The sequence below is a fragment of the Helianthus annuus genome, chromosome 8 (genome assembly GCF_002127325.2).
Source record: "Helianthus annuus cultivar XRQ/B chromosome 8, HanXRQr2.0-SUNRISE, whole genome shotgun sequence".
Lineage (NCBI taxonomy): Eukaryota > Viridiplantae > Streptophyta > Magnoliopsida > Asterales > Asteraceae > Helianthus > Helianthus annuus.
In genome coordinates this window covers 45,521,797-45,593,885 of record NC_035440.2, presented here as the reverse complement: position 1 = coordinate 45,593,885, position 72,089 = coordinate 45,521,797, and the positions used below count along the sequence as shown (strand labels likewise).

At 36.9% G+C, this 72,089-nt stretch overlaps 1 protein-coding gene and 1 long non-coding RNA gene across 2 annotated transcripts; both read left to right on the top strand.

Moving 5' to 3' along the window:
* Window positions 1-35,377: 35,377 nt before the first annotated feature.
* Window positions 35,378-37,144, top strand: LOC110869946. Its single transcript, XM_022119147.1, has one exon. It carries the CDS (start codon window positions 35,378-35,380, stop codon window positions 37,142-37,144), a length of 1,767 nt encoding a protein of 588 aa, XP_021974839.1.
* A 2,929-nt stretch (window positions 37,145-40,073) lies between these two features.
* LOC110871078 lies at window positions 40,074-41,332 on the top strand. The gene is made up of 3 exons (XR_002553464.2): window positions 40,074-40,210; window positions 40,742-40,795; window positions 41,100-41,332. It is a non-coding gene; the product is annotated as an uncharacterized LOC110871078 (long non-coding RNA).
* The last annotated feature ends 30,757 nt before the right edge of the window (window positions 41,333-72,089 follow it).

Here is a 72,089-nt window from a genome sequence, read left to right as displayed (position 1 = left end):
TACTAATTCTTCACATAACTTATTAACAATCAATCAAGCTCATAACAATATTTCGCCCTAACTACGGACATATGGTTGTGACACCAATTATTCGTAACAAGATCACCAAAAACAATCAAATTAACACATAGAAATCTTAATGTTTCTAGCCATTCCTTGACATGCAAGTGGGTTTAGCCTAATCCATGTTCATATTCAAAATTTAACATATCTCGATGTCTACTCAGCCATTGCAACCATCATTCATACTGGATTTAGCATTATATTCATGAATTACACTAAACCCACTAAATCAAACATCACCAAATTGCAAAATTCGACTTACTTGATGTAGGAAATGCTTAGATGATCACCATTCTTAGTTTATGCAGTCAACTAGCCTTCGATTCCCCTTTTAATTTGAAGATTTTGAAGAAACTAGGGTTTGAACCCTTTTCTTCCTTCCTGCTCATCGACACACACACACACACTCTAAGTGTGTGTGTGGTGTTTAATTTCTTTTTTTATAAAATCATGTTTCCCACTTAACGGTTTTGGTCCCTCTAGTTTCATTTCGGTTAATTAAGAGATTAAAACTTATTTGTTTACATCAACCGGGTTTTTAATTTACCAAACCCGTTTTTGGGGCGTTACAAGTCTACCCCCCTTAAACGAGGTTTCGTCCCCGAAACCTTTCTCATTCTAAGTAGACTAAAACTACTCTTATTTTCCATCTATTCATTCACGATGCTCATCATAACATGAATATATTCGGGATCTTGGTCAGAAGTTCGTTTCATACCTAAACATGATCGTACGCATTGTCCTTACGTTCTTAAATTATATAAGTTACTTCCACCATTCTTACTACAACCTAAACGCATTCGGGATCTTGGCAAATGTTTTATTCGTGCATGAACATAATTGTACACCTCGTTCCCATGCCCTTATATTAAGTAAATTACTTTCATAATTATACTTACGTCAGACTCTTCTCCAGAGCTCTTATTAGTGTCTTTTACTTTATATTACTAGCTCTTAACACATAGCATTACTACGTTTCTTTCATCGAATTTATTCCAATTGTATACAATTATTAATTGTACAAACCTAAGTATCCGACTTGTTTCTTACTCCCTATTTAAGCATATCATATTCATTTATTTGCTAATCAAAATAAATCGATTTACTTTATACTACTCATTCATCATATACTATCCTTCATTTTGTTCGCTATGAGCTATCCTACACATTCCATTACTCTCATTACCTCTGATTAGCTTTAAGCTCATAGGAAGGGTCGATTTATTATCATACGCCTACTGCAATCATTCGAAGACTTATTATTACAACCAAGTCACCCTTTTTACACCTACTTATCCGTACTTAATATGAAGACTAAGCATTATTTCCATGGTTACTATTGTTATCTATGTCATGCATATCTTTTCTACCATGCCTTGTTCAAATGAACATGGCCAACAAGCCGAGCATCAAGGTTAGCATTTCTTATCGATACTTGCCGTTTCATATATTCTATCATAATTTCCACAGTTATGATCGTTCAAGTTCAGTACCACCAGTTCACATAAAAGCATCATTCAATATGTAACTTTCTATTTAACATCCACAAGTTAAACCATTTACTAACCTTGCTAATTTGGCACCGTCCAACGTGTAACAACCCGAGTTGACTCGCTCCTTCACGAATCCGTATCTTAACAGGGTTGATCTTGTCCATCTGGTATCATGAGCTTTCATTCATGAGCATTCTTTCACCGTTCTCGGTAGATTCATTGCATCATGATTTCTGCCAATCTCATTATAAAATTAGGGGTTTACACACTTCATTCGATTTTATTTAAACATGATGTTTATCACCTGACCTCGTTTTTACATCAATACTTTATTAATTCCTTCTTAAGACATTAGTGTGTTAGACCTATTCATAACAGGTCAATACATGGCCATTTCTTAATATATCATTCTTGTTATTTATATATATATATACGTATCGAGGTACATGTTTTAAATCCGTCCCACGGTCTTAAATGTAACATCATACCCCTCATTCCTTCTATGTTTGAATTAATCTAGCGGCTTCAAACATATCATTCGTACCTTTTCTTCCTTACATGTGTTTTAACAAAAACTTAAAGTTTTACCTACCTTCAGCAACAAGATTTTAAAGTTAGTCATCTCAGTTGTCGAATCATAATCACTTCATTTTAGTTCCATCCACATATGAGCTTTCTTCTTTCTTACACATTCGACTACCCAAGTAATTGGGTTCGGCATAAACACTCTCAAAGAGAGTTAAGCATACACATTCGACTACCCAAATAATTGGGTTTCGGCATAAACACTCTCAAAGAGAGTTAAGCATACACATTCGACTACCCAAATAATTGGGTTTCGGCATAAACACTCTCAAAGAGAGTTAAGCATACACATTCGACTACCCAAATAATTGGGTTTGGCATAAACACTCTCAAAGAGAGTTAAGCATACACATTCGACTACCCAAATAATTGGGTTTGGCATAAACACTCTCAAAGAGAGTTAAGCATACACATTCGACTACCCAAATAATTGGGTTTGGCATAAACACTCTCAAAGAGAGTTAAGCATACACATTCGACTACCCAAATAATTGGGTTTGGCATAAACACTCTCAAAGAGAGTTAAGCATACACATTCGACTACCCAAATAATTGGGTTTGGCATAAACACTCTTAAAGAGAGTTAAGCATACACATTCGACTACCCAAATAATTGGGTTTGGCATAAACACTCTCAAAGAGAGTTAAGCATACACATTCGACTACCCAAATAATTGGGTTTGGCATAAACACTCTCAAAGAGAGTTAAGCATACACATTCGACTACCCAAATAATTGGGTTTTCGCATTTAATCATAACTTCTTCTTTCAATCCGTATAACGGATTAAGCTTCTAACATTCATTAGAGCATTCAAAATCACCCGTTCAAAACGGATGGTAGCTTATTCTTATTCGACTTGTTCGCCAGAACCGGTCGACTCGCATAACTTTTCATAACCTTCGTCAGCATAACCAAATCCGCAATGGATTTGCTATTTCGCATTCGCTACAACATAGCGCCCACCTGCTACCCAGTTCTACCGGACATACCTGCAATAATTGCCACGGTCTCACGAACGTCATATGCTTCTTGCGTACTGGCCAGGTGCGCAATTCACACACTAGTTTCATGCCTTCGTGTAATCATCGCCTTATGCCCGAGAAATGGGTTTCAGTTTAGTGCACATTTCTAAAACTTCCCCAAGACCACATCATTGTCTTTCGTTTAATAATTTCCCTCCCAAGGAGACCCCTTCCTTTTTCTTTTGACATCGGTACTCATACATATTAGTAGTGTGTACCTGGGGTTAATTTGCCTATTTGCACCATTGCCCGCCTTAGCATTCATCCTATTCTGTATTCACGGATCATCCTCTTCACGCTCTTAAGCTTACCTTGCACATAACACACTATTAGTTTCCTTCAAGTACATAATCTAATACATACTTACATTCGCCCTTGCATTTAGGCCTCGATCGAGTCTTGGATTGTACGGGTTCTTGATTACGAGAGCACACCGGTTTGAGTTCAAGCATTTACTTTCTATTACTTGATTCTCTCAAACCAGGGCTCTGATACCAACTTGTAACACCCTAACACGTAATTAACGAAAGTTGCAGCGGAAGTTCATGCCATAAAAATTTTTTGATTATAAACCTTACGTCTTACTTGAAAGTTCACTTTTATAATAACTCTTTTATATTGAATACGACAAACTGACTCAATTATAGAATAAATCATAGCTTATGTACAACAATTTGCATCCTTAGACAACCCCGTACAATCCCTTATGTGACTCGTTCTTCGATCTTTATTCCTCGATGATCCTCCGTGACCCGCACAACCTGCATTCACCACATACATTCAAAAACATTAGCACACGATGTATAAACAAGATCATTCGCATACACTTTACATCTCGTTCTTTATCAAACTTCAAGCATTTCATCTACGTATCCATTTCCTGGCGAGGCTTCATGAATGTACCTGTATTACTTATCATTCTTAAGGTACACCATTAATAACGTTAATCCTCAATGTGTCTAAATCATACACATATACGTATTTACATACCCACATACATATACATCTACATACGTACGTACACTCATACATACCCTTATACATATCTACATGCACAGCTACGTACTTACATATCCTTCCTATAACTAGACATACATTCAAACACTCATGCATATTATTAAGCATAACTACATAACCCACTACATACGTACACTTGGAGTTATAAACATACATACCTTTCCTTTATCAAAAATGCATCAGAAACTTGATTTTGGTCCATTCGGGAGCTTAACGGAGCGCCGGGACACGAACTGGATCAACCGGGTTCACATATGGAAGAAAACAGAAAACATAAACTCTGGGCACCGTCGCCGACGCCCATAATGGCCGTCGGCGACGCACCTCCGTCGTCCAAAAGCTCCGTAGACAGGAAACTAGGCCGTCGGCCAAAATCCAATTCCCACATGCCGTCGGCGACGGCCCTTCTGGGCGTCGGCGACGGCCCCTCGTTTATTTCTTTTTCCTGCAGTGTTATTTCGTTGTTCGCATAAACTAAAATTCGCATAACTTTCAACCCGTTTACCCGTTTAACCTCCCGTTCCTTTCTACATGCTTGTAAATTCACCGTTTATCATAAGAACCCAAAACCCAACATCCGGATCAAGGAAATACTTGTCTTACACGCTCTTGGCTTATTATTCACTTATGAATTATTCGACCCGTTATGAGCATTTATACATTAAAAGGTCTATAACATACATAACCCTATACTTCGCTTTCATACTAAACCAAGACATTACTCTAATCGAATAACTCACTTCCAAATGACTTTTAAGGTCGTTTACCCGAAATCCCCACCAAGGGCGTTTTAGTCAACCTTGCCCCATTATTAACAACAAGCACTACCTTGCATAAGCAACCAATCCTACTACCTAGTTACGATTCTCAATCACGCATACCTTGCTCGGATCAAAGCTGAGATCCGTTTAATACTTCATCGATATCATACCATTTGTTCCTATTCGATCTCAATTATCATACCTAGTTAAGTTGCATATAACTTTACATAAATAACTAAGAAGTGATTACGGAATCACTTACCTTGTGCATCCGTGTTCATACCCGCTTGCTTGCCTCATCTTGACCCGTTAGTCTTTCGTGCTTGAGTCCATGTCCACATGATCCCTAATGCTTTCATATTACCGCAATCACATCCTTGTTAGTGTACATGATTTCACATCTAAATGATCATATCAAGAGCGTAACTCACATTTGACTTTCATGGTCAAGTCTAATAAACATAAAGCATACATCCAAAAACCACATCTTTTTAGACTCATGCAATCCATCACGTTAACGCATAAAACACATATTAATTTAGCACCTACCATACGACACTATGTACATTTCGTACTTATGATGCTAAAGTACCTACAACCACATGATCACATAATCATACTCGCATACACATTTGCTTACATATACTTTCACATATCATACACCTTCGCTCTTAATTACCTTGATATCAAGCACATCTAATACAAGGTGAGCATTACACCATTCAAGCACAAGGTACAAACTCCTAATGCATAATTTTACCAAACCATATATTCAATCCGAATTCTCATATGGACTCCACCTTAAGCACACTTAACATATTATTTTGCTAACGACTACACCATAAACACCTTCTATACATACTACCCACAACTTTCATACGATTTCACAATTTTGTTCTCTTAGGCATTTCATCGAACACTTGGCGGGTATCACATTTGTAAAACATTATGTACAAGCTTTTAAAGCATGATTCCTACTAATTCTTCACATAACTTATTAACAATCAATCAAGCTCATAACAATATTTCGCCCTAACTACGGACATATGGTTGTGACACCAATTATTCGTAACAAGATCACCAAAAACAATCAAATTAACACATAGAAATCTTAATGTTTCTAGCCATTCCTTGACATGCAAGTGGGTTTAGCCTAATCCATGTTCATATTCAAAATTTAACATATCTCGATGTCTACTCAGCCATTGCAACCATCATTCATACTGGATTTAGCATTATATTCATGAATTACACTAAACCCACTAAATCAAACATCACCAAATTGCAAAATTCGACTTACTTGATGTAGGAAATGCTTAGATGATCACCATTCTTAGTTTATGCAGTCAACTAGCCTTCGATTCCCCTTTTAATTTGAAGATTTTGAAGAAACTAGGGTTTGAACCCTTTTCTTCCTTCCTGCTCATCGACACACACACACACTCTAAGTGTGTGTGTGGTGTTTAATTTCTTTTTTTATAAAATCATGTTTCCCACTTAACGGTTTTGGTCCCTCTAGTTTCATTTCGGTTAATTAAGAGATTAAAACTTATTTGTTTACATCAACCGGGTTTTTAATTTACCAAACCCGTTTTTGGGGCGTTACAGATATCTAGGATACAATCGCATTAACCCCCAATGTTGCAAAATGAATTAAAACGGGTTATTTGAATTCTAGACACATAGGTCATCGATCCCATACCCAACCAAGCGGTAATAATTTACCGTATCCGAAGCCCGTATAGGGAAAATAGGTTAAGAGTATTTACCTAACTTAAGTCTCCAAAGACAATATATAAGCACAGCCGTACAAACAAAATAACAAGGTTGCAATTTACTTGATGCCCTAATCTGGAATGAATGGTATAATAACCAATTAGAATGTTAACGGTTCCTATTTAATCATAGACTTGGACCGGTTAACTATATATAAAGAAAATGATACGGTACACTAGATTAAGCGGTGACCTGAAAGAATATGGTTTAAACCCTCACAAGTACTATGACTTGTATAATAAGGGTACACAATATAACATTCTGTATCTTAAAGAAATTGAGGGATTTGACCCAATTTGGTTAACTTACGTAAACTAAGTTAAATAAGTCAACCGTACGTGCATAGGCGGTATCGAATGATCAGATGAGTCCATAACAAGTTCATTATGCCAAAACATTATCATTATGTTACCACATCAGTAGGTATTACATATTATGTGTTCATTATGTTTAGAAACCATTTTATGCTAAAAAGGGCATTTTGGTCAATATTATGGCATAATGTATGAACTTGCATAAAACCCGACAAACGATTATGACCAAATGGTATAACGTCATAGGGTTATCCCAAACATAAATATGATCATACTACAACTTTGAATCAGTAACTAACTTAGTTAATTCGGGTCAGAATTAAAAGTCAAAGCAGAAGTCAAACTGCTTGACTTTCGGTTGCAAACCAAACAAAAAACGAGAAATGACGGGCTGAACATGTTGTAACATGTTCTCATATAATTTACCAATTGATATAGTGTCAAAAATATGTGTTTAAACGTTTATAATTTTATTTTATATGTTCTCTAAAAAACTATGTTTTGACTTTTATTTTAACATAACTTTGGCCTGTCATTTTACCAACTTAACTAGATCTTCAAGAGGTATCCTTATATGGGATTATCACCTACGTAGTATGATAACTATTATTGTAGGAGAATTCAATCAGGGGTAGGTGGTCATCCCAACTACCACCTAAATCAATCACACATGCTCTCAGCATGTCTTCCAAAGTTTGAATTGTACGCTCACTCTGTCAATCAGTCTGTGGATGGTAAGCCGTACTGAAATTTAATCTCGTGCTCAATGATTGTTGGAAACTCTTCCAAAAATGAGATGTGTATCTAGTATCTCTATCGGATACAATAGATACCGGCACTCCATCTAAAGACATAATATTGTCTACATATAACTTGGCCAATTTATCGGAACTGAAAGTTTCCTTAATTGGCAGAAAATGTGCTGACTTAATTAGTTTATCAATAATAACCCAAATCGTGTCATTGCCACGTTTGTTCTTTGGCAACTTGGTAATCAAATCTATAGTTACCATCTCCCATTTTCATGTGGGAATTTCAAGTTGTTGTAGTAGTCCTTACAGTTTCTGATGTTCAGCTTTAACTTGCGAACACGTCAGATATTTAGCTACATAAGTGGCTATGGATTTCTTCATACCCATCCACCAATAATTCTTTTTCAAATCCTGGTACATTTTGTCTCCTCTAGGATGTACACAATATTTGGAATTATGAGCTTCCTGGAGGATCAAATCTCCGAGTCCTCCAAAGCTAGGAACCCAAATATGATTGTTAAATATCAGGATTCCATCATTCCTAGGTGCCAACTGATCAACAATTCCGCCTAATCCTTCATTAGAAGCATTTGCTTCTAATAAGGCTTGTTTCTGAGCATCTAGCAGCTTCTTATTTCAGCTATTACGTAGCTCAATGCTTTTGGCGTTAATCCAAATTAGTTTAACCCTTTCCTTGCGACTCAAGGCGTCAGTAACGACCTTGATGGTAACGAATCTCACATTCGTAATCATTTTCCATCCAACGGCGTTTTCGCATATTCAAATCTTTCTGATTAAACAGATGTTGGAGGCTTTTATGGTCAGTGTATATAATACACTTTGTGCCATATAAATAGTGTCTCCATAACTTAAGTGCAAATAAAACGACACCCAATATCATGGGTGGTGTAATTCTTTTCGTGCACCTTAAGTTGTCGTGATGCATATGCAATCATTTTGCCTCTTTGCATGAGTACACAACCCATACCTATGTGCGAAGCATCACAGTAAACAACAAAGTCTTCAATCCCCTCAAGTAGGGTTAAGACACGAGCAACGCTCAATTTATGCTTCAGAATCTCAAAGGATTCTTTCTGTTTGGGACCCTAGTCAAACTTAACATTCTTGCGGGTCAACATAGTCAAAGGAGTGGCTATTCAATAGAAGTTCTCAATGAATTTCTATAATGTCCAGCCAATCCTAAGAAGCTACGAACTTCAGATAGAGTCTTGGGTGCTTCCCAATTCATGATAGCTTCGATCTTGGTAGGATCCACTTGGATACCATGCTCACTGATGATATGTCCCAAAAACTGGACCTCTCTAAGCGAAAACTCGCACTTAGAGAACTTTGCATAATGTCACAACCCCCGATCCCTAATCCCCGGGAACGGGCGGCCGTGATCCAGTTTCGGTGGTATCGGGTATTGTCTAATTTGGCAGCGGAATTTTTCTTCAGGACCGTAGTTAGGAAATATTTTATCAGAGTAAAACCACCATATTTTCATAGTATTAAACACATGGGATAAAACCCAAGTTTGCAGTACACACATTTTCATAGGAATAAATCCTATTTTATTTAATAAAACATCTATTTTATTTTAGGTAACTTTATAGCCACTTTTCCAAGCCTTTAGTGCTCTCCAACTGGCTTTTATTGGCTTCACACTAAGTTACCTGAAACACGTGTTTAAAACATTTTATCAGCAGGAAATACTGGTGAGTGAATCCCAGTTTAATCAAGTTTAAATAAAACCAATTTGCAGTATTGAGGGCACATCCGCAATTACATTTGTATCCAAGACATCACAATTAACATCAGTGGTACGGTCATACTCAACTTATGGGACGTTACCACGCCAGTAACCAATTTTGTATACAAAACCCCAACATACCCACTATAATTGTATTCTTTACAAATACTCAATAACTGCTTTGTATATATTTAATTAAGTGAGGTTTTGTAAAAACAGTTAACAAAAAGAGGATTACTCACATTGCTATTATAGGGCTTTCCTTTGTGATTCCCTGGTTATAGTCTAATTAAATAAACAATGCACACGCGTTAGTATAATAACCCATTTTAACATTAGTAATACCCTTCCCGAGACGGCATTCCAACGACTACGTCGGGCAGAACCACGACAGCCGTTACGGAACCCTAGATCAATCGGGCAGAGTATCTAATACGTATCCAGGGGTTATGATACTTACAACGAGGCAGAGCTTCGCTAATTAGGGGGCATAATACCCGTGTATTATAAGCCTACTATCAGAAATTGGAGAGAAAGAAATCGTTGTGAGCGAATTCGAATGAAATCCGATGGCCTTCTTATATAGGTGCTGATTCTGGTTCCCACGCGGCCCGCGTAAAGAATGGACAGGGATTATGCGGCCCGCGTCAATCCTGGTCAACGCGTAGCTTATCCTGGTCATGATCTAGACCTGCCACGATGTCGACACATGTCGGCACCGGGCTGCGCCACACTTTAGGTCACTCGCGGCCCGCGTTAACTTAATATATGGTTTATGCGGCCCGCCTGGACTTAAGAAATCAAAGGAATCCGGTTACATCCTCATACGGCCCACGTGAATGGTTGGGGTGGGTCTACGCGGCCCGCCTCAACTTACTATTTCTTGTTTTTAATTTATATATTGTATTTCGGGCTTGGTTTTCACATACGGGGTGTATTTTAGGAAGTGTAGGGTGTCAGAAAAATATTCGGGAGGGTTGTTATATTTTGGGTACAATTCCTGGATTATTTAATAAAATATATAGTGCATTCACATTAAGTATAGTAACCCAATTCTACTTTTATCCCTACGTCACGAGACAGAACCCCAACGAATTTAGGCAGAGCCTTGACATACGTTACGGGGCCCTACGTCACTTGGACAGGGTATCAGTGATCAAGGGTTAAAATACTTAAAACGGGGCAGATCTTTTATGCAATACTAAAGAAAAAGGATATGCATATGGCGAGAGAGAGGAATGAGTAGGTTTGAAAAGCTGAATCTCAGTTTCTATTTATAGTGAAATTTGGACTTGTCTTGGAGGCTACTCCATTGTTTTCCATCAGACACGTACACACCAACATTTAAAGTTTAGTTTTAAATTTTAGTTTATTATTTTATTAATTTCATACACACGTATACTTTTGAATATCAATTCTTAAGTTTGCTTTTATTATTTATTTAATATATATATTATAATTAATTTACTGCTTTACTCATTTGGCGCCTATGACGTTTTATAAAATAATAATTATGTCATTAGAACGAGAATAATTTTATCTACATTTTGAACCAAGTTTCATTAAAAACACAGTAGGTTTAAATATAATGTATTTTTATAATTTAATTAAATGGTTCCTACGCTTGCCCAAGATACCTCATATTTCCATTGGTCAATTTACCCATGATGCATTTTTTTAGTAACATAAGTTTTTATATATTTTTATATAAATACAAAATTTGGGAATGTTACATCCTCCCCACCTTGTTTTAAATCTCGTCCTCGAGATTCCCCGAAATATGGATGAATATTTTTAGTTAGTTTAGTTCCTAGGTATATTCTTGTCTTTATTTTGAATTTCACTTTACTTTTACCAGAACTATTCTTTATGCTTTGAGATTCTTACCTTTAATTTGTTTATGATTTTTAATGGATTTAAATTCTTCATTTACCTCTATAACTTTGAAGAGGTACAATTAAAGATTTATCAGTTAGGTATGCATTCATGTCATTTCAAATAAATTTAAGGGTTCCGAATGGTAAATCTTAGTAGAATCATAGGGGAAGAGAGTTCTTGTAAGTATATCTAGTCGTGGTTACTTTTATCTTCTCAAGAGGTAAAACGACTCTTCATAAGTTTTTTAGATGTTTTGTGTCTTAGCACAACTTTTGGTTATAGGCTTCCTAATGCATTAATAATCGCAAAGAGAAATCTTACACTTTCCATGGCGTCCCAACTTATAGGGTTCCCGTTGTTCATTTTGTCGCACGAGTTTCGAGACTGACGATCAAACGAAATAGTGTTTGATATCGGAATTATAGATGTATACAAGAGATTCCTGATAATTAAGTCTAAAATTATCCTTGACACACTTGTTCGCAATTTTTTTCCTAATTGTCAATCAATATGGTCTTTGGATTTCCTCATAGATATACATATCTATATAATCATATATCTCACATACTGTAATATACACACCATTCATCAGGTCAGTGTACTTAACAGATTCATATTTCCAAAAACAGGTCAGACATCAAGTCATGGTACTATTTAGGGAATTCCATTAACATAACATATACCTCATCCCACCCGGTCTTGCCGGAGAGGTACCCCCATCTCACCCGGACAAGCTGGAGAGTCTACCAGTCTTGCCGGAGAGGTAATTGTATTTCCCTTAAATATAATTTCTCTCAAATCATGATTTTAAAAGCGCATCATTTATTATAGCTTGTATCAAGGAACAAGGAAATTAGTATTCTCATGTTGGATAATATTCTAGAACCGAGTAGTACCAATAAACAAGAAATAACAGTGGCCAGTTGTTATTGCTTATTTATCATACAAGCACTGTTCTAGTTATCATCCTCACGGGATACCAATAACCATCACACTTTATCTATGCAAGTAATTGGCTTATCTCAAAGCTTTATACTAAGGCATGTTTCTTAGATTCAAGTCTAAATACTATCCTGGTTGTTACCAGTGAATATCAATATCCCAACCTTTTCATTTAAGCATAGATATTATTATGAAGTTTCAAATATATCATTGTCTCTATTGATACTATAGCTAGATTCAATGTAATAAGTATGCTTATAGTTAACTCTATTCATGCTTATATATTATGAGATTCTGATGCACGGAATATTTTATTGAGACAGATGGTATTTTAAAACATAATAGGTTTCATGATTTATTCTTATAATGGCTTCGTGTTTTCATAAAAATCACCAATGATATTTTCTCTTATATTTATTTTACAAAAGATATTATGTTGGGTATACCATCAAGAAATTCTATCATGTATATGTATATACATGTATATACATGTGTATATTTATTATTTAGAAACAAACGAAACTTTCAAATTTCTAGTTTAATATTTAAACTTGCAAATATATAAAGTAATAACTATACATCCGATGGTACCAATCATCAAGCTTATTTCCATGACTTTATTTTATCCTTATAAAAATAGTATATCAAATATAATATTTTGGAATTAAAAGTTTAGGGAAATAAATTACTCAAAATATAAATTTTCTGGACTCATAAGAACAATTTCATTTTGAACTAATGGGTTAAACTATACCAGGCTCATTATTTATTTTACCTCAATAATTTTTCCTCAAGTAACCATCTATATATCTATTTCACTTATCACATTACTACCTTTTCCTTTTTGAATCAATTATAATATACTTTTAAGATTGAAAAGTATTATTTAGAAGACTATGTGCATATGTGACTCATGACATAGTATTTATGGGTTACCCAGAGATATATATATACTATATATAAGATATATATATATACTATATATAAATTACTTTCTGTAATTTGAAAACTTTAGTTATAGCAATGTAACGGATATATATTAAATATTAATATATATTATAAACTTAAAACACATAACATTAATTTACGATTTTGCCCCTCTGTTCAGAAATTTGATTTTTTTTTTTCAAACCTTATGTAACGTACTTCATCCCATACTATCAAAGTATGTCTATTTTATATTCAAAATATGTTAAGATTAATACTTTATTTTGTACATATTTGAGATCTATTTTTCAAGTATTTAATTAAATAGATCTTTTATAGATTCATGTAACCGACTTTATAAAATTTATTTGTGTCACGGTTACATCACTGGTATTTTATTACTACAGTTATTTTATGAGAATCTCCATCTCCATTATTTAACCAATCACAATCCAATCTCATCTCCTTTATCTGTATTATAGTCTTTTTAAATTATGAGAACTTCGAAACTACTTAAAGTAAGTTTAGCATCCAATTTATCAACTCAACTCATTTACTAATATTGTATTATTTAGCTATTATACATCAGCCAGCTGACTTGAATACTTTTCTTTATAATTTAGGATACACAATCCTCTAATTAATATGATTGATTAATTTTGTAGTAAATCTTAAAATCTTATATTAACTATTTTCAGGCATAAGACCTATTCTGGACATACCTTAATATTGGAGATTTGTAGAAACGCTTTCAACGTTTAGTTAGGCCTTTTTACGTAGTCCAACCAACCCAAATTTTAAAAATAAAAATTTAAATGATTTTATTTAATCATGAATATCCATCATATTCATTTAACCATTTATTTTATCGCTAAGTATTTTAATAGAAATCTTTACAAGTAATCCCAACATTAGTTATTTCATAAAACTATGAAAGTATGAAGTCTTAGGGTCAACTGGTTATAAACCATAAGTGATAAAATGGAGTGGTAAATTGGTAGACCTGGGTTTCAAAATTTGCTTTGGCTCAATCTACTAAAGCAATCTTTTAAATTTTATTAATTCCTAAAGTCCTTTTGGTTAATTTAATAGCTTTGGTTTTAAAAATTAATTTGAAACAATATTATTAAAACCACAAAGTTGTAAAACTTTATACCATATATTTCAATATGTATTTTAAACCAAAGTAAATGATTGGTTCCAAAAGAAAGTCATGAACATGATTGCTTCGTTAACAACTAACTTAGTTTGATGTATATTATAATGTTATTTGAGTAGGTGGTATTAATTATCACAAACAAATTTCTAGTATACATATTTGGGTACCATCATAAAAATGGATTGATTAAAAACGGCGAACATTGCGACTTTTATATATATATATATTGCAACTACAACTGGGGTTTAAAATATACTAGGAATTATGCATTCATAACTTATTTTAGTCTATCTAGGTTATAGGAGTATTATGCTCAACATACTTTTATGTATGGTTTTATTCTATCTTTTTCTTTTACTAGGCTGTTTATTTAATGGGCAAAATTTCTTTTAAAAATTCTGGCTCATAGATGGCATGGGTGCTGGTACTCGTTTGGCGATTCAACTATTTAATATAAGTTTGCATTTACTGCTGTAGTGGCTAACATATGGAGATTTTCCCATTGTTCATCTAATTCATTTTTTTTTTCAAGGTAGGTTATTGCCTGATTCCTGAGTTTGTGCATTTGTTTCCTTATTAATTATCACTTTCTTTGGTTATTTTCTCTTGACTTTTTTTTTTTTTTTTAATGATGTATTATAACGTATGTTTATTATAAACATACTATACTACAACATGTATATTATTTTACATACAATTAATATTGTATATTAACATGATTTCTGGATTTATGGTCAATTCAGGAATTTGCCATAATCTATACCACCATTCATAAGGATAGATCATGGTATAGATCATGAAGTCTATGAATCAATTAAAATAACATACTTTTATTTATTTAAGGTGGATACATAATATTATTCGATTTCTTACGTAAGTTTATCATAAATTATGATTTTAGATTTAATATCTAAAATTTATACCCATGATCTATGAATATTTTTACAAAATGAACGTGTATTAATATTTCCTAGTAAGGTTGATATACACATAGTAGTGTATACACACACACATATATATTACGGTACATTCATTTATTTAAGAAAAGATCTCACTCAAGGTGATACCTTAAGTTACTAATTGTATAAGAGTGTAGTATAATGCGTCTGCCGAGGTAGCCTATGGGTACGTCTAGTTATATTGGTTACTCATACTCTGAACTCAAAACATAAAAACCATAATATAAATATTAAGATTTATCTACACAGAATAACACATAAATTGTTATATTAATTTCCTAACACAGAATTTAAAACTTAAGTGTCAGCAGAACACTTCTTTGGCTTGAACCAGTGGCATAGCTCTGATACCACCTTCTGTCACAACCCCCGATCCCTAATCCCCGGGAACGGGCGGCCGTGATCCAGTTTCGGTGGTATCGGGTATTGTCTAATTTGGCAGCGGAATTTTTCTTCAGGACCGTAGTTAGGAAATATTTTATCAGAGTAAAACCACCATATTTTCATAGTATTAAACACATGGGATAAAACCCAAGTTTGCAGTACACACATTTTCATAGGAATAAATCCTATTTTATTTAATAAAACATCTATTTTATTTTAGGTAACTTTATAGCCACTTTTCCAAGCCTTTAGTGCTCTCCAGCTGGCTTTTATTGGCTTCACACTAAGTTACCTGAAACACGTGTTTAAAACATTTTATCAGCAGGAAATACTAGTGAGTGAATCCCAGTTTAATCAAGTTTAAATAAAACCAATTTGCAGTATTGAGGGCACATCCGCAATTACATTTGTATCCAAGACATCACAATTAACATCAGTGGTACGGTCATACTCAACTTATGGGACGTTACCACGCCAGTAACCAATTTTGTATAGAAAACCCCAACATACCCACTATAATTGTATTCTTTACAAATACTCAATAACTGCTTTGTATATATTTAATTAAGTGAGGTTTTGTAAAAACAGTTAACAAAAAGAGGATTACTCACATTGCTATTATAGGGCTTTCCTTTGTGATTCCCTGGTTATAGTCTAATTAAATAAACAATGCACACGCGTTAGTATAATAACCCATTTTAACATTAGTAATACCCTTCCCGAGACGGCATTCCAACGACTACGTCGGGCAGAACCACGACAGCCGTTACGGAACCCTAGATCAATCGGGCAGAGTATCTAATACGTATCCAGGGGTTATGATACTTACAACGAGGCAGAGCTTCGCTAATTAGGGGGCATAATACCCGTGTATTATAAGCCTACTATCAGAAATTGGAGAGAAAGAAATCGTTGTGAGCGAATTCGAATGAAATCCGATGGCCTTCTTATATAGGTGCTGATTCTGGTTCCCACGCGGCCCGCGTAAAGAATGGACAGGGATTATGCGGCCCGCGTCAATCCTGGTCAACGCGTAGCTTATCCTGGTCATGATCTAGACCTGCCACGATGTCGACACGTGTCGGCACCGGGCTGCGCCACACTTTAGGTCACTCGCGGCCCGCGTTAACTTAATATATGGTTTATGCGGCCCGCCTGGACTTAAGAAATCAAAGGAATCCGGTTACATCCTCATACGGCCCGCGTGAATGGTTGGGGTGGGTCTACGCGGCCCGCCTCAACTTACTATTTCTTGTTTTTAATTTATATATTGTATTTCGGGCTTGGTTTTCACATACGGGGTGTATTTTAGGAAGTGTAGGGTGTCAGAAAAATATTCGGGAGGGTTGTTATATTTTGGGTACAATTCCTGGATTATTTAATAAAATATATAGTGCATTCACATTAAGTATAGTAACCCAATTCTACTTTTATCCCTACGTCACGAGACAGAACCCCAACGAATTTAGGCAGAGCCTTGACATACGTTACGGGGCCCTACGTCACTTGGACAGGGTATCAAGGGTTAAAATACTTAAAACGGGGCAGATCTTTTATGCAATACTAAAGAAAAAGGATATGCATATGGCGAGAGAGAGGAATGAGTAGGTTTGAAAAGCTGAATCTCAGTTTCTATTTATAGTGAAATTTGGACTTGTCTTGGAGGCTACTCCATTGTTTTCCATCAGACACGTACACACCAACATTTAAAGTTTAGTTTTAAATTTTAGTTTATTATTTTATTAATTTCATACACACGTATACTTTTGAATATCAATTCTTAAGTTTGCTTTTATTATTTATTTAATATATATATTATAATTAATTTACTGCTTTACTCATTTGGCGCCTATGACGTTTTATAAAATAATAATTATGTCATTAGAACGAGAATAATTTTATCTACATTTTGAACCAAGTTTCATTAAAAACACAGTAGGTTTAAATATAATGTATTTTTATAATTTAATTAAATGGTTCCTACGCTTGCCCAAGATACCTCATATTTCCATTGATCAATTTACCCATGATGCATTTTTTTAGTAACATAAGTTTTTATATATTTTTATATAAATACAAAATTTGGGAATGTTACACATAAAGCTTTTATTGCTTTAGTAAATCAATAATGTATCTAAGATGTTTCTCGTGATCATTCTGATTATGAGAATAGATAAGTATGTCATCTATAAAGACAATGACAAACTTATCTAAATACGGCTTGCAGACTCTATTCATGAGATCCATGAATGTTGCAGGTGCATTTGTGAGCCCAAAAGGCATCACAAGGAACTCATAGTGGCCGTATCTGGTTCTGAAAGTCATCTTTGGAACATCCTCGCTCCTAACTTTCATTTGATGATATCTAGATCTCAAATCAATCTTTGAGAAGTAACTAGCTCCTTGCAACTGGTCGAACAAATCATCGATCCTTGGCAATGGATATCAATTCTTGATCGTTAGCTTGTTTAGCTTGCGGTAGTCAATGCACATCCGCATTGAATTGTCTTTCTTCTTAACAAACAGTATGGGAGTTCCCTGGGCGATGAACTTGGCTGAATAAAACCCTTCTCCAAATGCTCATTAAGTTTTGCCTTAAACTCCTTCATCTCAGTTGGTGCTTATCGGTATAAAGCTCTAACTATAGGAGTGGCTCCAAGAAAGATGTCGATCCTAAACTTGACATGCCTCTCCGGAGGTAGACCGGGTAAATCTTCAGGAAATACATCTGGATATTTCAAGATAACTAGTATATCTCAATCCTTGGCATTGGTTCATCAATCGCCACTTGTTCCATGTAGATAACACATCCTCTTTTCAAACACTTGGATGCTTTAAGCAAAGACACCTTCTCGGGCAATCCATAGTGTTGATCTCCACGAATGGTGAGTACTTCACCAGTTGGGGATTTAATCTCGATAAGTTTCTTATCGTAGGAAATACGGGCTTGGTTATCAGCTAACCAATCCATGCCTAAAACTATATCAAACCCGCCAAATTCACTGGAAAAAGATTAACATGGATAGAAACATTCTGAATGGATATAACGCATCCATCAAGAATCGTGGAGGCTATTTCTATACTACCATCAGCCAATTCAACTTCATGCGTAATATCTAAAGCTCTTAGGGGTAAGTTTAGTAGGTTACTAAACTTATGATCAACAAAGCTCTTATCGGCTCCAGAATCAAATAAAACTCTAGCAAAAATATCATTTACGAGGAACATACCCGTAATGACATTTTCATCCTTAACTGCTTCTCTAGCAATTAGCTTGAAAGCTCAAGCATTGGACTTCTTTGCCTCCCCAGGCTTTGCATTGCCCTTAGTACTTTGTTTAGGGCAATTGGTCTTTATAAGGCCCTTATCACCACACCCGTAGCATACGTCATTCTTCAAGTCCTTACAATCTAGGGACTTGTGACCAGTCTTCTTGTAGATGCCACATGGCTTTGACTGCTGGTCCGTACGACACTATCCCCAGTATCGCTTACCGCAAGTTTTGCATACTGGTCTCTCATCAGACCTTTGCTGGTTCTTATTGAACCCAAACTTAACTTCCTTTTATTTCTGGAAGTGGTCATCATCTCACTTCCTTTTTTCGTCAATCTCAGTTTTGACTGACTTTAATCTTACTCCATCTTGAGTAAGGGAAAGATATAGATCCACAGCAGATCTAAATGTTGTGGGTTTAGAGGCTTTAACCATGCCTTTTATTTCCGGTGCTAAACCACCGATAAAACGCGCAATGCGCTTAGATTCCGGAGTGATCATATATGGAACCAATCTTGACAAAGAATTATAGTCGGACACGTATTTCTGACAATCCAGATTCTTCATAGCGAGAGTCAAGAAATCAGACTGTACTTTTTCAACCTCATGTGGAGGGCAGTAAGTTTCCTTAATCAGGTCCACAAACTTAGACCACTTCATATTGTATAGGGACATTTTCCCTGTCGATTGTATCATGGCCATCCACCATGTCAGGGCATCACCCTTAAATGACTTAGATACATACTTGACAATGTCTTTAACAGCACAGTCGCGGATGTCTATGACAGTCTCCATTTCATCGAGCCATTTCATGGCATCGATGGCTCTTTTCTCCCACGTGAAGTCTCGGGGTTTACAAGACACAAAATACTTATATGTGCACCCGTCTTTAAAAGTACGGGATTTCTCCTTGACAACACGTTTGGGTTCACTTCTCTTATTTGAGGAATAATGTGAACCTTCAGATTTATGTGTGCAAGATGGTGGGATTGTTTGGACTTAGGATGGGTTGAACCCGATCCTTTAAAATTAGCCATACAATTTTCCATGGCTTTGCCGACTTCAGCAGCTATTAGGGCTTGAAGGTTATTTCCTTCACCCTCGTGAGGATCATGTATATTGAATATTATAAATGGTCATCGAATTTGATGACTTCATAATAGTATCATTAGCCATGATCTCATTCGATCATATAAGCTATAAGGCTTGGATATATATATATATATATATATATATATATATATATATATAGGGGAATGCTAAAATGAGAACCACCTCGAGTTGTAAGAACCGTGAGAACTACACCGTAAGGGGCGCGGTGGACCAAATTTTTTTTTCATGGACGTAGATGCATGTATATAAACACCATTTGTAAAAAAAAAAATTCAAAAAAAATGTCGTGTGTGTAGTTTTGAGCGCCACAAGTTTGTGTTTACGGGACCCGTAAATCTGGTCGGAAAATTTACGGGTCCTGTAAACACAAACTTGTGTTGCTCAAAACTACACCCACGACATTTTTTTTTTATTTTTTTTTACAAATGTTGTTTTTATACATGCATCAACGTTTCTGAAAAAAAAAAATTGGTCCATCAAGGCCCGGATCAAAAAGTTCTCGTGGTTCTTACAACTCGAGGTGGTTCTTATTTTAGCGCAATTCTATATATATATATATAGGACAAAGATCCGTTAGGAACCACCATTTATTGCGAGAACCGCGAGAACCAATGTGAACACAACCAAAAAAGCCTAAAAATAGCTAAAAAACACACAAAATGTTTTTTTCTAATATTTTTTATAAAAAAATCGCTACTTTTAGTAGCCAAAAAAAAAAAATTTGGCTACTAAAAGTTGCGATTTTAACATAAAAAATAATAATAAAAAAATTTTTAGATTTTTTTAGATTTTTTTAGGTTTTTTTTAGATTTTTTAAGGTTTTTTGGGGGTTTAGTTTTTAGCATTTTAGCTTTGGGGGGTGGGGGTGGGTGTTTAGGTTTTTTTTTTTTTTTTTTGGGGGGGGGGGGGGGTGGGGGAGTGGGGTTTAGGTTTTTTTTTTGGGGGGGGGGGGTGGGGTGGGGTGGGGTGGGGCGGGGCTTAGGTTTTTTTTTTAGGTTTTTTGGGGGTTTTAGTTTTTAGCATTTAGCTTGGAGGGGGGTTAGGTTTTTTTTTTTTTTTTTTTTTTATTTGGGGGGGGGGGGAGGGTTAGGTTTTTTTAGGGGGGGGGGGGGTAGTGGGGGTTAAGTTTTTTTTATGTTTTTTTAGCTATTTTAGGTTGTGTTCACATTGGTCCTCGCGGTTTTCGCAATAAAGGTGGTCCTCGCATGAACCTTACCCTATATATATATATATATATATATATATATATATATATATATATATATATATATATATATATATATATATATATATATATATATATATATATATATATATATATATATATATATATATATATATATATATATATATATATATATATATATATATATATATATATATATATATATATATATATATATATATATATATATATCCTATACCTTCTGGGCTAGTTTGCACAATGTCACGATTGCCTAATTATGATTTTAACATTATATTGAACGTTAAATGAGTTTAATAAAACATTACTAGCCACGGTTTCATTAAAGGCTATGAGGCTTGGACATAGTCCACCACCTTTTTGGGTCAGTGTGCCATAAGGTCACAACTGTTATTGTCGCATTTGACAATTAAAATTGTTGTTAATAAAATTAGCCGCGATCTCATTAGATCAAGTGGCTATAAGGATTGGACATAGTCCACCACCTTTGGACAGGGGGCCATATGGCCACAACTGCCATTGTCTCAATTGACAATATAATGTAGCCCATAGGGAAATCATTTTTAACATTACATTGAATGTTAAAAATAATATGGTCATTACATTGATGATATTAATATTATTAGCCATGATCTCAATTGATCATATATGCTATAAGGCTTGGACATAGTCCACCACCTTAATGGCTAGTGTGATTCCTCATTGCCACACTACCAGGAATATTAACATTATTTCGAATGTTAATATTGGAAGAATGTCTTAATGGTTTGACAATAATATATATATATATATCTTTAGCCATGGTCTCATTCGACCATATATGTTATAAGGCTTGGACATAATCCACCACTTATTAGGTCAGTGTGATTCCTAATTGCCACACTACCAATTATCATTGCCAAAAATATAGGCTTTGCCACATGGCTGGTCAAAAACCATTAAGAAGATCTTTGTGTTTTTTCGCGCAGATCGATAAAGTTCGAATTAAAATCGAGATGATCACTTGAACGATGGCAAAACAAATATATAATATAATTCAATAAAATTACAATACTTGTCCTAAAAGGAACTTTTTGAAATAAAATTACAATACTTGTCCACATAGGGACTTTGAAGGGAAATAAAACATAATGACACGTCCAACATGGACTTTTGGAATTTAAAATTACATTAAAAGATAAAATTCAAGTCTTCATTCATCCTTCTTTCCTGTAGTTAACTTGGAAAGTTTCTTGAAGATCTTGTTTGTCCTCCTTTCATTCCTTTCAGCCTGACGCCGAATCTGCTCCTTTCTAAGGCTTGATTAATAGCCTCGAGTTGTTGCGGTGGTTGTGGTTGCGATTGAGGAGCAACAGGATACTGGTACCCATAATTGGGATATCCAGCATTTGGATAGGTAGGAGGGAGCGGGGAGGGAATGGGGCTGGATAAAGTGCATTGGGAACAACTGCCTGCATATAGGGGTCGTATGCCGGCACCGGATAGTTAAAATCCATTGGGGCTGCTGTGTTTGAAGGATCGTATCCAGAGTTTCTGGATATGTGGGGATAGGGTTATGAAATCTCAAAGGTGGTTGTTGAGGAGGCTCAACAGCTGGTTCAACATTAGAGGGTCCACCCATTTATGGGTCCTCGAGAATAGTAGGATAAGAAGGTGGCAAAGGTGGAAGTGAACCTGACGATTGCCCCGCACGTACTGACATACGTGCACCACGAGGTTTTCTCGGTTGTGGTGGCAGTTGCGGTTGCTCCGCGGGCTCCATTGGCTCGTACTCTTGTGGAGGCGCAACATTTGTGGAGGTGGATACGGCCGTGTGTAAACAAAAGAAAATTAGTTAAAGTATTGGTCCCATTCATCGGGACCCTGGTAGGGTGATCCTGCGCAGGATGTCGTGTCACTAGACAGTTCAATTAGATGCACGTGGGATCCTGATGGCGGCATTTCCGGGTCAGAATCGTCATCCGGTTGGTTTTGTTAACTTTGTTGGCTTTGGCTAGCAGGTGGTGTGTTTATAAATTGATTAGGGTCAAAAGAGTCATGATGAGGGTGTGAATGAGAATGGTGAGAGTGGGAGGAATGGTGTGAGACAAAATGTCTCGCTGACTGTGACGAGGGAGACTCGTTTGAATACTGCGAGTGGTCTGAACTATGGGAATGAGATGGTATTTGACTCGATGGTCCTCCCCGCATTGGACCTTTTTCCCGCCCTCTCAATCTTGGCGGTGTATTTATAACCTGTCAAAAATAAAAAAAGAACAAATATATAACTTAATAAGATATGAGAAATCCTAGGTCAATGCCAAGACTCTAAAAAGTCTAAGGATTATGTTATTGTGATATTTGAAAATTAAACACAAAAGGCTAGTGTTTAATTCACTCAAATGTTGGCTCTGGTACCAACCTGTCACATCCTGATTTCCCGGTGGGCCCATACTTGGGGTTTACTTGTGACAATTTGATATAAATATTCACAATTAACACGAAGGAAGTCTTGGGAATATAAAATAATTATTACAAATTACAAATGTCCAAAAAGTTCAAATATTATACAGACTGAACGTGTATAAAAAGATCCACGGGTGGATCGAATAATAAAATGATTACATAAACAGACTACTAGGCTTCTTGCATGGAGTTGCAAATTCCACTGAAGAAATTATTGGCCAGCTTCCAGCCTATTTACGTACTTTACAACCTGCGCTTAGTCTTTTGAAGATACGTCAGTTTACTGGTAAATACAAATAACCGACACATTTTGAAAATATTTCAAAATAATTTTATGGGCACAATGGCACATATATTTTCATAAATAACTTGGGATAAACTATTTCTCTTATTATAAGTATTACATGCTTGTCAATACATATGGGGCCGAAAACTAAGCTGAGATCATGACTAACAGACACACCACTTTAATACCCTTATTGGGTAGACCCATATTGGGTTATAAAAATATTCTAATATAGCATTAACATCTATTAGGTGTATGGCTACACGCCATGCTTAAGTCGTGGCCATTTGCAATTAAATGAGCCGAGGATATCTAGGACACGGTCGCATTAACCCCCAATGTTTAAGTTATCAAGCAAAATGAATTGAAACGGGTTATTTGAATTCCAGACAAATAGGTCATCAATCCTATACCTGACCAAGCGGTAATAATTTACCATATCCCAAGTCCTTGTAGGAAAAATAGGTTAAGAGTATTTACCTAACATAAGTCTCGAAAGACAATATATACTCACAGTTGTTCAAAAAAATTAACAAGTAAGGTCAGTCATAGACTTGGACCGGTTAACTATATATAAAGAATACGGTACGGTATGCCAGATTAAGCATTGACCAGATATAATGTAGTTTAAACCCTCACAAGTACTATGACTTGTATAATAAGGGTAATCAATATAACATTCTGGATTTTAAAAGAAATTAAAGGATTTGACCCAATTCGGTTAACTTACCTAAACTAAGTTACTTAAGTCAACCGTACGCGCATAGGCGGTATCGGGTCATCGGATGAGTCCATAACAAGTTCATTATGCTAAAACATTATCATTATGTTACCACGCCAATAGGTATTATAAATTATGTGTTCATTATGTTTAGAAACCAATTTATGCTAAAAAGGGCATTTTGGTCAATATTATGGCATAATGTATGAACTTGCATAAAACCCGACAAACGATTATGATAAAATGGTATAACCTCAGAGGGTTATCCCAAACATAAATATGATCATAATTCAACTTCAAATCAGTAGCTAACTTAGCTAATTCGGGTCAGAATCGAAAGTTAAAACAGAAGTCAAACTGCTTGACTTTCAGTTGCAAACCGAATGATAAACTGGAAATAACAGGCTGAATATGCTGTAACATGTTCTAGTATTATTTACCAACTAAGATAGTGTGAAAAATATGTGTTTAAACATTTATAAGTTTATTTTATATGTTCTCTGAAAAAGTGCGTTTTTACTTTTATTTTAACATAAATTTGACCCGCTATTTAACCAACTTAACTTGATCTTCAGGAGGTGTCCTTTTAAGGGATTATCACCTACCTGATTACAATCACGTAGCCATGTTCGATTCGAACAATGGCTGGATCATAATGGTCATAACTAAAAGTCAAAGCAAAAGTCAATTTGCTTGACTTTCGGCTAATTACTTAGCCAAGAAAAGAAATGAGCTTAGAAGGAACACTTACAAGTGTTTTAAGATGAATAAGAACTCAATTGGGAGGCTTCTTTTGATCAAGAAAAAGCTCCAAGAGTAATAGAGAAGAAGTGAGTGAAATTAGCAATTTGAAGAAAGAATTGTGGTGTTATTTATACTTGAAGAGTTGTTGTAGTATCAAGCCAGGTGTTTAGGGAGGTTCTAAGATGTTAGCAGGTGTCTAGTGATGTGTCAAGACTAGGAAAAGAGTGCCATTTTGCAAGAGAAGTGGCAGCAATGCAGGCTGCTTTGGCCAGCAAACAAAACTGCCAGCTCGATGCCTTACGGACCGTAAGGGTCTTAGGCTTACGGTCAGTAAGCCTTTTACCACCCATTATTTTCGAATTGCTTACGGTCCGTAACCGCTTGCCAACAATAATAAAATACCTGCCTTACGGTCCGTAAGGGTCACTCATAGGCCAAATTAATTAGCATGTTGACATAAATGGTCCCTCCACATCCATACTTCCACTACTTTACACATTTAGTCCCTCTCATCCAACATTTTGGCATATTTGAGAGTTGATTGGACACGTGTTGTCGTATTATTCGTTAAAAATTTTCGAGGTGTTACAGTTAGTCATCCATCTAAGTCACCAAGTAACTTCCTAGTAATCAAATTGGTTAAACCACACCAAGTCTCCAACTATCCTCATGTTGGAAGCACTCGTCTAGTTAAATCTAGTTGGGTTTTTGGTGAATTATAGCTTTTATATTCTATACTTGTCCATATTCATGACCAATCGAAATCATCAATTAAACTGATGATTTTGTGCTTTGTTGAATCCATATAATGAGGTTAAATGGATGGAATTTAACCTACCTCCTTGCATGACCATTACATGGTACCCTAAGATACATATGATGATTATACATACAATATAACTATAATATACAAAGAGCCAAATCTTAGCACCAACTAAACTCATGGTTGAATGTTGTGTATTATGGTGAACATTATTTTAAATTAAGATTCCTCATACATGGACTTCCTATGGGCAAAATAGCGCCCATGAAAAACACATAAACATGGTGTCCAATTTGAGTATCTTAAGAAGATAAATTTTATGTAATTTAATACTAAGATACATTTCCATATACGAATTCCTAATCCAATCCATTGTACTTACACGCCTTGTTTATCCTTGTAGGATAACTTCGCGTTTACAACATATTCAAAGGATATCTACACCAATCTTTCCAAACAAATGACTTACGTTTGGATCTATATTTAAACCATAAAAAACCAAAAGATTAATATTCCCAAAGATGTCTTCACTTGAACCTCTACCATTGGAAAACACTTTCTCGTTTTCAGCCTTCCAAATACACCAACACGTGATTTATGAACCCGTGAACCACCTTCTTCTCCTTATTTCCCATCCCACACACTTTATATAGATCCATAAGATCCTTAAAATGAAGGCATTGATAGGGGGAAGATTAACCCACTCTCACACCCCGACTTCCGGTTGGCTTGGATGGGTCGTGATGATTGGATAACAGTATCACAATTTAATAATGCAACGGAAGTATTAGAGTAAAAATATCCATATCATTAAACGTCTGAATATACAAATAAAAGTTGTACAGAGTTCATACATAGCCCACATGCGAGATCAGAATAAAAAGAAGCTTAGACATCATAGGCCTTAAGCTAGGAGTTGCAAATTCCATATCCTTTATCATAGCCAACCCGAATTCTCAGCCTAATATCAAGGTTCGGTACCTACAGTTCAATCTTTTAAAAATACGTCAGCTTTTGTTGGTAAATATAATTAACTGACTCATTCTGAAAATAGTTTCTCAAAAATGATTTTATACATAGAGAAAACCCGTAGGTAATCATTTAATATTTCTTGGGATTTTATCTTGTCACCAGATTTACATACTTCTCATACAATGGGAACCCGAGATCAAAGCCGATCATTTTCAGTGCTATAAAGATTAAGGTACACACCAAAGTTGAATAACGTGTCTTAGAGTCAGTATGCCTACCTCGGCACGTTATTCCGTATGGCCATAATAGTTCATGAGTAGGGACGCCCGGACACGGTACCAATAACTCCCAATTGTTTCAGTTATCAAGTAAAACGGATTAAACCGAGTTCTTAGATTTATGAGCAATCAGTTTAAAGACGGGTTCAGATAGTCGGGCGAGCTTATGACAAGTCTAAGTATTAAAAATATATATTTAGTTGATATATATTCAGTTCTAAAGTTAAAGTATAGCTTAGTTTAGATTAAAATTCATTTATTTATCTACCTTGACCACGTAAGGGCATTGTGGTCATTTTTAATAATATTTCCAAGACTTGTCATTTAACTCATCAAACGAAATGACCAAGTGGTATAATTTTAGAGAGTTATACTCAACAATATTATGGTCTCAAAACAAGTTTAAAACATATCTAAACATTGACCAGACGGGTCAGAATCAAAAGTCAAAGCAAAAGTCAAATTTCTTGACTTTTGACATAGAATGAAACTCTAAATTGAATTGGACGAGTTGGGCATGCTAATATCAGTTGATATAAGTTGTAAAACTTGTATATGTGTCAAAACAATTGAGTTATAAATTACAAAAAACCATTTATGCCATTTATAAAGTTTAGTCGAAAATTCAACTTTTACGTAGCATGCTCGACTTAACAATTCAACTAGTAAACGTAATAATAAGAGGGTATGATCACAGAGGGATCATACTATCATTATTACGATAGCGTAGGAATGTTCGGATTGAACTTTACCTTGACCAATTTGGTCAGAAGCTAAAATCAAACTAAAAGTCAACTGTTTGACTTTAAACTTCAAATATTCAAAATAACTATAAAAGAGCTTAGGAGAAACACTTACATGGAAGTGTTGAGTAGAAAATGACAAGGAATCGGAGTCCTCTTGTCCAGAGGAGAGCTCTAAGAGAGTTTAGAGTGAAAGAGAATGGTGTGAGCTTGATTAGTGGCAGAAAAAAGTAGATAAATAAATGAATGGAGCTTGATTAGTGACAAGGAATGACAAGGAATGGGAGTCCTCTTGTCCAATGGCTATTTATACTAATCTAAGTGCCACCAATTCATGCCAAGTGTCCAACCAGGTGTCTAGGCATTGATTAGTGGCATAAAAAGTGTTGAATCGAGATGAGAAGTAGAACAAAACGAGCAAGGTGGCAAGCTTGGCTGCTAAGGCAGCCAACTGCGAAGAAGCTGTCACTAGCACTCCCTTACGAACCGTAAGGGTGATGGCTTACGGTCCGTAAGGATCTTAAGCGCACACCAGAATTCAAACCCCCTTGCGGATCGCAAGGGTTAAGCCTTGTGGTCCGTAAGGGACCTCCAAAAACTATAATTTGAGATTTTTACATATTTAGTCCTTTGACTTTGATTCTTTGGCTATTTGGCACTTTTAGTCCCTCTCATTCTTCTTAGTTGGGATTAGTCGGAGATCCATGACCCGTTTTAGTTAACGCACAATAATATTCTCTCAACTTCCTAGAGTCGGGATAAGTCGGAGATTCACGGAACGTTTCAGCGAACGTATAGTGTAGGTCCTTCCTCCTTCCACATAGTCGGGATTAGTTGGAAAGTTGGACATGTGTCGCCACATAATAGGACACAATTTTTGGGGTGTTACATCCTCACCCCTTAAAGGAAATCTCCATTCTCGAGATTTATTCAATCGTATGAGGGTATTTTTGTATCATTTAGTATTCAACCTCCCAGTGGGCCACGACGGGAATCCCATTTTACCTTGACGAGGGAAACCTTTCTCTTACGGAGCTTTTTGACTTCACGGTCCTCAATGTACAAAGGTTTTTCAATGAACCTTTAAGCTTTCGTCAATTTGAACGTCATGATGAGACATGACAAGTGCTTCATCAGCTAAGCACTTTTTTTATATTAGAGATATGGAATACATCAGGGATTCCACTGAGCTCTTCTGGTAGCTTAAGTTTGTAAGCTATAGAAACTGACGTATTCTGTTATCTCAAATGGTCCAATATATCTAGGGCTCAACTTTCCCTTCTTTCCAAATCTCATCATGCCTTTCCAAGGCGAGACCTTGAGCATTACTCTGTCCCTTATTCGGAATTTGGCAGGCTTCCGCCATTTATCGGCATAGCTCTTCTGCCTAGAAATTTCGGTTATAAGATTACGCTACTAGAAACTTTGGTTATAAGATTACGCTACTAGAAACTTTGGTTATAAGATTACGCTAATAGAAACTTTGATTATAAGATTACGCTACTAGAAACTTTGGTTATAAGATTATGTTAGTGCATTTATGTCTATAGCCTTCGTCAATCCAAGCCGTAGCGAGAAACTGAAGATAGCAAGCTTATATTGTAATAACTAGGCAAAAGGCAAGGTGGCATTTCTGTAATTAATGAGAAGTCTCATTAGTTCCCCTTGACCTATAAATAGGGAGGTTATGTTTAGATTAGAGACTTTTGCCTCATTTGTGTTTTAGAGAACTCTAGATCTAGAGAGAGATTATAGAGAGAGAAAGTGATTGAAGGTGCTGTACTTTATCAAATCTTATATAGAATCACGTTTATATTACATCGTGTGTGTTAGGTCACGTTCGTGTACGATTTCCGCACGTTATACGTTCGTTTCGCAATCGTTTCGGAGTTAAAACCGGTCCTACAAGTGGTATCAGAGCAGGAGCTCGATTGCACTGATCCAACACACATTTCCGCTCGTGATTTCATCGATTTCAGATCCGGATTTCATCTATTTCTTCATCTTTTTCACATTTTTCACGTTTTTAACTGATTTTTGTCAAATTGAACGGGTTTTTACGTTCCAAATCGGCTATTTTTTTGATATGTTGTGCGTAAACACCTGATCTATAACCCTACCAAGTTTCAGATCCAAATTCCTAGCCGTTTAGGAGAAATCTATGTTTTTAGGTCCGATTTCGCGTTAACAGCCTGATTTCGCTCGAAATTGTTTGTGTCATTTCAAGCGAAATTAGATTTCGCTCCAAAATACAACTTGATTCTGCTCGAAAAGGCAGATTTCGCTTGAAAACACTTTAATTCTGCTCGAGTTTTTCTGATTTCGCTCAAGATCTATCGGTGATTCCGCTCCAGGAGGTTATTTCGCTTGAAGAATTAATCTAATTTCGCTCCAAACCGACATCCTAGAGATTCCGCTTGAAAAACAAAATCCTGATTTCGCTCCAATATGTCATTCAACTGATTTCGCTCCAAAACATTAATTTTTGATTCCGCTTGAACTGTACGTTGATCTGAGACAGCCCATGTGACTTAAAGTATCTCGGCCCAATCATAATCGTTTGTCAGTCTTTAAATAATCTTGCATGTGATTAGCATTAATTTTGTGTCAGCCCACTATAAGAATCGGCCCAATCAAAATTAAGTCAATAAAATCAATGTATATGTGACTAAAGTTTGTGGCCCAATCAAAATGAATTATGACTTAGCATTGTCGGAGGATGCAAATTGAAATTGCATGTTGTAAGATTGCATGTGTCAGACTCGAAATTGATCCGTTTCATGTGCTTTGACTTTGATTTAAGTGTTTTGAGAGGTTCATTTAGATTAAATCAACATATAAAACAAAAGTGCGGTCAAATCATATTTGTTGGTCAGTTCATGTTGTCGGCCCAATGAATTAAAAACAACAATTAATCGGTCCAATAAGATTTTAGATGTTATAAATTTGTCGGCACTTGTCTAAAAGGTTTGGTTGTGTTGTTTGAAGCCCAATTAACAGGGTATGTGATTCACGGCCCAACTTCAAAGCATAACAGGTTTTCAGACTTTGAAACTTGTTTTAAAATTTGTGAAGTATTGTAAAAGTGAATTCTGTTTCACACGGTTTGAATTCGATTCTAGTTCACAAGAGAGGTGGTTCATTCCGTTTGAATTCAAACTCGTTCAAGGTCGTGTAGGTTAGCCAGGTCATTGGAAAAGTTGTTTGAATTGATCCGGGTCATAGCAATCCGCACAGTTTGTCAACCTTCAGTCCGCACAGAATTTTCACCAGTTCGAGTATGAGTCTATTTTAGTTATTTGATAGTGTTTTAACTGATAAGTGTTTGTTTGTTTGTTGATTCAAGGTAATTCGAGATATTCAAGGTAATTCAAGGTTTGCATCATGGCTGAAAAATTCTACAACACGTTTTCAACGCGTTCACATCCGATTCTTCCGAAACAACAACTGTTACACCAAAGACCATCACGAAAGCCATCAATGAGAACATCAAGCATGATAACTTCTACGGAACACACTCAAAGCCACCAACTCTAGAGAGCATTGAGGATTATACCTGGTGGAAAGAACGTTTTCTCAACTGGGCGAAAGCGTATGCTCATGAAAGCTGGTTTTGTTTAGAGTTTGGATACGAACGGCCAAAAGATGATAAAGGCGAAGAACTACCGTTCAAGAGATTTACCAGAGAAGATAAATCTGAGTTTGCTGCCAAACAGAGAATGATTGCGTTGATCCAGTCATCAATTAGAAATGATATCTTTGCATTGCTGAATCATGATGGGTCATCTAAATCAGTTTGGGAAGCTTTACGTGTTAAAGCTGAGGGGGGTAAACAGATAAAAAAGAAAAAAATTGCTTTACTTAAAAAAGAATTTGATCTGTTTGATAGTTTAAAAGGAGAGTCGGTGAGACAAATGATTGAAAGATTTTGTCATCTTAAAATTGAACTTGAGAGATTTGAGATAGTGAAAACAAGAGAGGAACTTATAGACAAAGTGATTGAAGCGTTACCACGAGCTGATCAGTGGCAAACGTTTGTTTTTATTTTGAAAAACGATGCTTTATATGACACGATTTCTCTTGATGCATTGTTTGAAAAGATTGAAAGTCATGACCTGGAGCTGCAGAAACAGAACAAGATGACTGGTTCCTCACAACAACAGAATGTTGGTTTGTACTACAAAGGGAGTGTACCTTCAGAGAAAGGCGTTGGTTCACCGAAAACAACATTCAGTGGTGAGAAGATGAAAGAACCACAAACAACGTCAACAAGTCATCATTTTGGATACCATTCATCTTCAAAGTCAAATTCTGATGAAACTGAGGAGATTCTATGCAACATTGCTCTTAAACTGAAGAATTCTCCTACAATGAGCATCAATGCAGCAAAGCAGCAAATGAGTTTCCTTGCATCTGTTCTAGAATCGTATGAAGGTCTTGTAGCTGGAAAAATTGGAAACTCTGAGTTAACCAAAGAAGACTACGACCAGATTGATCCTGTAACACCTCGTAAAATCACGTCCAATGAGGTATTGACACGTGTAATAAACCCTGATGAAGTCAAACAACGAAGTTTAGGAACTACTTTTTCGAAAAATCGAAAAATTTGATTTTTAAAGGACTAGAAGTGTTAGCATACCTAAAATAAGTTTCTAAATAACCTCTCACGATGGTGATGTTCACAAATGTGCCGCTTGATGATAAAGTGTAGCCGTTTGCGTAATTAATTGAAAGTTTGCACAATGAAGGGTTAAAAGCGTCAACATGTTAATTCTTACCTCTGAGTGACCTTTTAACAAACCGGGAGCTTCATGATATGTAACACCCCAAAATATGCAATTTATTTATGTTATTTGTAATATCTAGACATGTTATATTTAACCTAGTATGTTAGTAACTTGTTAGAAGGAAAGTTAAATGGCAAAATAACCAATCTAAGGTTTAGAGGGACTAGACTTGTTAAAAAGGGATGGAAGTTTTAGTAAAAAGAAATAAATAAAAACAAAAATTAAAAAAAAAACACACACATCTCTGTGATGTGTGGATCGACCAGAGCAAAGAAGCAAGGGGACAAACCCTAACTTCATGAACTTCTCAAAATCAAAAGGGAATTAGGAGCCTAAATGGATGCATGAACCCAAATTTCGAATGATCTGAGCTTCTTTAACGATTGGTAAGTAATAATTTCTGTTTTGGATGGTTTGTAGAAAGTGGGTTTTAACCCAATCATGAAATTATGTGGAAATCTTGTGTAATCGTGAGTTAGGAGTTCAAAATAGATGGAGGAATTGGTTTAATTTCGATTGTTTGGGGGATTAGGGTTCATACCCACTTGTTGTAGGAATAGGTTGAGCAAGGTGAATTATGATATCATGTTTATGGAGGTAAATTGATACCTAATCTGAATGTGATAGGGAGAATTAGATAGGATGAAAGAAAAGATGTGAATTTGATTTCTTCTTGTTAGATTACAAAGGGAACATGTAGAATTATGCTATGAACACTTGTACCTTGTGCTTTGTTGATATTGTGCACACCAAGTGTTTGACAAATTGCCTCAATGAAAATGTTAGTCTTGCAAGCCATAACTTAAAGTAAATTGAATGTGTTTATGAATGCGTGAAGTAAATTGCATGATGTTAATCGATTGTTATGCGAAATTTAGTATGAAACATAAACTAAAGGAATGGATGGTTACGTGTAGGAGTTAAGGAAGAAAGTTCGAGTCAAGTGAAGCAACAAGGGAATCAAGACCGAGGTACGCTACTTGTACAATTTTAGCTTTCACTATAGATATGTGTTGATCAAATAATGTATTATTTTGAATCAAGTAGGGAGAGAATGTATGTTTGGATCCTTCTTTTGAATGGGTCGAATAATGCTATTGTAAATCTAGAAGGAATGGTAAGAAGTTCCATTGGAATACATTACCGTGCAAGAATGAAAGAATGAAGTAAAGTGTATGTTGTAAATGTCACATTTGTTACAAGTCCGTAAGTTAGATTCTTGAGTTAAAGAAGGAAATTTTTGTTCTAATGAGTTTTGATGTTGTGGTCATGTAGGTAAATCTCATGTCTAGCTATCAAGCTTCGCCCGGTTCGAACACGCCTTAAGCCCGTCAAGCGTTCCGCATTTTGTAAAAGTCAATGTTTAATACTTTGTCACTTATGTTTTCGTCTAGTACATAAACTTAGTTTTCATCATGTTGTCTTTTGGAAAACTTGTCGTAAGCGTGTACATAAACTAAATGGTTTTGTAAGTAAAACATGGTATGTTTTGACGTGTATGTTGTGTCTTCGAACGATTTTGGATTATATAAAACAGGGGACCACTCGTTTTTCAAACGGGTCATGCCCAAATTTTATTAGAAAAGTACATTGCTATTTAATAAATATTCAAAGGAAATTATGGACGTTACAAGTTGGTATCAGAGTGTAGGTTTGAGGGATTCAAGCATTAAATGCTTGAACTCAAACCGGAAGCTCATGTGAAGTGTGTGTTCGATCCGCGGCGCGAAGCAAGTAAGTACCTTTAAAGTTGATTTTGCATTATGAATGAGTTAGCTAAGGAATGATAGGAAAATCATTATGGGATGATGTGTAAAAGTTTGGGATGAAACGGACTGGTTCGGGTTAAAACGGGTTGGAAAGATGGCTGCAAAATAGGAAATTTATCATAGTATGCTGGGCGTCACCGTAAGCTACGGTGGCTACCGTAGCTTACGGTAGACACTGGGACAAAATTCCTCTGCCGTAAGGCAGTAGCTTTACACCGTAAGAAAAATAATGCCACCGTAAGTTACGGTGACACCGTAACTTACGGTGACACCGTAACTTACGGTGGAGACTGTTTTCAGCCTATATCAATTGCGATGATTTGTTTAATGTTTTCTATCATACGTGAAGTATTGTGAGCGTTATAAGAAGACTCTAAAGAATGATAGTATGCATGAACGTTAACTTTCAAAGGAAGTTATGTACTATTAGAATGATTATATGATGGAAAGGATGATTGAATGCTTGAAATAAAGAATGATGTTTATGTGTAGATGGTGGATACGAATGACAATGAAGTGACACAACAGGAGCAACTGAAAACTATGATCTCAGAAGAGGTCGGAAGGGCAATACAAGCAAGCGTCCCTCATTTAGCCCAAGAAGTGGAAGGTCATGTACTGGAAGTGGTGGAAACGATGATGGCAAGCAAGATAGATGAGTTGAAGGGAATGATTGTAGAAATGCAAGGAAAGAAAGGGGCTCGCAAATGTACTTATAAGGAATTCATGGCATGCAACCCATTACCCTTCAAGGGAGAAATTGATCCTATAGCATGTCAAAGATGGATTGCAAGTACAGAGGCGGTGTTTGTGAGAAGTCATTGTGAAAAAGAGGATCAAGTAATGTTTGCCACCGGGTTGTTACAATTCCAAGCTAAAGACTGGTGGGATGCCTATAGTAAAGAGATTGGGGAAGACAAGGTTCAAGCTTTAACGTGGCAAGAATTCAAGGAACCTTTCCAAAAATACCACTGCCCGCAGTCTGCCATTGACAGAATCCAAGAAGATTTCTTACATCTTCGTCAGAAAGATGAAACCATTGATGAAATCACCAACATCTTTCTCGATAAGCTGAAATTCTGTAAAGACATAGCGGGGACGGAAAGAATGAAGATAAACCGCTATTATGGTGTATTGAAGGCTGAGTATCGGGAATTCATCATTCCTGCTAAATGTGAAACCTTGAATGAACTCATCAATTTGGCCCGAGACAGGGAGATTGAATTAAGAAGGCAGGCAGAAAGAGGCGAAAAGAGAGTATCTGAGAATGTTTCCAGCTCGAGCCCTTCAAAGAAACCAAAATTTCAAGATCAAAGCAAGAAGGATAAGACAAAGGGTAGTATTCCGAAATGCAAAACGTGCGGAAAGTTACACACGGGGGAGTGTTTGAAAGGGAAGAAGGGCTGTTACAATTGTGGTCAAGAGGGACACCCATACTATAGGTGTCCAAATCCTTCCAGAACGTGTTACAACTATTTCCAACCGGGTCATATTAAGGCTGAGTGTCCCAAGCTTCAACAGAAAACCGATAAGGAAGCAAGAAAGGAGGAAGCCCCAAGAGCTAAGGGGAGGATGTTTCAGATCACAACCGAAGAAGCGAAGGACCACCCGAATGTTGTATCAGGTATATTCTCATTGAACTCGATGCCTACGTACGTGTTATTTGATACTGGTGCCAGTAGATCGTTTGTATCCAGTGAACTAGTGTCACACCCCTCTTTTAGAATCGAAAGAATGCATGTACCATTAGAAGTAGAGATAGCCGATAGTAAGAGTTATTTGTTGCACGAAGTTTGTAGAAATTGTGAAATAATCATTGAAGACGAGAAGTTTGCCATTGACCTTATTCCCATGATATTGGGGGAATTTAAGGTTATAGTTGGCATGGATTGGCTAGCTAAACATCAGGCCGAAATTCAATGTGAGAAGAAGGTGATTCATGTGTTAACATCGGGAGGAAAACGAGTAAGCATACAAGGGGAAAGGAATATCAATTTGAAGCTTTGTTCTATAGTCCAAGTATACAAGTACGTACGAAATGGAAGCAAGGCATTTCTAACTTATGTGGTGGATACTAAGCAGAATACCCCTAAGATAGAAGAGGTTGAAGTCGTGAACGAGTTTCTCGATGTTTTTCCGGAAGATTTGTCGGGGCTTCCGCCGAAACGTGAAGTAGATTTTAAGATTGAATTGTATCCCGATGCCAAACCGGTAGCCAAGGCTCCTTATAGGTTGGCCCCAACTGAAATGCGGGAGTAAATGGTACAAATACAAGAATTGCTCGACAAGGGATTTATACGCCCGAGTGTGTCGCCATGGGGAGCGCCTGTACTTTTTGTCAAAAAGAAAGATGGTTCGATGCGCATGTGCATCGATTACCGCGAGTTGAACAAGCTGACGGTGAAAAACCGATACCCATTGCCCCGAATCGATGATCTCTTCGATCAGTTACAAGGGGCAAGTTGGTTTTCAAAAATAGATTTGCGGTCCGGGTACCATCAGTTAAGAGTGCGAGATGAGGATGTGGCGAAAACGGCTTTTAGAACGCGATACGGGCATTACGAGTTCTTAGTAATGTCCTTTGGATTAACGAACGCGCCTGCCGCGTTCATGGATCTTATGAATCGAGTTTGTCGGCCCATGTTAGACAAATTCGTTATAGTTTTTATCGATGACATCCTGGTTTATTCCCGAAGTAAAGCCGAACATGCATGCCATTTACGTGAGGTTCTTGAAGTACTTCGCAAGGAGAAATTGTACGCGAAATTCTCCAAGTGTGCTTTTTGGCTTAGAGAGGTACAATTTCTCGGTCATGTGATTAATGCGGATGGTATCTTAGTAGACCCGTCAAAGGGGGAAGCCGTTATGAAATGGGTACCTACCAAAAACCCAAGTGAAGTAAGAAGCTTTTTGGGTTTAGCAGGCTATTATAGGAGATTTATCCAAGACTTTTCTAAATTGGCCTTGCCGTTGACCAAGTTAACCAAGAAGGATGAGAAGCTTTCATGGGTTGCAGATCAAGAGAGGGCGTTTCAAACCTTGAAAGAAAAGCTGTCGAGTTCCCCGGTACTAACCTTACCTGATGGAACGGAAGACTTGGTGGTGTTTACGGATGCGTCACACCAAGGGTTGGGATGTGTTTTGATGCAAAAGGGTAGAGTCATTGCCTATGCTTCTAGGCAATTGAAGACACACGAAAGTAATTATCCAACCCATGATTTGGAGTTAGCTGCAGTAGTGTTTGCTTTGAAGATATGGAGGCACTATCTTTACGGTACGAAAAGTGTTATTTATTCTGACCACAAAAGCCTTAAATACTTTTTCGAGCAAAGGGAATTAAATATGAGGCAACGAAGGTGGTTAGAACTTCTTAAAGATTATGATTGTGAGATCCTTTATCATCCGGGTAAAGCTAACGTAGTAGCCGATGCCCTGAGCCGAAAGGATTACCCGCCTCCAATTCAAGTAAAGTCCATGAAGATGGTAATTACACCTCGATTTCTCGAAATGGTTAAAGAAGCCCAAATCAAGTCACTAAGCGGAATGGATTCTAAAAAGGAAAGAACAAAGGGGTTTGTGGATAAATTCGAAGAAAGATCCGATGGAATTAAAACCATGTATGGTCGTATTTTGATACCTCGGTTTAGCGAAGCAAAGGGTGCATTACTCCAAGAAGCTCACAAATCCCGATTTTCGGTTCATCCTGGAGCTACAAAAATGTATTTAGACTTGAAGAAAGGTTATTGGTGGCCCGGTATGAAACGTGATATCGTCAAGTATGTTGCAAAATGTTTGACATGCCTGCAGGTAAAGGCAGAACATCAGAAACCATATGGGAAGTTGCAACCGTTAGAGATTCCGGTATGGAAATGGGAAGAATTGACGATGGACCTAGTGACCAAGCTTCCTAAGACAAGGAAAGGTCACGATGCTATATGGGTGATCGTAGACCGCCTCACCAAGAGCGCGTACTTCTTACCCATTCGGGAAGCTTTCTCTTCCGAAAAGATGGCGGAGATCTATGTTAACGAGATAATATCACGACACGGAGTTTCTGTATCTATTGTGTCGGATCGAGATACCCGATTCACATCTCGATATTGGCAAGGTTTTCATGAAAGTATGGGTACAAAATTACATTTCAGTACCGCCTACCACCCCCAAACGGATGGTCAGTCCGAGCGAACCATTCAAACACTTATCGACATGCTGCGAGCATGTGTGATAGACTTCGGGGGAAGCTGGTATGACCACTTGCCGTTGGTGGAATTTTCATACAACAATAGCTACCACAACGGCATTCGAATGGCACCGTATGAATTGTTGTACGGAAGAAAGTGTAGAACTCCAATTTGTTGGGGAGAGGTGGGGCAGAGAGAAATTGCACCCAATGAGGTAGTGGCTAAAACTAACGAGAAAATCGATCTTGTGCGAGCCCGTTTAAAAGCGGCTCAAGATCGACAAAAGGCCTATGCAGATCAAAGGAGGCGACCCATCGAATTTCAAATAGGTGATTATGTGTTATTAAAGGTTTCCCCATGGAAAGGTATAATCCGTTTCCGTAAGCGAGGAAAGTTAGGTCCACGCTACATAGGACCTTTCAAGATTGTAGCACGGGTTGGGGAGGTAGCTTATCGGTTGGAATTACCGCCAACTTTGGATGGAATACATGACACATTTCATGTGTCACAACTGAGAAGGTGTTTAGCGGAAGAGACGGCATATGTGCCCCTTGACGATATTGAGCTGGATGAAAAATTGAATTGTATCGAGAGACCGATAGCTATCAAGGATTCCAAGGTAACGCACCTTCGGAACAAAACTATAAAGCAAGTCTTGGTGCAATGGCAACATCGGAAAGGATCAGACCTTACATGGGAGTTAGAAGATGAAATGAGGAAGCTCTACCCGACATTATTTGGTACGTATTAAGGTTTCGGGGACGAAACCTCTTTTAAGGGGGGTAGACTTGTAACACCCCAAAATATGCAATTTATTTATGTTATTTGTAATATCTAGACATGTTATATTTAACCTAGTATGTTAGTAACTTGTTAGAAGGAAAGTTAAATGGCAAAATAACCAATCTAAGGTTTAGAGGGACTAGATTTGTTAAAAAGGGATGGAAGTTTTAGTAAAAAGAAATAAATAAAAACAAAAATTAAAAAAAAACACACACATCTCTGTGATGTGTGGATCGACCAGAGCAAAGAAGCAAGGGGACAAACCCTAACTTCATGAACTTCTCAAAATCAAAAGGGAATTAGGAGCCTAAATGGATGCATGAACTCAAATTTCGAATGATCTGAGCTTGTTTAACGATTGGTAAGTAATAATTTCTGTTTTGGATGGTTTGTAGAAAGTGGGTTTTAACCCAATCATGAAATTATGTGGAAATCTTGTGTAATCGTGAGTTAGGAGTTCACAATAGATGGAGGAATTGGTTTAATTTCGATTGTTTGGGGGATTAGGGTTCATACCCACTTGTTGTAGGAATAGGTTGAGCAAGGTGAATTATGATATCATGTTTATGGAGGTAAATTGATACCTAATCTGAATGTGATAGGGAGAATTAGATAGGATGAAAGAAAAGATGTGAATTTGATTTCTTCTTGTTAGATTAGAAAGGGAACATGTAGAATTATGCTATGAACACTTGTACCTTGTGCTTTGTTGATATTGTGCACACCAAGTGTTTGACAAATTGCCTCAATGAAAATGTTAGTCTTGCAAGCCATAACTTTAAGTAAATTGAATGTGTTTATGAATGCGTGAAGTAAATTGCATGATGTTAATCGATTGTTATGCGAAATTTAGTATGAAACATAAACTAAAGGAATGGATGGTTACGTGTAGGAGTTAAGGAAGAAAGTTCGAGTCAAGTGAAGCAACAAGGGAATCAAGACCGAGGTACGCTACTTGTACAATTTTAGCTTTCACTATAGATATGTGTTGATCAAATAATGTATTAATTCGAATCAAGTAGGGAGAGAATGTATGTTTGGACCCTTCTTTTGAATGGGTCGAATAATGCTATTGTAAATCTAGAAGGAATGGTAAGAAGTTCCGTTGGAATACATTACCGTGCAAGAATGAAAGAATGAAGTAAAGTGTATGTTGTAAATGTCACATCTATTACAAGTCCGTAAGTTAGATTCTTGAGTTAAAGAAGGAAATTTTTGTTCTAATGAGTTTTGATGTTGTGGTCATGTAGGTAAATCTCATGTCTAGCTATCAAGCTTCGCCCGGTTCGAACACGCCTTAAGCCCGTCAAGCGTTCCGCATTTTGTAAAAGTCAATGTTTAATACTTTGTCACTTATGTTTTCGTCTAGTACATAAACTTAGTTTTCATCATGTTGTCTTTTGGAAAACTTGTCGTAAGCGTGTACATAAACTAAATGGTTTTGTAAGTAAAACATGGTATGTTTTGACGTGTATGTTGTGTCTTCGAATGATTTTGGATTATATAAAACAGGGGACCACTCGTTTTTCAAACGGGTCATGCCCAAATTTTATTAGAAAAGTACATTGCTATTTAATAAATATTCAAAGGAAATTATGGACGTTACATGATATTTAATTATACTCTCGGGAATGCCAAGTAATGGCCAACTAAGGTTTTTATGCCGATAAGTAAAGTTACGCGCAACTTTGCAAGTTCGAGGGGCTAAAAGTATCAATATGTTTAATTATACCTCTGAATGACCTTTTGGCGGACCCGAAGCATCGTGATGTTTGATAATACTTTAAAGAATGCCTAATATGGATTAGATGAGGCTTCAATGCTAATAAATGATGAAATGCGCAAGTTTGGATCGTTTTTCGCGTCCGTTCGTGTTTCGTCGTAATTAGACGCACAACGTGACCGTACGACCAAACGAACCGACATCCGACATATTCTTGAGCATGTTTCATGTCCCTCATGTTTAGGCATCATTGTAGAGGCTTAAAAATGGTTTAACGGGCCTCAAACACATCAGAAAGGGGCTAGAAGCATGCAGGGACCAAAACTGCCATTTCAGAAACTTAATTTCCAGCTGTTACCAGCTGTTACCAGCTGTTCCAGCTGTTTCCAGGTGTTTCAAGTGGGCTTTTATCAACCTAGGGGCTGTTTTGGGGCGCCCATTGTTTACCAAAACCGTGGGTAAAGGTGTACGGTCCAGATTTGATCACGTTTACCAAGAAACGATCCTAACGGTCCTTGCTTTCCTATATAAACCCACTTAATTCTTGCTCTCATTTCACCCATGATCTGAATTGTTCTAAGTTGGGGCCTTAGTGCTTCATACCTGAACATCCAAGGTCATTTCCATCCTTGCTTGGACCCTTTGTGAGTATCCTTTCGTTCCTAGTTTAATTATTTAGCGGTTATAGCCGTAAGGTCAAGCGTTTCGATAAACGCTTTGACTTTTAAACGGCTAAGCCATGGTTCGCAACGAACATGGCTACGTGACCGTAATTAGGTAGGTAATTAACCCTTAAAAGGGCGCCTCCTAATTACCACGTTACTTAGTTTAATTGTCGGGTCAACTTAAAGTCAAACGGGTTAGTTTTAAACAAAATGCATAACTATTAAATTAGAAGTCATAAAATCAGTTTTGCCACATTAATAACTTGGTAAATATTAGTTGAACATGTCTAAGCATGATTCAACCCGACAATTCTAAGTATAGGCCCGGTTGGGAGCCGAAAGTCGCGAAAGTTGACTTTTGCTTTGACTTTCAGTTCTGACCCGAATTAGACTTATTTAGATATGCCTTAGGATTCCTTTAGGATCATTTTATAGGTTAGTGTAACCCTCTGAGGTTATACAACCTGAATCCTTAGTTATCCTATTCATTTGCAAGTTTCCGTTATATGCCAAATTGTTGACCGTTATGCCCTTTTGACCTTAAAACGATATTTTTGAAAATGTGAGAGGATAGAAACCTTCACTACTGAATTATAAACTTGTCCATAAAATTTGACATCAGTTTGAGGTCTAGAATAGGAGTTATGCTCAATAGCGTAATTAGAAGCTTCTTTAGTAATTAAATAGCATAAATTGCATATAGCCTATATAAACCCAAATTTTTGTACAAAACTTGATACCTACTGTATTAAAATAATATTTTGGGATTTTTAGAAATTTTTATTTAATTTTAGGCTGAGCATAACTTAGTGTTCTAAGCTTAATTCGGCTAATGCCGGTTTTGCCCTTTTGGGCTATAAAATGAGTTTTATAAATCCGATTGACCCCAAACCTTTTTCTACTGATCTAATATGTTAAATAAATTATTTTGAGCCTTCTGGAATTTTAAAAATATCAGCTTTTTATATAAAACCCAGAAATGGCTCCAAATCGCCTTTTTAAGCGTTTTTAACACATAAGTATGTGCTAGAACCAATTTAAGCATATAAGGTTGAAACCTACTGATGTATTCAGTAAAATTTTATATTTTAAACAGTAGGAGAATATCTTGAGATCAGAATTCCAGCTTTGACCTTTTAGGCCCATGTGAAATTACCAAAACGCCCCTACGGTGTCTAGAATGGTTAAGATTGATAAATTTCGCAATAGGATCAATACCCTACTGTTATAACATGGTAAAATGAGTAGGTTTACTGATTTGTTCAGACATGGAACTCAGAATGTCATTTAAACCCTTTTACACCCTTTAAAGTGACCAAAATGCCCTTATGAGGCATAGTTTGGGTTTAAAACCATTTGGGGCATAATGGAAGGTATCATTCTGATATCACAACATATTTTTGGGCATATTAACCTCGGAAACTTGTATTTGACTCTTATGGTTGCTCGTTACGTACTTTATGCGTTCGGATCGGCGTAGGTAACTAGTTTACCCATTATAGCCGAAACGGGTCAAACCATATCATTTCGGTCTCAAAATCCAGAATGTGATTAAGTTACCCATATTAAACAAGTATGCAAGCTTGTTGGGTCAAAACCACATTCTAAAAACGGTCTTCGCCTTATCGTGCGTTTAAACCGTAATCTTCATTTAAGAACTAACCGGTCTAGGCTTAGGCCAAATTAAAGACCCGTTAGAAATCTAATAGGTTATTAAAAACCTTCGTTCCAGATTTAGGAGCCCAGTAAAAGCTATCTGTACTTGCTTGGTGTTATACGGCTGGGATTAAATTTATATTTAGTTCAGGTAAATACGTTTAACTTATTTTCCCTATACGGGCTTGGGATACGGTATATAAAATACCGCTTGGTCGGGTAATTGACCTTAACCGGTCGGTGGTTAAGAGTAGTCAAATAACCCGTTTGAAAATGCTGTTTTGTTTGTATAACGCCTTTGGGGGCTTAATGACCATGTCCCGGATATCCTTGGCATCATTCAAAGAATAGCCACGACCTTAGCATACGGGTGTAGGCGTACACCCGTAGTGCATTAAATAAAGTATAACAGTCGGTACGAGAGGAAATCTGGCGGCGGAACTATACTATGTGGTGTGTCTATTAAACTTTAATCCGGCACGACCCGGACACTGAACCCTAACAAACATGTAATTCTTTTACAAGATTATAGGCAAATAATTGTCCCAAGTTATAAAATGTTTTGTGCCTCGGGCATTCAAATCAATTTTTAAAACCTTTTCAAAATGAGTCAGTTAAATTGTATTTACCAGTGAAAACTGACGTATTTTCCCAAAAAGACTAAGTGCAGGTACTACGCGTAATAGGCTGGTCTCTCCTAGCATCAAATAGAAGTCTCGCAAGCTTAGATGCCTGAAGTCTGTTGAACAATGTTTTATATTATTTTGCGATTCGCCTGTGGATCTTTTACTTTCCGTTTGTAATACTTGGATATTACTTCATATCGGATTGTAATATATTTTGCTTCCGTTGTGCATTTAAATTGTGTGGTTTGACTATGATGCGTCACGTGCTCCCCACCGGGCCCACCAGTGACACGTGGAAAATTGGGGTGTGACAGGTTGGTATCAGAGCCAACGTTGAGTGAATTAAACACTAGCCTTTTATGTTTAATCTCAGTGACACAATAGCACATTCCTTGACCTTCTGAGTCTAGACTTAACATAGGAATATTTTCATCTGTATTCGGAGAATTGTTGCTTTAAATTCTATATCCGTCGCCAAGCAAAGAAGCCGTAATGGAATTTCTCCCCATTAGAAGCCTAGGGAAGGCCGAGCTTCGTGCTGCGACTGGGGTTAAGATGAAGCCAAGGAGAATTATTCAGAAATAAAATGAAAAAGAAACTCCTTTTTATTAAAGCTCGTTTTCCTTAGTAATCCTTTTAAAGGCATATTTATCCTTCTGTCCCTTCAAGGACAGCATCACTCCTTAGAAGTCCCGTTTAGGGCAACCATGTGCCTGTATGAATTCTAGTGGGACGGTTAGATTTAAAATAACGTTCCTATTATAGGATCTGCCATTATTATAAGATGGCAAAATCTAAAAAGGACAAGACCTAGCTTAGGTGTCATATAAGACAGGGCCAAGATGGTATCTCCATAATTAGATTCAGATCCATAATTAACATCTCAACTTAGGATTGTTCTGCGTTTAATATTAAAAGAGAATCTTCGGGGTAAAACCTAGCCACGAGTCATTATAGACATGGCCAAGATGGTAGAACCTGTCCAAAAGATTCCAAAAGTTTGGTTAACATCTGAAAGTATGTTAACATGCTGGGCAAATTGTGACGTAGTATAAATCACACAGGCCATCTTTGAAAATTGGGATTTATTTAAAATTCCCCGTAAGTAAAATAGCCATCCCTTAAGGATGAAGTGCCTGCGGGTAATAAATAACGTCCTCTGGGACTCAGAGACAGTAGAAGTCTGCAACTCACTGTCAAGAAAGGGTAATGAACTGTGATTCAGACCCAAATACCTCGATTCTGTGAAAATCCTGGTTATAAATTAAACTTGTCTACGTGACTAGGCTTTTTGTGCCATAGTTATATTTTAAATAAATTTAGGATAATTATAATGAAAATCCTGAATAAAATAAATATCATTCCTTTCCTGCCAGTATTTATATTAAAAAGAGTCTCAAAGGGTATAACCTAGCTTGAATGTCGTTAGGGACCTGGCTACGATGGTAAGACCTGTTTAAAGAGATTTAGATCCTTGTTAAACACCTAAAAACGTGTTAACACTCCTGACAATGGGTGATGCGATGAAATCACACTTGTCATCCTTGTATTAGAAATCTTCCAAACCCCTCGTTTAGCCTAAAGTATCAATAGGAATCATGTCTAATAAACGTCGAACATGATGTACGCATCTAAACATCCATCTGGGATGTATACCTGCGGGTAAGGATGTATGCATGAAAAAGATAGTTTTATTTCATAACTTCTTGTCAAGACAATGAACTATGAAATTCTCTGATCCGAAGGAATCATTGATTATGTTTTAAAATTTTCCCTATTGACAAGGCCTCAGTGCCATCAAAAAGTCTTTTGGAACAAGCCCTTGTGCTATATAAAATGTCAGAACGACATTGACAGTTGTGACTAATGTCCCCTGTCTAATAAATATGAATAATCATATTCCGTTTAAACGCCTATGAAGGTTTATTTAAAAACCTAGGCAAAACATAATCAAATAAACTTAATACTATCTATTGGCCTATATGGTTTGTTTGCACCATGGCTATTTAATTATCAAGTTCGACAATTCCCTATAATTAAATAAGCTATTACTACTTGGTTTGTAGCCTTTGAAGCATCATCATGGCCGACCCCTCCGAAGCTCGCAATCATCCAGTTAATCAGAATAATGATACAAGACTGAATTTAACGGGCACCGAGTTACAGGCTATGATAGATATAGCCGTAAACAACGCTGTGGACCGTGCGTTGCAGGATCATAAGCGAAAGTGCGATGGCACCCCGAATAAGGGTTGTAAAAAGGGTAAGGCCAGTTCAAACTATAGCCAGTTCAAGCCAAAGGAGGCAAAACCCGAGTGTAAAACCTGCAGGAAGAAGCACTTCGGAAAATGTTACTATGAGCAGACCAGGGAATGTGTCATCTGTAAAGAGGTGGATCCCGAGACCCATGAATGCAAGGACTCGAAAAAACAACCAGCAGTTAGGTAAAAAGACTAGATGCAAAACCTGTAAGAAAAACCACCTCGGGAAATGCAGATTTGAATCCCAGCCTTTACCCTGTGGAATCTGCAAGTCCAAGGAGCATAAGACCTTGGATTGCAAGAAGTTGGGAGACGCAACCTGCTATGGTTGCAAAGAAATAGGGCACATCAAAACAAATTGGCCGAATAAAACCAAGAAGCCTGGAGAGGCTAAGAAGACCAAAGCTGGAAGCTCTCAAACAGATGATTAAGAGGCTATTCAGGATGACAACGTCACAACAGGTACTTTCTTTATCAATAACGCTCATGCTAGAGTATTATTTAATTCAGGTTCAGATAAGTCTTTCATAGACAATGGATTTTGTGAATCATTAAATCTGCCTGTTAAAAACTCTACGCGTTAAGTATAAAGTAGGATTGGCCAATGGTACCTCAGAGACTGCTTCAGCAATATTAGATGGATGTTTTATATCCATTAGGAACCATTCTTTTCCACTGTCCTTGTTTCCGTTGAAATAGAGGGACTCGATATAGAGATAGGAATGGATTGATCATCTTATAGCTAAGCCCACATTGTGGGTAATAAGAAGCAAGTAGTTATCAAGACTCCTTATGGTGAGCCTTTGACAATTTAAGGAGACACATGGTATGGATTGCCTATGTATCTGCTGAGTTTGGTGTTTAATACCAAAGCTTCGAGTATGGAAACTCAGAAAAGACAAACAGCAGTCGCGATGCTAGAAATGCGACAAATGTTAATGGTGCATCAAATGTGAACCTCAATGTTAATGAAGTTAATCTCCAAAACGGTAATTAACGCAACTATCGGGAAGGCTATGAGAAAAGTCATAAAAAGGGTTCAAGAAGCTGAATGCTGTTTGCTCTAAGACACATATCACTGCACATGAAAAGAACTTTATTCGCACTTCAAATGCGAAGAATAAACCCAGCAAAACCATAAATGGCAAGGAGCCCATTCTTTTTTGGATGTACTTAAAAGTACTTCGTCTCGGGGAAGTCCAGAGACTTCAATAAGTAAAAAGGGGCCATCGATTGCAGGAAATTAATTGATGAAGTAGAAACCATTAGGTGTATCAGTGGTTACGTTGAAAAGAACACTATGAGGTATGCATCACAGCCATTCGATGGTAATACCCTTAATTAATAAGGACATTAATGAAGTCCACAAGAAAGATTCTCTTATACACTATGGGATGGACCAAGTGTTAAGGACCTTATTAGAAATATCTATTATTCGCATCGAAATGGAAAAAGATGGAATAAGAATTTTCTGACCCTCACCATAAAAGTTCTAGGATGTCGACAGTATGTCGCAAATTTTAATTCTTTGACTAAGATAGTACCCTATTCCAATTACCCAAAATCTAAGCTTGAATGCAAGCAATTGATGGTGGTTAGCATCGGAAATAAGAGGGCACAATAGGTCTCAAAGCTTGCTCATTATAAATCCATTATGGATCTACCTCAGCTGCTCAAATTTTATAGATTAAGAAATAACCAGCCAAGGTCGGGTCCGCCCAAAATTTTGTCAAAGATTTTTAGCTAAGTTTAAAGGGATTAAGAATGGAGGCTTTTAACCCTCCTGATGTACGATTAGAGGCAGCTCACCTTAATAATGACACCAGATAAATCCCTTGTGGTGATTTTATTGCTAAGAATTACGTTGGGTTTCAGGTATTGCTAAGTCTCTCATAAGACCATAAGTTTAGCAAACTTTTAAGAAACTTTCCCGTAAGAACCCCAGATGTTAAGTGTAAGGTAAAACTTACAGGTGAAATCATAAGAACTATTCATTCCGTCCCTGGCAGAAGCCTTCTGTCGTTGAAATTTTGTATCCTCCCTCTAGAGGATGTACGGTATGTAACACCTCGTAAAATCACGTCCAATGAGGTATTGACACGTGTAATAAACCCTGATGAAGTCAAACAGCGAAGTTTAGGAACTACTTTTTTGAAAAATCGAAAAATTTGATTTTTAAAGGACTGGAAGTGTTAGCATACCTAAAATAAGTTTCTAAATAACCTCTCACGATGGTGATGTTCACAAACGTGCCGCTTGATGATAAAGTGTAGCCGTTTGCGTAATGAATTGAAAGTTTGCGCAATGAAGGGTTAAAAGCGTCAACATGTTAATTCTTACCTCTGAGTGACCTTTTAACAAACCGGGAGCTTCATGATATTTAATTATACTCTCGGGAATGCCAAGTAATGGCCAACTAAGGTTTTTATGCCTATAAGTAAAGTTACGCGCAACTTTGCAAGTTAGAGGGGCTAAAAGTGTCAATATGTTTAATTATACCTCTGAATGACCTTTTGGCGGACCCGAAGCATCGTGATGTTTGATAATACTTTCAAGAATGCCTAATATGGATTAGATGAGGCTTCAATGCTAATAAATGATGAAATGCGCAAGTTTGCGCAATAGAGGGGCCTAAAGCGTCAACTTTTGAATCTACGCCATTCGGTGACAATTTAAGGAATCGGGAGCGTAGTAATATTTAAATATATGCTTGGGAATGATTATTATGGGCCATGGAAGGCTTAGATATCATTAAACGGCATTTCGCGCTACTTTGCGCAATTAAGGGACTAATTGCGTCAAACTGCAAAAGGAAGTCGAATCGTATGGTAACGGACCTTCCGGAATATGTCCATAAGTTAAACATACCCTATTTATCCTTTATATAGCATAGATATAGGTTTAGAGGTGTTTGGTACGCAAAAATAAACTTTTATGTCATGCAGGGACTAAAAGTGTCAAAAAGTGCACAAGTTTGCACTTTTGCGCATATCTCGCATTCTGAATATCCCCGGACACCCAACAAAATTTATGTAAGCACTAAAATATTTTATTTTAGTGATCTCCATGATAAAATTCCATTCGACGCGTCGTTTGGATCGTTTTTCGCGTCCGTTCGTGTTTCGTCGTAATTAGACGCACAACGTGACCGTACGACCAAACGAACCGACATCCGATATATTCTTGAGCATGTTTCATCTCCCTCATGTTTAGGCATCATTGTAGAGGCTTAAAAATGGTTTAACGGGCCTCAAACGCATCAGAAAGGGGCTAGAAGCATGCAGGTACCAAAACTGCCATTTCAGAAACTTAATTTCCAGCTGTAACCAGCTGTTACCAGCTGTTCCAGCTGTTTCCAGGTGTTTCAAGTGGGTTTTTATCAACCTAGGGGCTGTTTTGGGGTGCCCATTGTTTACCAAAACCGTGGGTAAAGGTGTACGGTCCAGATTTGATCACGTTTACCAAGAAACGATCCTAACGGTCCTTGCTTTCCTATATAAACCCACTTAATTCTTGCTCTCATTTCACCCATGATCTGAATTGTTCTAAGTTGGGGCCTTAGGGCTTCATACCTGAACATCCAAGGTCATTTCCATCCTTGCTTGGACCCTTTGTGAGTATCCTTTCGTTCTTAGTTTTATTGTTTAGCGGTTATAGCCGAAAAGTCAAGCGTTTCGATAAACGCTTTGACTTTTAAACGGCTAAGCCATGGTTCGCAACGAACATGGCTACGTGACCGTAATTAGGTGGGTGTTAAACCCGCCAAAGGGCACCTCCTAATTACCACGTTTACTTAGTTAAATTGTCGGGTCAAATAAAAGTCAAACGGGTTAGTTTTAAATAAATACATAACTATTAATATAGAAGCCATAAAATCAGTTTTCTCATATTAATAACTTGGTAATTATTAATTGAACATGTCTAAGCATGTTCAACCCGACAATTCTAAGTATAGGCTCGGTTCGGAACCGAAAGTCGCAAAAGTTGACTTTTGCTTTGACTTTCAGTTCTGACCCGATTTAGCTTAGCTTAGATATGCCTTAGGATTCTATTAGGATCATGTTATAGGTTAGTATAACCCTCTGAGGTTATACAACCTGAATCCTTAGTTATCCTATTCATTTGCAAGTTTCCGTTATATGCCGAATTGTTGACCGTTATGCCCTTTTGACCTTAAAACGATATTTTTGAAAATGTGAGAGGATAGAAACCTTCACTACTGAATTATAAACTTGTACATAAAATTTGACATCAGTTTGAGGTCTAGGTTAGGAGTTATGCTCAATAGCGTAATTAGAAGCTTCTTTAGTAATTAAATAGCGTAAATTGCATATAGCCTATCTAAACCCAAATTTTTATACAAAACTTTGTACCTACTGTATTAAAATAATATTTTGGGATTTTTAGAAATTTTTATTTAATTTTAGGCTTAGCATAACTTAGTGTTCTAAGCTTAATTCGGCTAATGCCAGTTTTGCCCTTTTGGGCTATAAAATGAGTTTTATAAAACCGATTGACCCCAAACCTTTTTCTACTGATCTAATATGTTAAATAAATTATTTTGAGCCTTCTGGAATATTAAAAATGTCAGCTTTCTATATAAAACCCGGAAATGGCTCCAAATCGCCTTTTTAAGCGTTTTTAACGCATAAGTATGTACTAGAACCTAATTAAGCATATGAGGTTGAAACCTACTGATGTATTCAGTATAATTTTATATTTTAAACAGTAGGAGAATATCTTAAGATCAGAATTCCAGTTTTGACCTTTTAAGCATATGTGAAATTACCAAAACGCCCCTACGGAGTCTAGAATGGTTAAGATTGATAAATTTCACATAGGACTTATACCCTACTGTTATAAATTAATAAAATGAGTAGGTTTACTGATTTATTCAGACCTGTAACTCAGAATATCATTTAAACACTTTTACACCCTTTAAAATGACCAAAATGCCCTTATGAGGCATAGTTTGGGTTTAAAAACCATTTGGGGCATAATGGAAGGTATCATTCTGATATCACAACATGTTTAAGGCATATTAACTTAGGAAACCTGTATATGACTCTTATGGTTACTCGTTACGCACTTTATGCATTCGGATCGGCGTAGGTAACTAGTTTACCCATTTTAGTCGAAACGGGTCAAACCATATCATTTCAGTCTCAAAATCCAGAATGTGATTAAGTTACCCATATTAAACAAGTATGCAAGCTTGTTGGGTCAAAACCACATTCGAAAACGGTCTTCTCCTTATCGTGCGTTTAAACCGTAATCTTCATTTAAGAACTAACCGGTCTAGGCTTAGGCCAAATTAAAGACCCGTTAGAAATCTAATAGGTTATTAAAAACCTTCGTTCCAGATTTAGGAGCCTAGTAAAAGCTATCTGTACTTGCTTGGTGGTATACGGCTGGGATTAAATTTATATTTAGCTCAGGTAAATACGTTTAACTTATTTTCCCTATACGGGCTTGGGGTACGGTATATAAAATACCGCTTGGTCGGGGAATTGACCTTAACCGGTCTTGGTTATGTGCAGTCAAATTAACCCGTTTGAAAATGCTGTTTTGTTTGTTTAACGCCTTTGGGGGCTTAATGACCATGTCCCGGATATCCTTGGCATCATTCAAAGAATGGCCACGACCTTAGCACTCGGGTGTAGGCGTACACCCGTAGTGCTGTACAACATGTATAATCGTCGGTACGTGAGAAGTCTCGCGGCGGAATTATATTAAGTGGTGTGTCTATTAATCTTTAACCCGGCATGACCCGGACTACTGAACGCAGAACGAACATGTAATTCTTTTACAAGATTATTAGGCAAATAATTATCCCAAGTTATAAAATGTTTTGTGCCACGGGCATTCAAATCAATTTTTAAAAACCTTTTCAAAATAAGTCAGTTAAATTGTATTTACCAGTGAAAACTGACGTATTTTCCCAAAAAGACTAAGTGCAGGTACTACGCGTAATAGGCTGGTTTCTCCTAGCATCATATAGAAGTCTCGCAAGCTTAGATGCCTGAAGTCTGTTGAACAATGTTTTATTTTATTTGCGATCCGCCTGTGGATCTTTTACTTTCCGTATTGTAATGCTTGGATATTACTTCATATCGGATTGTAATATATTTTGCTTCCGCTGTGCATTTAAATTGTGTGGTTTGATTATGATGATATCAACTACGTCACGTACTCCCCACCGGGCCCACCGGTAATACGTGGAAATATCGGGGTGTGACAGGTTGGTATCAGAGCCAACGTTGAGTGAATTAAACACTAGCCTTTTGTGTTTAATCTCAATGACACAATAGCACATTCCTTGACCTTCTGAGTCTAGACTTAACATAGGAATATTTTCATCTGTATTCAGAGAATTGTTGCTTTAAATTCTATATCCGTCGCCAAGCAAAGAAGCCGTAATGGAATTTATCCCCATTAGAAGCCTAGGGAAGGCCGAGCTTCGTGCTGCGACTGGGGTTAACATGAAGCCAAGGAGAAGCATTCAGAAATAAAATGAAAAAGAAACTCCTTTTTATTAAAGCTCGTTTTCCTTAGTAATCCTTTTAAAGGCATATTTATCCTTCTGTCCCTTCAAGGACAGCATCACTCCTTAGAAGTCCCGTTTAGGGCAACCATGTGCCTGTATGAATTCTAGTGGGACGGTTAGATTTAAAATAACGTTCCTATTATAGGATCTGCCATTATTATAAGATGGCAAAATCTAAAAAGGACAAGACCTAGCTCAGGTGTCATATAAGACAGGGCCAAGATGGTATCTCCATAATTAGATTCAGATCCATAATTAACATCTCAACTTAGGATTGTTCTACGTTTAATATTAAAAGAGAATCTTCGGGGTAAAACCTAGCCACGAGTCATTATAGACATGGCCAAGATGGTAGAACCTGTCCAAAACATTCCAAAAGTTTGGTTAACATCTGAAAGTATGTTAACATGCTGGGCAAATTGTGATGCAGTATAAATCACACAGGCCATCTTTGAAAATTGGGATTTATTTACAATTCCCTGTAAGTAAAATAGCCATCCCTTAAGGATGAAGTGCCTGCGGGTAATAAATAACGTCCTCTGGGACTAAGAGACAGTAGAAGTCTGCAACTCACTGTCAAGAAAGGGTAATGAACTGTGATTCAGACCCAAATACCTCGATTCTGTGAAAATCCTGGTTATAAATTAAACTTGTCTACGTGACTAGGCTTTTTGTGCCATAGTTATATTTTAAATAAATATAGGATAATTATAATGAAAATCCTGAATAAAATAAATATCATTCCTTTCCTGCCAGTATTTATATTAAAAAGAGTCTCAAAGGGTATAACCTAGCTTGAATGTCGTTAGGGACCTGGCTACGATGGTAAGACCTGTTTAAAGAGATTCAGATTCTTGTTAAACACCTGAAAACGTGTTAACACTCCTGACAATGGGTGATGCGATGAAATCACACTTGTCATCCTTGTATTAGAAATCTTCCAACCCTTCTTTTAGCCTAAATGGTCAATAGAATCATGGCTAATAATCATCGAACATGATGTATATGTCAAAACATCCTTTTTAGATGTATGCCTACGGGCAAAGATGCATTCATGATAAAGATAGTTATTCATAACTTCCTGTCAAAAGGTAATGAGTTATGAAATTTTCCGATCCAAAGGAATCATTGATTATGTTTTAGATTGTCATTGTGACAAGGCTTTGTGCCATCTAAAGAATCCTTTAAAAAAAAGCCTTTGTGCTGTATAAAGTGTCTGTACGACATTGACAGTTGTGACTTATATCCCCTGTCTAATAAGAAGGATTAGATTCTGTGTGAACGCCAAAGATGGTTTATTTAAAAACCTAGGCAAAACATAATCAAATAAATCTTATACTATCTATTGGCCTATATGGTTTGTTCGCACCATGGCTATTTAATTATCAAGTTCGACAATTCCCTATATGATTAAATAAATTATTACCACTTAGTTTGTAGCATTCGAAGCATCATCATGGCCGACCCCTCCGAAACTCCCAATCATCCAGTTAATCAGAATGATGATGCAAGACTGAATTTAACGGGCACCGAGTTACAGGCTATGATAGATGTAGCCGTAAACAACGCTGTGGACCGTGCGTTAAAGGATCATAAGCAAAAGTCCGATGACACCCCAAATAAAGGTTGCAAAAAGGGTAAGGCCGGTTCAAACCAGTCCAAGCCAAAGAAGGCAAAACCCAAATGCAGTAACTGCAGAAAGCAACATTTTGGAAAATGCATGATAGACCCACGTGCTAAATTGTGTGGAATTTGCAAGACCAAAGGCCACAAGATGTTGGATTGCAAGAAGCTGGAAGATGCAACCTGTTATGGTTGCAACGAGAAAAGGCATATCAGGAGTAATTGCCCAAATAAAACCAAGAAGCCTGGGGAGGCTAAGAAGACCAACGCTGGACACTCTCAAATGGATGCTCAAGAAGCTAATCAGGATGACAACATCGCAACAGGTACTTCTTTATCAATAACGCTCATGCTAGAGTATTACTTAATTCAGGTTCAGATAAGTCTTTTGTAGACAATGGATTTTGTAAATCTTTAAATCTGCCTGTTAAAAACTCTAAGCGTTAAGTATAAAGTAGGATTGGCCAATGGTACCCTCGAAACTGCTTCAGCAATATTAGATGGATGTTATTAGAAACCATTCTTTTCCACTGTCCTTGTTTCCATTGAAATAGAGGGATTCGATATAGTGATAGGAATGGATTGGTCATCTTATAGCTAAACCCATATTGTGGGTAATAAGAAGCAAGTGGTTATCAAGACTTTTTATGTTAACCCCTTGGCAATTCAAGGAAGAAACATGATAAGGACTGCCTGAGCACTTGTTGAAATTGGTATTTAATACCAAAGCTTCGAGTATGGAAAACTCGGAAAGGACAAACAACAGTCGCGATGCTAGAAGATGCGACAAGTGTTAATGGCGCAACAGATGTGAGCCTCAACGTTAATGAAGTTAGTCTCCAAAACTGAAATTAACACAGCTGCCTGAAAGGATATAAGAAAAGTCATGAAAAGTTCTCAAAACCTGCTCATCGTAAGTCCAGTAAGGATCTACCTCAGCTACTCATGTTATATAGATTAAGAAATAGCCAGTCAAAGCTAAGACTGCCTCGAATTTGTTAAAGATTCTGCAGCTGAGTTTAAAAGGATTAAGAATAGAGGCGTTTAACCCTCCTGAAGAATTTCGTTTGGTTTCGGGTACTGATAAGTTTCTCATAAAACCATAAGCTTAGCAAACTTTTAGAAAATATTCCGTAAGAACCCAGATATTAAGGGTAAGGTAAAACTTACAAGCGAAATCATAAGAACCATTTCTTCTGTTCCCATCAGAAACCTTCAACCGTAAATTTTTGAAGTATCTTCTCTCTAGAGGAAGTGCGTCGGCATATACAGTTGATATCTCCTTGATGTCAATCGATTGCGAATACCAGACAGTATGATAAAAGCGCCATATGAGGATTGATGTATCTTAAAATTTTCCATAGATTGTTTCCATGCCTGATCAGTATGGAGGTTTAATGCATGGGACCACAAAGATATCCCGATGGTCATATGGTACTAAAGTCAACTAATGGTATTCAAAGAAGATATCCAGAATGGAAGTTTTCATGCAAATGTTCCCAATTAAGGAATTCGTGGACTTATAACATGAGTGTGTCATTTATTTGACACGAGAAATAATGGGTAAACTGGAGCCTGAAATTTGGAAAATCTCTACAACCGCCTTGTATCTTGAATTTTCTTCTCCTAAGATTACCCTGTTACCTCCTGAGAGGTAAGTAGAGTTAAGATTTATATCCCATTTAGGGCTGTATTAATATGAAATCTCCAAGACGGCTAGTACCATCATTGGATGAATCGAAACCCTGATTAAGTAAGTTTTAAATAAAGGATTCATATAGCCTAGCTCAATATTCTGAGGATTCGATATAGTTAATTAAGAAAGACGGTTCATTTTGCTTATGCATTGATTACCGCAACCCTAATTAGGCAACAATGAAGAATTTCCATCAGCCGCCCAGGATCGTCGATTTATTCGACTGACTTAAAGGATTAGCTATCCCTTAAGGTTAGTTGTAAGTAGTGATTGGAATAACCATCTCACCTTAAGATTAGCTTTTCTATAATAGTTGTTATATAAGTATCAAGGCTGCTCCTTGGGAGACCTTGTATAGATGAGATGTTAAACATCTATTGTTAGACAGAAAATTGGTAAGTCCAATTATCAGGATCTGAAAGTTGCCTTGGAAACAACGAATAAGATCATGCAAATCCATAATCATTTATAAGTTGCCAGTATTCGGCAGAGAATCAAGGATTCATGGAAATAACAAACCTCCTAAGTTCTTGTTAAGAAATAAAGTTCAACAAAAGATATCACCCTGGAAAGGTGTGCCAATCTGTTAATTGTTAGGCTAGTTAAGCTCTGAATATATGAGATCATTCGAAGGAATCGAATGTATCAAGATCAAATAGCTTATAAGCTAAATCCTATTTAAGGAGCTTGGCGGATCTCGCAATACGTTACACATTAAGGATTTAAGGATGTGTTTCACCAATAAGTCAAGAAGCATTAACCCATATGATAGGCAGATCTATGATATGATGAGAAACCTGTATTGATTAAGGACCGGCAGGTTAAGAATGCTCGAAAGGGATACATGTACTTAATGTAGAGGTCAACTTGGGAGCTTGGAAAGACTCCATACATGCTATGAAAGTTAAGTCCGTTATGCGACAAAAGGAACTTACAGCATTTTAGCAAATCTCGAGGTCGAGATTTCTTTTAAGGGGGTGAGGATGTAATACCTCGTAAAATCACGTCCAATGAGGTATTGACACGTGTAATAAACCCTGATGAAGTCAAACATCGAAGTTTAGGAACTACTTTTTCGAAAAATCAAAAAATTTGATTTTTAAAGGACTGGAAGTGTTAGCATACCTAAAGTAAGTTTCTAAATAACCTCTCACGATGGTGATGTTCACAAATGTGCCGCTTGATGATAAAGTGTAGCCGTTTGCGTAATGAATTGAAAGTTTGCGCAATGAAGGGTTAAAAGCGTCAACATGTTAATTCTTACCTCTGAGTGACCTTTTAACAAACCGGGAGCTTCATGATATTTAATTATACTCTCGGGAATGCCAAGTAATGGCCAACTAAGGTTTTTAAGCCTATAAGTAAAGTTACGCGCAACTTTGCAAGTTAGAGAGGCTAAAAGTGTCAATATGTTTAATTATACCTCTGAATGACCTTTTGGCGGACCCGAAGCATCGTGATGTTTGATAATACTTTCAAGAATGCCTAATATGGATTAGATGAGGCTTCAATGCTAATAAATGATGAAATGCGCAAGTTTGCGCAATAGAGGGGCCTAAAGCGTCAACTTTTGAATCTACGCCATTCGGTGACCATTTAAGCAATCAGGAGCGTAGTAATATTTAAATATATGCTTGGGAATGATTATTATGGGCCATGGAAGGCTTAGATATCATTAAACGGCATTTCGCGCTACTTTGCGCAATTAAGGGACTAATTGCGACAAACTGCAAAAGGAAGTCGAATCGTATGGTAACGGACCTTCCGGAATATGTCCATAAGTTAAACATACCCTATTTATCCTTTATATACCTTACATATTGTAACACCTCGAAAAATTTCGTCCAATAATGTCTTGACACATGTCATAAGGTTCCGTTATGTGAAAACATACTTTAGAGGGACTAAAAGTGACAAACAGTGAAAACTATGGAACGTAAGGGTCCAAAGTGTCAACAATGGATAAATAGGCTCTATGATAACCCCACATAATGTTTATAACCTTTAACGGGTGGTTCATGGATCATACGACGCGGAAATTGCCCAAAAGTGAAGTATTGTGAACTATAGGGGCCAAAAGTGTCAACATGTTTAATTTATACCTCTGAGTGAACTTTTGGCAGACCCGAAGCTTTGTATAGCTAAAATATACTCACTAGAATATGTGGTAAAAATTTCATGAAGTTTCGTTAACGTATGAGAAAGTTATGGCCAAAACCGTACTTAAGGGACTAAAAGCGTCAACGTCGAATTTCAGGGCTTTTCGGTTGAGCGCAAAGTTATCCGAGGGCATTACCATGTTGGTAAAAGTCCTAAGGTTCTTAAAAACCAAGTTTGGGGGTTTACGGGTCGAGAAAAATAGCCGAAACATCGCGTACAAGTTCAGGGGTCAAAGCTGTCAACAATTGAAAGTTGTTTTGGCTGAACCAGGGTCAGGCGACCCACCTGGGAAAGCCCAAGCGGGCCGCGTGGGTTGCCCAGCGACAGAAACTTCGAAAATGGGTTATTTGAGTCCGATTTTGGGTGCCTAACAGCTGGTTTCGCCTCCAAATGCACCAATGACATGTCTTGCATGGCTACTACTACAGTGGCCTCGAAATTTTGGCTTTAAATCAGGTCTTGATCACATTTCTTGATCATTTTCCATTGTAACCAAGTGCTCTCAATATTCAAGGACTTCAAGCAAGCTTTCTGGAGGAAATCTGAGCAACAAGGCCGATCCTAGTGTTCACTAAACATCTATAGGACTCTTGTAAGCCTTCAATTCGTTCTTTAATCCGTTTTTGTAGTGATTATTGCTAAAAGTCAAACTGGGTGTTCATAACCTTTGACTTTCTGATTAAACGGATTTCTTTCAGTCATTTCTCGAATTGAAACTTGTTATAGATTGGTATTTATGTGGGAAACAAACCCTCTAAAGGGTACTAACTGATTCCCACTACATGCATGCTTAATGTCGAGTCAAACCTATTTCTAAAAAGTCAACAGAAGCGATTTTTGTGAAAAATGACATGATTAATGATATAGATGACATGCAACCTGATTGATCATTAAAAATAACTTGTAATATATATAAGAATGTGTTTTAATCATCATCAACTCGACAATCTATAGTATAGCCACGGATCGGAACCGAAAGTCTTGTAAAACGATTATTTCGTAGACTATCGATTCGGATTCGTACATGCATGTTCGAGATCTGTATTGGAAAGTATTTTTGACTATTTTTATTTTAGTTAAACTTTCTGGAATTTTCTTTGATTGAGTCTATGCTTAGCTTATTCGAATGCATGTTTCCGGTTTATGCATAAAGTTGACTATTTTGCCCTTTTTGATTTAAAACGGGATTTTTGGAAAAGTGAAAGGATAGAAATCTTTATTTTTATTATATAAACTTGCACCGAAAGTTTCGGATCAGTTGGTGGTCCAGATTGTGAGTTATGGCCATTAGCGTAAAACTATATTATAAATTTACATAAACGGTCCTTTTTGCGTAGAACCCGTTTCTGGCCACGTTTTGGTACAAAACTTTTTACCAACTGATGTAATATAATATTCTGGGAATTTTGATGATTTTTGATTAATTTTTGGCTGAACGGATCCTAGGTCGCCTAGTCATGTCGGCTTATGTCGGTTTTGACCGTTTTAGTCATAAAATGAGTTTTACACATCCTTTTGACCCGAAACCTTTTTCTACTGATTTTATATGATGAATAAATTATTTTAAGTATTCTGGAAATATAAAAATCTCAGATTTATTGTGAAAACCCGAAAACGCCCTTAAATCGTATTTTTAGCGTTTTAAGCGCATAGTAAGCGTTATACTTGTTTTAAACATATAAGACCTATACCTACTGATGTGTTTAGCATATTTTCATATAAAAACAGTAAGTATAAGTATATGAACTCAGACTTCCAGTTTTGGCGTTTTTAGCCCTTGTGAAATTACTAAATTGCCCCTACGGTGCATAGTTTGGTTTTAAATGATAAATTTGGTATATGGGTCATACCCTACTGATATAATATGTTATATTAAGTATATTTACTGTATGAACCAGACCCGAAACTCAGATTTCTAATTTTACCCTTGTATCATCTTTTAAATGACCAAAATGCCCTTCTAAGGCATAAATTGGGTTTAAAACTATTCCGGGCAATATAGAACATAACTTACTGATATGATATCACATTCTAAGCATATTAATTCAGGGAACTTGCATTTGAATCTTTTGGCTACCCGTATCGCCCTTTTCGCGTTCGGTTCGGTTTACGTAACTAGTTTGCGTAAATTGACCGAAACGGGTCAAACGATATCATTTTTATTTCAAAATCCAGAATGTATTTAGTATACCCATATTATACAAGTATTCAAACTTGTCGGGTCTAAATCACATTCTATCCGGTCTTTCGTTTAATCGTGCGTAAACCGCATCATTCCTAAAACTAACCGGTCAAAGCTTAGGCTTAAATAAAAGACCCGTTAGGAATCTAATAGGTTAATTATAAACCTTTGTTCCAGATTAGGAGGCCCGGTAAAAGCTACCAACACTTATCGTTTGTGACTTATACTTGCTCAGGTAAATACATTTTGACTTATTTTCCCTATACGGGCTTGGGGTACGGTATTTAAATTACCGCTTGATCGGGCGCACAAGTCCTGCGCCTTATAGGTGTACAGTCTTGAATAGCTTGTGCGACTTCGTTTAAACAGTTTTGTCTTACTTAAAGGCTTTGGGGGGTTATTGACCATGTCCCGGATATCCTTGGCATTATCTTACGAGATGGCCACGACCAGAGCACGGGGTGTAGGCGTACACCCGTCGTGTATAACTCTTTAATGTGGTGTGTCAATTAAATCTCTAGCCCGGACAGTAGATCCCGGGCCACCAGAGATATAAGTGCATGTAAATCGTTCACAAGTTTATATTATATAATTATCCCAAGTTAATAAAAATATTTATGCCTTGTGCATTTAAATAAATTTTAAATCATTTTCAAAATGAGTCGGTTGATTTGTATTTACCAGTGTAAACTGACGTATTTTTCCCAAAAGGTTAAGTGCAGGTACTATACGAAATAGGCTGGCTGTTTCCTAAAGAGCGTCCCCAATAGTCTCGCAAACTCGGACGACATTATATCTGTTGAACTATTTTTATCTTATTTCATTTGATCCGCCTGTGGATCCATTTCAACTACTGTGATATTTATTATTACACTTTATTTAAAAGTTGAAATGTTTCTATTCTGCTTCCGCTGTGCATTATTATATTGTGTTGATTGTCTATGACGATGCCAACTACGTCACTGTACCCCACACCGGGCCCACCGGTGACACGTGGAAATGGGGGTGTGACACATATAGGTTTAGAGGTGTTTGGTACGCAAAAATAAACTTTTATGTCATGCAGGGACTAAAAGTGTCAAAAAGTGCACAAGTTTGCACTTTTGCGCATATCTCGCATTCTGAATATCCCCGGACACCCAAAAATTTATGTAAGCATTAAAATATTTTATTTTAGTGATCGCCATGATAAAATTCCATTTGTCGCGTCGTTTGGATCGTTTTTCGCGTCCGTTCGTGTTTCGTCGTAATTAGACGCACAACGTGACCGTACGACCAAACGAACCGACATCCGACATATTCTTGAGCATGTTTCATGTCCCTCATGTTTAGGCATCATTGTAGAGGCTTAAAAATGGTTTAACGGGCCTCAAACGCATCAGAAAGGGGCTAGAAGCATGCAGGGGCCAAAACTGCCATTTCAGAAACTTAATTTCAAGCTGTTACCAGCTGTTACCAGCTGTTCCAGCTGTTTCCACTTGTTTCAAGTGGGTTTTTATCAACCTAGGGGCTGTTTTGGGGCGCCCATTGTTTACCAAAACCGTGGGTAAAGGTGTACGGTCCAGATTTGATCACGTTTACCAAGAAACGATCCTAACGGTCCTTGCTTTCCTATATAAACCCACTTAATTCTTGCTCTCATTTCTCCCATGATCTTAATTGTTCTAAGTGGGGGCCTTAGTGCTTCATACCTGAACATCCAAGGTCATTTCCATCCTTGCTTGGACCCTTTGTGAGTATCCTTTCGTTCTTAGTTTTATTGTTTAGCGGTTATAGCCGAAAAGTCAAGCGTTTCGATAAACGCTTTGACTTTTAAACGGCTAAGCCATGGTTCGCAACGAACATGGCTACGTGACCGTAATTAGGTGGGTGTTAAACCCTCCAAAGGGCACCTCCTAATTACCACGTTTACTTAGTTAAATTGTCGGGTCAAATAAAAATCAAACGGGTTAGTTTTAAATAAATACATAACTATTAATATAGAAGCCATAAAATCAGTTTTCTCATATTAATAACTTGGTAATTATTAATTGAACATGTCTAAGCATGTTCAACCCGACAATTCTAAGTATAGGCTTGGTTCGGAACCGAAAGTCGCAAAAGTTGACTTTTGCTTTGACTTTCAGTTCTGACCCGATTTAGCTTAGTTTAGATATGCCTTAGGATTCCTTTAGGATCATGTTATAGGTTAGTATAACCCTCTGAGGTTATACAACCTGAATCCTTAGTTATTCTATTCATTTGCAAGTTTCCGTTATATGCCGAATTGTTGACCGTTATGCCCTTTTGACCTTAAAACGATATTTTTTGAAAATGTGAGAGGATAGAAACCTTCACTAATGAATTATAAACTTGTCCATAAAATTTGACATCAGTTTGAGGTCTAGGTTAGGAGTTATGCTCAATAGCGTAATTAGAAGCTTCTTTAGTAATTAAATAGCGTAAATTGCATATAGCCTATCTAAACCCAAATTTTTATACAAAACTTTGTACCTACTGTATTAAAATAATATTTTGGGATTTTTAGAAATTTTTATTTAATTTTAGGCTGAGCATAACTTAGTGTTCTAAGCTTAATTCGGCTAATGCCGGTTTTGCCCTTTTGGGCTATAAAATGAGTTTTATAAATCCGATTGACCCCAAACCTTTTTCTACTGATCTAATATGTTAAATAAATTATTTTGAGCCTTCTGGAATATTAAAAATATCAGCTTTCTATATAAAACCCGGAAATGGCTCCAAATCGCCTTTTTAAGCGTTTTTAACGCAAAAGTATGTACTAGAACCTAATTAAGCATATGAGGTTGAAACCTACTGATGTATTCAGTAAAATTTTATATTTTAAACAGTAGGAGAATATCTTAAGATTAGAATTCCAGTTTTGACCTTTTAAGCATATGTGAAATTACCAAAACGCCCCTACGGAGTCTAGAATGGTTAAGATTGATAAATTTCAAATAGGACTTTTACCCTACTGTTATAACTTAATAAAATGAGTAGGTTTACTGATTTATTCAGACCTGTAACTCAGAATATCATTTAAACACTTTTACACCCTTTAAAATGACCAAAATGCCCTTATGAGGCATAGTTTGGGTTTAAAAACCATTTGGGGCATAATGGAAGGTATCATTCTGATATCACAACATGTTTAAGGCATATTAACTTAGGAAACCTGTATATGACTCTTATGGTTACTCGTTACGCACTTTATGCGTTCGGATCGGCGTAGGTAACTAGTTTACCCATTTTAGTCGAAACGGGTCAAACCATATCATTTCAGTCTCAAAATCCAGAATGTGATTAAGTTACCCATATTAAACAAGTATGCAAGCTTGTTGGGTCAAAACCACATTCGAAAACGGTCTTCGCCTTATCGTGCGTTTAAACCGTAATCTTCATTTAAGAACTAACCGGTCTAGGCTTAGGCCAAATTAAAGACCCGTTAGAAATCTAATAGGTTATTAAAAACCTTCGTTCCAGATTTAGGAGCCCAGTAAAAGCTATATGTACTTGCTTGGTGGTATACGGCTGGGATTAAATTTATATTTAGCTCAGGTAAATACGTTTAACTTATTTTCCCTATACGGGCTTGGGGTACGGTATATAAAATACCGCTTGGTCGGGGAATTGACCTTAACCGGTCTTGGTTATGTGCAGTCAAATTAACCCGTTTGAAAATGCTGTTTTGTTTGTTTAACGCCTTTGGGGGCTTAATGACCATGTCCCGGATATCCTTGGCATCATTCAAAGAATGGCCACGACCTTAGCACTCGGGTGTAGGCGTACACCCGTAGTGCTGTACAACATGTATAATTGTCGGTACGAGAGAAGTCTCGCGGCGGAATTATATTAAGTGGTGTGTCTATTAATCTTTAACCCGGCATGACCCGGGCTACTGAACGCAGAACGAACATGTAATTCTTTTACAAGATTATTAGGCAAATAATTATCCCAAGTTATAAAATGTTTTGTGCCACGGGCATTCAAATCAATTTTTAAAAACCTTTTCAAAATGAGTCAGTTAAATTGTATTTACCAGTGAAAACTGACGTATTTTCCCAAAAAGACTAAGTGCAGGTACTACGCGTAATAGGCTGGTTTCTCCTGGCATCATATAGAAGTCTCGCAAGCTTAGATGCCTGAAGTCTGTTGAACAATGTTTTATTTTATTTGCGATCCGCCTGTGGATCTTTTACTTTCCGTATTGTAATACTTGGATATTACTTCATATCGGATTGTAATATATTTTGCTTCCGCTGTGCATTTAAATTGTGTGGTTTGACTATGATGATATCAACTACGTCACGTACTCCCCACCGGGCCCACCGGTAATACGTGGAAATATCGGGGTGTGACACGGTAGCACCTGGTTGATATCTTTTCAATCTCCATTAATTGCGAATACCAGATAGCATGATAAAAGCGCCATATGAAGATTTGTGTATCTTAAAATGTCCCATAGATTGCTTCCATGCCTGATCAGTATGGAGGTTTAATGCATGGGACCACAAAGATATCCCGATGTTCATAGGGTACTAAAGTCAACTAATGGTATTCAAAGAAGATATCCATAATGGAACTGTCCAAATGAATGTTCCCGATTAAGGAATTCGTGGACTCGTAACATAAACGTGTCATTTTTGACACAAGCAATGATGGATGAACTAGGACCTGAGATATGGAAAAATCTCTATAACCTCCTTGTATCTTGATTATTTTCTCCTATAATTACCCTATTCACATCCTGAGAGGCAAGTAGAGTTAAGATTTGTATCCTATTTAGGGCTGTTCTATTATGAAATCTCCAAGGTGGCTAGTACCATCATTGGAAGAATCGAAACCCTGATTAAGTAAGTTTTAAAATAAATGATTCATATAGCCTAACTCGATATTATGAGGATTCGATATAGTTAATTAAGAAAGATGGTTCATTTTGCTTATGCATTCACTACCGCAACCCTAATTAGGAAACGATTAAGAATCGCCATCAACTGCCCAGGATCGTCGATTTGTTCGACTAGCTGTAAGGATTAGCTATTCCTTAAGATTAGCTTTAAGCAGTGGTTGGAATAACCATCTCACCTTATGATAAGCTTTTCTATAATAGTTGATATAAGTATTAAGGCTGCTCCTTGGGAGACCTTGTATAGATGAGATGTTAAACATCTATTGTTAGACAGAAAATTGGTAAGTCCAATTATCAGGATCTGAAAGTTTCCTTGGAAACAACAAATAAGATCGTGCAAATCCGTAATCATCTATAGGTTGCCAGTATTCGGCAGAAAAAAAAATCAAGGATTAAGGAATGTAGCAACCCTCCTAAGTTTTTGATTGAGGGATAAAGTTCAACAAAGATATCACCCTGGAAGGGTGTACCAATCTGTTAATTATCAAGCTAGTTGAGCTCTAATATATATAACCATTCGAAGGAATCGAATGTATTAAGATCAACTAGCTTATAAGCTAAAACCTATATAAGGAGCTTAGTGGAGCTCGCAATGCGACCCACACTGATGATTTAAGGATGTGTTTCACCAATAAGTCGAGAAACATTATCGCATAATATGCAGATTTATGATATGATAAGAAACCTAGATCGACTGAGATCGGTAGGTAAAGAAGCCCCAAAAGGATACATGTACCTATTATGGAGGTCAACTTGGGAGCTCGGAAAGACTCCAGACATGCTATGAAAGTTAAGTCCGTTATGCGACAAAAGGAACTTACAGCATTTTAGCAAATCTCGAGGTCGAGATTTCTTTTAAGGGGGTGAGGATGTAACACCTTGTAAAATCACGTCCAATGAGGTATTGACACGTGTAATAAACCCTGATGAAGTCAAACAGCGAAGTTTAGGAACTACTTTTTCGAAAAATCGAAAAATTTGATTTTTAAAGGACTGGAAGTGTTAGCATACCTAAAATAAGTTTCTAAATAACCTCTCACGATGGTGATGTTCACAAATGTGCCGCTTGATGATAAAGTGTAGCCGTTTGCGTAATGAATTGAAAGTTTGCGCAATGAAGGGTTAAAAGCGTCAACATGTTAATTCTTACCTCTGAGTGACCTTTTAACAAATCGGGAGCTTCATGATATTTAATTATACTCTCGGGAATGCCAAGTAATGGCCAACTAAGGTTTTTATGCCTATAAGTAAAGTTACGCGCAACTTTGCAAGTTAGAGGGGCTAAAAGTGTCAATATGTTTAATTATACCTCTGAATGACCTTTTGGCGGACCCGAAGCATCGTGATGTTTGATAATACTTTCAAGAATGCCTAATATGGATTAGATGAGGCTTCAATGCTAATAAATGATGAAATGCGCAAGTTTGCGCAATAGAGGGGCCTAAAGCGTCAACTTTTGAATCTACGCCATTCGGTGACCATTAAAGCAAACAGGAGCGTAGTAATATTTAAATATATGCTTGGGAATGATTATTATGGGCCATGGAAGGCTTAGATATCATTAAACGGCATTTCGCGCTATTTTGCGCAATTAAGGGACTAATTGCGTCAAACTGCAAAAGGGGGTTGAATCGTATGGTAACGGACCTACCGGAATATGTCCATAAGTTAACATACCCTATTTATCCTTTATATAGCTTAGATATAGGTTTAGAGGTGTTTGGTACGCAAAAATAAACTTTTATGTCATGCAGGGACTAAAAGTGTCAAAAAGTGCACAAGTTTGCACTTTTGCGCATATCTCGCATTTTGAATATCCCCGGACACCCAAAAATTTATGTAAGCACTAAAATATTTTATTTTAGTGATCTCCATGATAAAATTTCCATTCGTCGCGTCGTTTGGATCGTTTTTCGCGTCCGTTCGTGTTTCGTCGTAATTAGACGCACAACGTGACCGTACGACCAAACGAACCGACATCCGACATATTCTTGAGCATGTTTCATGTCCCTCATGTTTAGGCATCATTATAGAGGCTTAAAAATGGTTTAACGGGCCTCAAACACATCAGAAAGGGGCTAGAAGCATGCAGGGACCAAAACTGCCATTTCAGAAACTTAATTTCCAGTTGTTACCAGCTGTTACCAGCTGTTCCAGCTGTTTCCAGGTGTTTCAAGTGGGTTTTTATCAACCTAGGGGCTGTTTTGGGGCGCCCATTGTTTACCAAAACCGTGGGTAAAGGTGTACGGTCCAGATTTGATCACGTTTACCAAGAAACGATCCTAACGGTCCTTGCTTTCCTATATAAACCCACTTAATTCTTGCTCTCATTTCACCCATGATCTGAATTGTTCTAAGTTGGGGCCTTAGTGCTTCACACCTGAACATCCAAGGTCATTTCCATCCTTGCTTGGACCCTTTGTGAGTATCCTTTCATTCCTAGTTTAATTATTTAGCGGTTATAGCCGTAAGGTCAAGCGTTTCGATAAACGCTTTGACTTTTAAACGGCTAAGCCATGGTTCGCAACGAACATGGCTATGTGACCGTAATTAGGTAGGTAATTAACCCTTAAAAGGGTGCCTCCTAATTACCACGTTACTTAGTTTAATTGTCGGGTCAACTTAAAGTCAAACGGGTTAGTTTTAAACAAAATGCATAACTATTAAATTAGAAGTCATAAAATCAGTTTTGCCACATTAATAACTTGGTAAATATTAGTTGAACATGTCTAAGCATGATTCAACCCGACAATTCTAAGTATAGGCCCGGTTCGGAGCCGAAAGTCGCGAAAGTTGACTTATTTAGATATACCTTAGGATTCCTTTAGGATATACCTTAGGATTCCTTTAGGATCATTTTATAGTTGAACATGCTTTGACTTTCAGTTCTGACCCGAATTAGACTTATTTAGATATACCTTAGGATTCCTTTAGGATCATTTTATAGGTTAGTGTAACCCTCTGAGGTTATACAACCTGAATCCTTAGTTATCCTATTCATTTGCAAGTTTCCGTTATATGCCAAATTGTTGACCGTTATGCCCTTTTGACCTTAAAACGATATTTTTGAAAATGTGAGAGGATAGAAACCTTCACTACTGAATTATAAACTTGTCCATAAAATTTGACATCAGTTTGAGGTCTAGATTAGGAGTTATGCTCAATAGCGTAATTAGAAGCTTCTTTAGTAATTAAATAGCATAAATTGCATATAGCCTATCTAAACCCAAATTTTTGTACAAAACTTGATACCTACTGTATTAAAATAATATTTTGGGATTTTTAGAAATTTTTATTTAATTTTAGGCTGAGCATAACTTAGTGTTCTAAGCTTAATTCGGCTAATGCCGGTTTTGCCCTTTTGGGCTATAAAATGAGTTTTATAAATCCGATTGACCCCAAACCTTTTTCTACTGATCTAATATGTTAAATAAATTATTTGGAGCCTTCTGTAATTTTAAAAATATCAGCATTTTATATAAAACCCGGAAATGGCTCCAAATCGCATTTTTAAGCGTTTTTAACACATAAGTATGTGCTAGAACCAATTTAAGCATATAAGGTTGAAACCTACTGATGTATTCAGTAAAATTTTATATTTTAAACAGTTGGAGAATATCTTGAGATCAGAATTCCAGCTTTGACCTTTTAGGCCCAAGTGAAATTACCAAAACGCCCCTACGGTGTCTAGAATGGTTAAGATTGATAAATTTCGCAATAGGATCAATACCCTACTGTTATAACATGGTAAAATGAGTAGGTTTACTGATTTGTTCAGACCTGTAACTCAGAATGTCATTTAAACCCTTTTACACCCTTTAAAGTGACCAAAATGCCCTTATGAGGCACAGTTTGGGTTTAAAACCATTTGGGGCATAATGGAAGGTATCATTCTGATATCACAACATTTTTTTGGCATATTAACCTCGGAAACTTGTATTTGACTCTTATGGTTGCTCGTTACGCACTTTATGCGTTCGGATCGGCGTAGGTAACTAGTTTACCCATTATAGCCGAAACGGGTTAAACCATATCATTTCGGTCTCAAAATCTAGAATGTGATTAAGTTACCCATATTAAACAAGTATGCAAGCTTGTTGGGTCAAAACCACATTCTAAAAACGGTCTCCGCCTTATCGTGCGTTTAAACCGTAATCTTCATTTAAGAACTAACCGGTCTAGGCTTAGGCCAAATTAAAGACCCGTTAGAAATCTAACAGGTTATTAAAAACCTTCGTTCCAGATTTAGGAGCCCAGTAAAAGCTATTTGTACTTGCTTGGTGGTATACGGCTGGGATTAAATTTATATTTAGCTCAGGTAAATACGTTTAACTTATTTTCCCTATACGGGCTTGGGATACGGTATATAAAATACCGCTTGGTCGGGTAATTGACCTTAACCGGTCGGTGGTTAAGAGTAGTCAAATAACCCGTTTGAAAATGTTGTTTTGTTTGTATAACGCCTTCGGGGGCTTAATGACCATGTCCCGGATATCCTTGGCATCATTCAAAGAATGGCCACGACCTTAGCATACGGGTGTAGGCGTACACCGTAGTGCATTAAATAAAGTATAACAGTCGGTACGAGAGGAAATCTCGCGGAGGAACTATACTATGTGGTGTGTCTATTAAACTTTAATCCGGCACGACCCGGACACTGAACACTAACAAACATATAATTCTTTTACAAGATTATAGGCAAATAATTGTCCCAAGTTATAAAATGTTTTGTGCCTCGGGCATTTAAATCAATTTTTAAAACCTTTTCAAAATGAGTCAGTTAAATTGTATTTACCAGTGAAAACTGACGTATTTTCCCAAAAAGACTAAGTGCAGGTACTACGTGTAATAGGCTGGTTTCTCCTAGCATCAAATAGAAGTCTCGCAAGCTTAGATGCCTGAAGTCTGTTGAACAATGTTTTATATTATTTTGCGATCCGCCTGTGGATCTTTTACTTTCCGTTTGTAATACTTGGATATTACTTCATATCGGATTGTAATATATTTTGCTTCCGCTGTGCATTTAAATTGTGTGGTTTGACTATGATGATATCAACTACGTCACGTACTCCCCACCGGGCCCACCGGTGACACGTGGAAAATTGGGGTGTGACAGATCCGGAAGAGATGGAGCTCATAGATATTCGTTGGTGTTTAGCTAGTTGCATTCGCAGAGCTCAGAGATATATGGAGATTACCGGAAAACAATCTCTTGGTGGTCCGTCAACGAAGCTTGGATTCGATAAATCCAAAGTGACCTGCTTTAGATGTAAGCAAAAGGGTCATTTCAAGAGAGAATGCAGAAATTCTGAAGTTGCTGAATCTGAGAGACCTTTCAACGATGATTATTACCGAAAGGCGATCTATCACAGAAGCAAAGAAGAGCCAAAATTGATTGAAGATAAATTAAAATCAAGAGCTTGTTTTGTAATTCATGATGATGAAGGTTTTGATTGGAGCTCTATTTGTCCAGAAGAAGATCGTTTGGAGATGTTCGAAAAACAGCTCATGGCAGAGCTATAACAGAGGAAAGAAAGTTTATTTTTGTTGCTGAAATTAAAGAAGATAACAAAGACAAAGACACAGTTGAAAACAAAGAAGAAAATGTTGTTGCTGAGGTCAAAGAGAAAACTCGAGAAGAGATTTTGAGTGAGAAGACTTACAAAGAAAGAAACGTGGTCTACAACAGAATGGATGACATGCAGGAAGAGTATGAAAGTGCTATCAGCAACAGAAGATGGGATAAGAAGAAAGAGTGTTACTACAATAGAGAAGGAGAACCGGTTGTTCCAATGAAAGACATAATTTTTGATGATGTTCTTCTCGTAGTCCCATTGAGAGCCGAATATTATCGAAATGTGATGAAAGATGACACATATGCTAAAAGGCTTGAAAAGGAGATCAGATATGCCATGACATCGTGTCTGAGAAAAAGGGATGAAGAAAGAATGAAGAAGAATGTTGAAGAGATGGTGAACAATCTGAAGAAGGTTGCTGAAGAGGTTAACACAGAAGTTGTTGAAGTGGAGGTTGTGAAGGAAATCAAAAATGAAGAAGTAGAGAAAGCTGTTACTGAAGAACAGCAGATTGGAGAAGATGTGAAGAAAGAAGAAGATGAATAAAAGAATGAGAATTTGGTAGCTGGTGATGCTGGTGATGAAGTCAGTGTTGAAGAAAAGCTGAATGATGCTG

Excerpts from the sequence above, each read along its gene's own strand:
- LOC110869946 (XM_022119147.1), top strand. The coding sequence starts at position 35,378 with ATGGTGGATACGAATGACAATGAAGTGACACAACAGGAGCAACTGAAA.